Source organism: Aegilops tauschii, chromosome 6, assembly GCF_002575655.3.
Source record: "Aegilops tauschii subsp. strangulata cultivar AL8/78 chromosome 6, Aet v6.0, whole genome shotgun sequence".
Classification (NCBI taxonomy): domain Eukaryota; kingdom Viridiplantae; phylum Streptophyta; class Magnoliopsida; order Poales; family Poaceae; genus Aegilops; species Aegilops tauschii.
In genome coordinates, this window is record NC_053040.3 from 397,069,385 (window position 1) to 397,141,473 (window position 72,089).

Here is a 72,089-nt window from a genome sequence, read left to right on the forward strand (position 1 = left end):
CGGATCGAGACTGGGATTTGTCACTCCGTATGACGGAGAGGTATCTCTGGGCCCACTCGGTAATGCATCATCATAATGAGCTCAATATGACTAAGGCGTTAGTCACGGGATCATGCATTGCGGTACGAGTAAAGAGACTTGCCGGTAACGAGATTGAACAAAGTATTGGGATACCGACGATCGAATCTCGGGCAAGTAACATACCGATTGACAAAGGGAATTGCATACGGATTGATTGAATCCTCGACACCGTGGTTCATCCGATGAGATCATCGTGGAGCATGTGGGAGCCAACATGGGTATCCAGATCCCGCTGTTGGTTATTGACCGGAGAGGCGTCTCGGTCATGTCTGCATGTCTCCCGAACCCGTAGGGTCTACACACTTAAGGTCCGGTGACGCTAGGGTTGTAGAGATATATGTATGCGGAAACACGAAAGTTGTTCGGAGTCCCGGATAAGATCCCGGACGTCACGAGAGGTTCCGGAATGGTCCGGAGGTGAAGAATTATATATAGGAAGTCCAGTTTCGGCCACCGGGAAAGTTTCGGGGGTTATCGGTATTGTACCGGGACCACCGGAAGGGTCCCGGGGGTCCATCGGGTGGGGCCACCTGTCCCGGAGGGCCCCGTGGGCTGAAAGTGGAAGGGAACCAGCCCCTAGTGGGCCGGGGCGCCCCCCTTGGGCCTCCCCCCCATGCGCCTAGGGTTGGGAACCCTAGGGGGGGAGTTCCCCCTTGCCTTGGGGGGCAAGGCACCCCTTCCCCCCCCCCACTTGGCCGCCGCCCCCCCCCATGGATCTGATCTCCAGGGGCCGGCGCCCCCCCCCCAGGGGGCCTATATAAAGGGGGGAGGGAGGGCAGCACAGAACAGCCTTGGGCGCCTCCCTCCTCCCCTGCAACACCTCTCTCTCTCTCGTAGTAGCTCGGCGAAGCCCTGCACGAGACCCGCTACATCTACCACCACGCCGTCGTGCTACTGGATCTCCATCAACCTCTCCTTCCCCCTTGCTGGATCAAGAAGGAGGAGACGTCGCTGCATCGTACGTGTGTTGAACGCGGAGGTGCCGTCCGTTCGGCACTCGGTCATCAGTGATTTGGATCACGGCGAGTACGACTCCGTCATCCACGTTCATTGGAACGCTTCCGCTCGCGATCTACAAGGGTACGTAGATGCACTCCCTTCCCCTCATTGCTAGTACACTCCATAGATGCATCTTGGTGAACGTAGGAAAATTTTAAAATTATGCTACGATTCCCAACATTGACTGCGTCCTGCCGGGCCTGTTCTGCTTCAGCTTCAGAGAAGAGCTCGACTCGGGGTGCATTGTGAAGCAAGTCACTCAGTAGAACAGCTTCAACTCCATAAACCAAGAAGAATGGAGTTCGGCCAGTCGACCGATTGGGAGTTCTCCTCAATCCCCAAAGAACATATGGAAGTTCATCGACCCAGGCGCCTGCTGCGTGCTTGAGATCACGCATTAGACGGGGTTTCAGTCCTTTGAGAATCAAGCCATTTGCTCTTTCTGCTTGTCCATTCGACTGCGGGTGGGCGACTGAAGCATAGTCGACTCGTGTGCCTTGGGAAGCACAGAAGGCTCTGAACTCATCAGAATCAAAGTTCGACCCGTTGTCAGTGATGATGCTGTGCGGAACTCCGTATCTGAATGTCAATTCTCTAATGAAACTGACGGCAGTACTGGCCTCAAGATTCTTGATAGGCTTGGCTTCAATCCATTTGGTAAACTTGTCGACTGCTACAAGCACATGAGTGAAGCCGCTCCTACCAGGCTTTAGGGTTCCAACCATATCCAATCCCCAAACAGCAAAGGGCCAGACGAGTGGAATAGTCTTCAGGGCTGACGCAGGCTTGTGGGACATATTGGAGTAAAACTGGCAGCCTTCACATTTGTCGACTATATCTTTCGCCATTTCATTTGCTCGTGGCCAATAAAATCCAGCTCGATATGCTATGGCCACAATGGTCCGAGAGGACGCATGGTGACCACAGGTCCCCGAGTGGATGTCGTTGAGGATCATTCGACCTTCCTCTGATGTTATGCATTTCTGGTTGACTCCAGTTAGGCTTTCCCTGAACAAATGTCCTCTTATCACAGTGAAGGCTTTGGATCGACGGACGATCTGTCGAGCCTCTTCTTCATCCTCTAGGAGTTCCTTCCTAAGGATATACGCAATGTATGGCACTGTCCAGTCGGGAGTGATGGCCAAAACCTCCATGATGAGGTCGACCACGGCTGGGACTTCGACTTCAGTCGGATCTGTGGCACTCTTAGGCTGCGGGGGTTCTTCAGTGAAAGGATCTTCTTGAACTGAAGGTGTATGAATGTGTTCTAAAAACACGTTGCTGGGAATGGCTTCTCTCTTGGAACCTATCTTTGCCAAATCATTGGCTGCTTGATTTTTCAGTCGAGGTATATGATGGAGCTCTAACCCCTCAAACTTCTTTTCCAACTTCCTCACCGCATTGCAATAACCAGTCATAGCTGGGCTTCTGACGTCCCACTCCTTCATCACTTGATTGACTACCAAATCTGAGTCGCCGTAGACCATGAGGCGAGGGACGCCGAGTGAGATGGCCATACGTAACCCATATAAAAGTGCTTCATATTCCGCTTCGTTATTGGAGGAATCAAAGTGAATCTGGAGAACATATCTGAGCTTGTCTCCTCGGGGGGATACGAGTACCACCCCAGCACCGGAACCATTCAGCATCTTGGAACCATCAAAGAACATGGTCCAGTGCTCCGAGTGGATTTGAGTCGGCAGTTGCTGTTCGATCCACTCGGCGAGGAAATCTACTATTGCTTGGGACTTGATAGCTTTCTTTGCCTCAAACTTAATATCCAAGGGAAGGAGTTCAATCGCCCACTTTGCCACTCGACCAGTTGCATCTCTGTTGTTCAGAATCTCTGATAATGGAGCGTCGCTGACGACTGTAATGGAGTGGTCAGAGAAATAATGTGCAACCTTCTTCGTGGTCATATAAATCCCATAAACAAGCTTCTGATAATGTGGATATCTTTGCTTTGATGGAGTCAGAACTTCGGAAACATAATATACTGGGCGCTGAACTTTATAGGCTTTTCCTTCCTCTTCCCGCTCGACCGTAAGTACCGTACTGACAACTTGTCCAGTGGCTACAATGTAAAGCAGTAAAGGCTCTTTGCTGATTGGGGCAGGAAGCACCGGCTGGGTGGAAAGCAGGGCTTTGAGCTCTGCAAATGCTGAATCAGCTTCAGGAGTCCACTCGAACTTATCAGACTTCTTCATTAGTCGGTAAAGAGGCAATGCCTTTTCACCGAGGCAAGAAATGAATCAACTTAAGGCGGCCAAACAACCTGTAAGCTTCTGGACATCGTGCACACGCACAGGGCGCTTCATTCGGAGAATGGCACCAACTTTCTCTGGGTTAGCGTTGATCCCCCGTTCGGAAACGAGGAAACCGAGTAATTTTCCGCCCGGAACTCCGAATGTGCACTTTGATGGATTAAGCTTGATATCATACCTTCTGAGGTTGGCAAAAGTTTCAGCCAGGTCAGCCAATAGGTCGGAACCTTTACGTGACTTGACCACAATGTCATACATGTATGCTTCCACATTCCGACTGATTTGAGTGAGTAAACACTTCTGAATCATCCTCATGAATGTGGCTCCAGCATTCTTCAGGCCGAATGGCATGGTGACATAACAGAAGCACCCAAATGGAGTGATGAAAGCTGTTTTTATCTCATCGGGTCCATACAGTCGGATCTGATGATACCCGGAATAAGCGTCCAAAAAGGACAAGCGCTCACACCCTGCAGTCGAGTCGACAATTTGATCGATGCGGGGGAGAGGAAAGTGATCTTTCGGGCAGGCCCGATTGATATGCTTGAAGTCAATGCACATGCGAAGTGAGTCGTCCTTCTTGGGGACCATGACAACATTGGCTAACCACTCGGAGTGGTAAATCTCTCGGATAAACTCAGCTGCTAGGAGTTGAGCCACTTCTTCACCGATTGCTTTTCTCTTCTGCACGGCGGACCGTCGAAGATGTTCTTTGACTGGTTTCACTTTTGGGTCGACTCGCAAACGGTGCTCAACCAGCCCCCTGGGAACACCCGACATGTTAGAAGGTTTCCATGCAAAGATGTCCCAGTTCTCACGGAGGAACTGGATGAGCGCTTCTTCCTATTTGGAGTCGAGTGTTGTCGAAATGTGAGTTGGAGCAGCATTGGGATCAGTCGGGTGAATATGGATCGGCTTCGTTTCGCCAGACGACTGAAATGCTGAATCCGTGGCAGGCTTCTTAGCTCGCAACAAATCACTCGGATCTGTATTTTTTTGATACTCCTGCAATTCCACCACTGCCATTTGTGCATCGGCGATCTTTGAGCCCTTCTGGAAGCACTCTTCGGCCTTCTTCCGATTGCCAGTGATCACTCCTTTAGGACCAGGCATCTTCAATTTGAGGTAAACGTAACATGGTCGAGCCATGAAACGTGCATAAGCCGGCCTGCCCAGAATAGCATGATAAGCACTCTGGAAATCGACGACTTCAAACGTCAACTTTTCTTTGCGGTAATTCTTGGAATCACCGAAAACCACATCGAGGGCGACCTGGCCGAGTGACTCAGCCTTCTTGCCAGGAATAACCCCATGGAAACTCATATTGCTTTCACTGAGTCTGGACATTGGAATGCCCATCCCTTTCAAGGTCTCCGCATACAGTATATTCAGGCCACTGCCACCATCCATCAGAACCTTAGTCAACCGAGTGCCCTCGACGACTGGTCGACCACCAACGCTTGCCTCCCAGGGGTGGCTATGTGTGTCGGGTGATCAGACTGGTCGAATGTATGGCAGTCTGGGACCACTTCAAATAACTGGGCGTCGCCGGAGCGACCATGTTCACTTCTGTGTTGATGACTTTCAGTCGACTCTTGCTCTCAACATCAGCAAAAATCATCAGAGTGGAATTGGCGTGGGGGTAACCATCATCATCCTCTTCTTTATGCTCAACTTTGTCCGATTCTCTCTCCTTTTCTTTGGGCTGTTTCTCTCGGAACTGCTGGATTAGGAGCTGACATTGTCGAGTGGTGTGTTTCGGGTAAATGAGATTACCCTCCTCATCTTTTTTGATGTGAATGTGGCATGGTAAATCCAACACATCATTTCCATCTTGATCTTTTACTTTTTTGGGGTTCCATGGCCCTTTGGGCTTCCCCTTGAACTTTCCTTGAGTTACGGCTAAGGTTTCTCCAGGAGCAGCTGGCTCGGCTTTGCGCTTCTGCTTCCGACTGGAGTTCCCTCCCCCGGTTTCGTAGGCGACTGTTTTGTGCTTGCCACTCCGGAGCCGATCCTCCTCTTCACCATTAGCATACTTGGTGGCAATTTCCATCATTCGACTCAGAGACATATCTCCGGTCCGACAGAACTTCAGATTCAATTCTCGATACTTGACGCCTTCCTTGAAGGCACAAACTGCTTGGTGATCAGACACATTCTCCACCGTGTGGTGCAATGTGATCCACCTCTAGATATAATCTCTCAAAGTTTCATTCGACTTCTGCACACAAGACTGTAGCTCAGTTAGCCCCGCTGGTCGTTTGCATGTACCCTCAAATGTTCTGACAAACACTCGGGCAAGCTCTTCCCAACTGTAAATACTGCCAGGTGCTAACTGATTCAACCACGCTCTAGCCGAACCCTCTAACATCAGAGGCAGGTGCTTCATGGCCACTTCGTCATTGCCACCACCAATCTGCACAGCCACTCTGTAGTCCTCAAGTGAAGTGTCAGGCTTGGACTCACCAGTGAATTTGCTGACTCCAGTCGCCAACCTGAAGTTGGGAGGAATCACTGCCGCTCTGATGGCTCTGCTGAAACACTCGGGACCCGAAACATGCACCCTGCTGCCGGTTGGGTAATCTCTATCGTGGCCATCTCTGTGTGCTCTGTTCCTGTCAACCAAACCTTGAACGAGAATGGATCTCGCGCCAAAGCCAGGCTCCCGGGGGTCGACTGGAGTCCTTCGCCCACCACTGTGAGGGCGCCTGTCATCGTGTTGCCGAGGTGCGTATGACCCACTCCTTGGGGGAGGCGTGGGCACTCGGCGACGATCATCGTGGCCGAGTCGGTGATCATACTGCTCACGATTTCTGTACATATCTCATTGGTCTCCACATCCCTCACGCCTCGGGGGCTATCTTGGACTGTGAGCCGACTGGACTGTGTCTACTACCACGGATCTGCTATGGATCCTGGCTAAGATACTGCTGTGTTTTGTTCTCCTGCTGCCTGGAGTAAAGCCCTGATCTGCATCAAACCTCTGCCAGCTTCTGACTGGGAGGGCTAGATCGACTCTGCTATTCGGGCTGCAGCTGTGAGATTCTGAATCGGAGTTCGGTATACCAGAGTAGGAGGCAGAAAAAGTTGTCGTCGACTGGACTCAGGAATCCGTTGCCGAGCACGCTCGTCGAGTGCGTGCTGGAGATTCTCCAGTCGAGTGCGCTCAGCCAAGTTAGCCAGGCGCACCTCCTCCAAGGCCCGGGCCTCGGGGGTTTCTCCAATGATAGGAGTGTGAAGTGCATCCATGTTGCGGCGGCGAAGCTCTTCCCTCTGCTGCGAAGAGAGGGGCTCGGGGCGGTACTCCTCGTGGGCACGCGACGGATCTCCTCCGCCGTCGCCACCATCCTCGCGGGGGAAGCCAGGATGACTGCGCGGTTCGTTGACCATCAGGACTTCCGCCGCGGGGTCACTGATGTCGCACTCGGACGTAGTCTCAACGGAGCCAGTCGAACAGGCCGTAGAGAGTTTCGTCGGGCTCGATTGCCGCGACTTGGGGGGTGGCCGATTGGCGAGCCACCGCGTGCCTCACCCACTGCTGGAGCCTCGACCGACCGGAACGCTTGTGCCGACGAGCAGCAGGGAGTGAAGACGCCACCGGAGCCGACCGATACTGAGTCGACGGCTGCCGCAGGAGGACGCCGCGGACGCACGCGCGAAAGTGCGTTGCCCCGCAGACGGGGAGCGCCTCAACGTCGAGTGGAGCTTCTTGGAGCCAAGCGGAGTCGTCGGCGACGAACACGAGCGCACCGAAACGGATCTCGCGGCCCTCGGCCAATCCTCCGCCTGAAACCATGCTGATGGGGATCGGAAAAATTGCAACTTCTCCAACAAGTCGCTAAGACACCTGCCCCACGGTGGGTGCCAACTGTCGTGGTTCTAAGTCTGATAGTAGAATGGGGGGTAGGGATGTAGAGGCAAGATCTTAGCTATGGAGAAGTTGTACGCAAGAGTTTTACGAGTTCAGGCCCTTCTCGGAGGAAGTAACAGCCCTACGTCTCGGAGCCCGGAGGCGGTCGACTGGATTATATGTGTGTGTGTGTTACAGGGGGTGCGAACCCTTGTCTCAGAGGAGGGGGTGGCTTATATAGAGTGTGCCAGGACCCCAGCTCCCCTCCGTTACACAGGATTCAATGTACATAAAGTGAGAGCGTTACAGGTAACGTCAATAATAAAGTGCTATAAATGATCATTAAGTCTATGAGTAAACGTCCGACCGTTGCTGTGCAGAGTGGCTTTAGGTCTTCTGCACGTCGAGTGGTTGAGTGGTCGAGTGACCTAAATAAGGAGAGATCTCCGAGTGAATGGTAGGTCGAGTGGATTGCACTCGACACCTTTGTTGAGCCCTCTCTATTTGCTCTTGAACTTCTTTGCTTCTAGGACAAGGACCTTAGGTAGGATGTATAGGTCAGGCCTATCGCCCTACCCCAGGTCTATGTCCTCATCAGTGCCCCGGCGGAAGCTGTCTTCTTGGGGTCCGTTGGGTGAACCTGAAATTTGACTATTTCGTCTGCTGGTTTGAAAGAGGTGGATTTGGGCCGCTTATCAAGGATTACGTCATCCCTATCCATCGTGGAGCATAGTGCGGTTAACTCTTCGGCCGCGAGGGCTTCGGACAGTGCCTCGAGGGCCAGGGATGCGGATTTGTTTTCGGCCCGGAGGGCTATGTCCGGATCACTGGCGAGAGTGATAATACCGTTGGGCCCGGGCATCTTGAGCTTCATATACCCGTAATGGGGTATAGCTTGAAAGCGTGTGAATGCGTCTCGCCCCAATAGGGCGTGATATCCACTGTTGAAAGGGGCCACTTGGAAGGTTATCTCTTCGGACCGATAGTTCTCCGGCGTGCCGAATACCACGTCAAGTGTAATTTTCCCCGCACATCGAGCCTCCCGGCTGGGAATAATTCCTCGGAAGGTCGTATTACTTTGCTCGATGCGGCTCCTGTCTATTTCCATTTTATTGAGTGTGTCCTCGTAAATGAGGTTTAGCCAACTGCCGCCGTCCATGAGCACTTTAGTGAGCCGAAAGCCATCCACAATTGGGTTGAGGACCAAGGCGGCTGGTGCCTAGACTGACCGGAGTCTTGGTTCATCACTGGCATTGAAAGTTATGGCCGTGTCGTTCCAGGGGTTTATTGCTGCTACTTGGCAGACTTCGGCGAGGTCGCGGAGTGCCCTCTTGCGCCGATTGTTTGAAGCAAAAGTCTCAAAGACCGTCAATACTCTGAGGTCGTCATCCTCCGGGGGGTGTTGCTCTGAGGTGTCTTTGGTGAGGATATCCTCGCCGCTCTTGGCCACTTGCCGGAGTATCCAACATGCTCTAAGGCTGTGGGTTGGTACGATGTCCGGTGTAGTGTGTATTTTACATGGCCTATCGAGCCATCCCTCCAAAACGGTTTGATACGTCTCTGTCGTATCTATAATTTTTGATTGTTCCATGCCAATATTCTACAACTTTCATATACTTTTGGCAACTTTTTATACTATTTTTGGGACTAACATATTGATCCAGTGCCCAGTGCCAGTTCCTGTTTGTTGCATGTTTTTTGTTTCGCAGGAAACCCATATCAAATAGAGTCCAAACGGGATAAAAACTGACGGAGATTTTTTTTGGAATATTTATGATTTTTGGGAAGAAGAATCAACGCGAGATGATGCCCGAGGGGGCCACGAGGCAGGGGGCGCGCCCCAGGGGTCAGGCGCGCCCTGGACCCTATGGCCACCCCGTAAGGCGGTTGGAGCCCTTCTTTCTCCGCAAGAAAGCTAATATACAGATAGAGATTGTGTCCAAAATTCAGCCCAATCGGAGTTACGGATCTCCGGTTATAAAAGAAACGGTGAAAGGGCAGAATCTGGAGCACAGAAACAGAGAGAGACAAAGAGACAGATCCAATGTCGGAGGGGCTCTTTCCCCTCCCACGCCATGGAGACCATGGGCCAGAGGGGAAACCCTTCTCCCATCTAGGGAGAAGGTCAAGGAAGAAGAAGAAGGAGGGGGGCTCTCTCCCCCTCGCTTCCGGTGGCGCCGAAACGCCGCCGGGGCCATCATCATCACCGCGATCTTCACCAACACCTCCGTCATCTTCACCAACATCCTCATCACCTTCCCCCATCTATCTACAGCGGTCCACTCTCCCGCAACCCGCTGTACCCTCTACTTGAACATGGTGCTTTATGCTTCATATTATTATCCAATGATGTGTTGCCATCCTATGATGTCTGAGTAGATTTTCGTTGTCCTATCGGTAATCGGTGAATTGCTATGATTGGTTTAATTTGCTTGTGGTTATGTTGCTGTCCTTTGGTGCCCATCATATGAGCGCGCGCGTGGATCGCACCATAGGGTTAGTTGTATGTTGATAGGACTATGTATTGGAGGGCAAGAGTGACAGAGGCTTCAACCTAGCATAGAAATTGATGCATAAGGGATTGAAGGGGGACCAATATATCTTAATGCTATGGTTGGGTTTTACCTTAATGAACGTTAGTAGTTGCAGATGCTTCCTAATAGTTCCAATCATAAGTGCATAGAATTCCAAGTCAGGGATGACATGCTAGCAGTGGCCTCTCCGACATAAAACCTGCTATCGGTCTAGTAACGTAGTCAATTGCTTAGGGACAATTTCGCAACTCCTACCACCACTTTTCCACACTCGCTATACTAACTTTATTGTGTCTTTATCTAAACAGCCCCTAGTTTTTATTTACGTGCTCTTTATATTCTTGCAAACCTATCCAAAAACACCTACAAAGTACTTCTAGTCTCATACTTGTTCTAGGTAAAGCGAACGTTAAGCGTGCGTAGAGTTGTATCGGTGGTCGATAGAACTTGAGGGAATATTTGTTCTACCTTTAGCTCCTCGTTGGGTTTGACACTCTTACTTATCGAAAGAGGGTACAATTGATCCCCTATACTTGTGGGTTATCAAGACCTTTTTCTGGCGCTGTTGCCGGGGAGTTATAGCGTGGGGTGAATATTCTCGTGTGTGCTTGTTTGCTTTATCACTAAGTAGTTTTTATTTGCTGTTCTAAGTTGTTCTCTATCTTTAGTTATGGATATGGAGCACGAAATACCAAAAAAATTAGGTGTACTTGCTACTCATGGAGATGGGGAACCTCCTAAAATCCTCGATGCTAGTTATGTGAAAAATATTATGTACTACTTTGATAATCCTGAGAAAACCCCATTCAATTATGTAATGGGAGACACGTTGGATCAACGTGAATACTTTAGGGATTATCGCTTGACTCAAAAAGGGAAACTATTATGGGATCAAATTCATATGTTGCATTGGTATGCTCGGGGACTATGCTTGAGATATGATTATACTTGTTGCTCTAGGATGAAGGCTCCACACCTTCCCTTTTCATGCAAATTTAATGATGATAAAACCTTGGCTTCTTATGCTAATGGTATATATGATTACTATGATGTAGAACAAATAGAAGAATTCGTTGCTTTTATGGGTGCTTATGAAATTGAATCTTTGTTTAAAGAGTTTGAAGATTTTGATGATTCAGTTTATAGACCTGAAAATTTAGCTATCCTTAAATATTGCTATGAGAATTATGAATTCAATTCCGATATTGATGATTTTATTGAGAAAGTCTCCGCTGTCCAAGAAGAGACTAATATTTTGCAGGAATCTATGGAAGAAGAAATTGATGAAACTGTGAGCTCATTGGATGAAAAAGATGATGAGGAGAGCGAAGAACAAAAGGAGGAAGAGCGGATTAGCTACCCGTGCCTACCTTCTAATGAGAGTAACTCTCCAACTCATACATTGCTTAATTCTCCTTCGTGCTTACCGAAGGATGATTGCTATGATGATTGTTATGATCCCGTTGATTCTCTTGAAATATCCCTTTTTGATGATGCTTGCTATGCTTGTGGCCAAGATGCCAATATGCATTATGCTTATGGAGATGAAGTGGCTATAGTTCCTTATGTTAAACATGAAATTGTTGCTATTGCACCCACGCATGATAGTCCTATTATCTTTTTGAATTCTCCCAACTACACTATATCGGAGAAGTTGCACTTATTAAGGATTATATTGATGGGTTGCCTTTTACCGTTGCACATGATGATTTTGATGAATATAATATGCATGTGCTTGCTGCTCCTACTTGCAATTATTATGAGAGAGGAACTACATCTCCGCCTCTCTATGTTTCCAACACGATAAAATTGCAAGAAACTGTTTATACTATGCATTGGCCTTTACTATGTGTGCATGAATTGTTCCTTTATGTCATGCCGATGCATAGGAAGAGAGTTAGACTTCGTCATTGCTTGATATATGTTGTTTTGTGCTCACTACTAAATTCTAAATCATTGTTGATTCTAATTGGCTTTGATATACCTTGGGATCCGGGTGGATCCATTACTTGAGCACTATATGCCTAGCTTAATGGCTTTAAAGGAAGCGCTGCCAGGGAGACAACCTGGAAGTTTTACAGAGTCATTTATTTTTTATAGTGCTTTTATAAAGTTTAAAAACAAAAAAATAAAGGGGGGACCTAAAACTTTTTCAAAAAGAAAAGCGAAAGTGAGAAAGACGAGCATTGTTAAAGTGGGAGCTAGCCTTGAACTTTGTTCATGCTCACGGAAACTTCGTGAATCTAGATTACAGAAACTTTTCAACAAAAATAATTATCCCCTTGTACAATTCCATTGTATAATAAAAATAATGTGCCAAGGTTTGCCTTTAGGATGTTTACAATGCTTGTTGGTTTGTGCGGTGCAGGACAGAAACTTTGGCTGTAGTGCGCGATTTTACATTTTTTACTGGAACGTCAAATGGTTCTGAAACTTTTTGCACTGTCTTTATATACAAATTGTTTATTTTTCCTAATTTTGGCAGAATTTTTTGAGTAACAGAGGTATGGTGAATGTTCAGATTACTACAGACTGTCCTGTTTAAGACAGATTCTGTTTTTGATGCATAGTTTGCTTGTTTTAATGAAACTATCGATTCCTATCAGTGGATTAAGCCATGGAAAAGTTATATTACAGTAGATACAATGCAAAAACAAAATATGAATTGGTTTGCAATAGTACTTAGAGTAGTGATTTGCTTTATTATACTAACGGATCTTACCGAGCTGTTTGTTGAGTTTTGTGTGGATGAAGTGTTCGAAGATCAAGGATGTCTCAATGTGAGGAGAAGGAGGAGAGACAAGAGATCAAGCTTGGGGATGCCCAAGGCACCCCAAGTAAATATTCAGGGAGACTCAAGCATCTAAGCTTGGGGATGCCCCGGAAGGCATCTCATCTTTCTTCAACAAGTATCGGTATGTTTTCGGATTCGTTTCGTTCATGCGATATGTGCAAATCTTGGAGCGTCTTTTGCATTTAGTTTTCATTTTTCTTTTATGCACCATGCTGGTATTAGATAGTCCTTGGTTGATTTATAGAATGCTCATTGCACTTCACTTATATCCTTTGAGTATGGCTTTATAGAATGCTTCATGTGCTTCACTTATATCATTTGAAGTTTGGATTGCCTGTTTCTCAGCACATAGAAAACCGCCATTTGTAGAATGCTCTTTTGCTTCACTTATATTTGTTAGAGCGTGGGCATAACTTTTGTATAAAGAATTAAACTCTCTTGCTTCACTTATATCTATTTAGAGAGATGACAGGAACTGGTAGTCATAAAATCCTACATAAAACTTGTAGATCAGTGAATATGATATGTTTGATTCCTTGCAATAGTTTTGCGACTAAAGATGGTGATATTAGAGTCATGCTAGTGGGTAGTTGTGGATTGTAGAAATACTTGTGTTGAAGTTTGTGATACCCGTAGCATGCACGTATGGTGAACCGTTATGTAACGAAGTTGGAGCATGAGGTATTTATTGATTGTCTTCCTTATGAGTGGCGGTCGGGGACGAGCGACGGTCTTTTCCTACCAATCTATCCCCCTAGGATCATGCGCGTAGTACTTTGTTTTGATGACTAATAGATTTTTGCAATAATTATGTGAGTTCTTTATGACTAATGTTGAGTCCATGGATTATACGCACTCCCACCCTTCCATCATTGCCAGCCTCTTCGGTACCGTGCATTGCCCTTTCTCACCTCGAGAGTTGGTGCAAACTTCGTCAGTGCATCCAAACCCCGTGATATGATACGCTCTGTCACACATAAGCCTCCTTATATCTTCCTCAAAACAGCCACCATACCTACCTATTATGGCATTTCCATAGTCATTCCGAGATATATTGCCATGCAACTTCCATCATCATCATCATATACATGACTTGAGCATTTATTGTCACATTGCTTTGCATGATTGTACGATAGCTAGCATGATGTTTTCATGGCTTGTCCATTTTTTTATGTCATTGCTACGCTAGATCATTGCACATCCTGGTACACCGCCGGAGGCATTCATATAGAGTCATATCTTTGTTCTAGATATCGAGTTGTAATATTATGTTGTAAGTAAATAAAAGTGTGATTATCATCATTATTAGAACATTGTCCCATGTGAGGTTATCAAAATAAAAGTGGCCAAAGAAGCCCCCCCCCCCCAAAAAAAAGAGAGAGGCCAAAGAAGCCTAAAAAAATTGAGAGAAAAGAGAGAAGGGACAATGTTACTATCCTTTTACCACACTTGTGCTTCAGAGTAGCACCATGTTCTTCATATAGAGAGTCTCTTGAGTTATCACTTTTATATACTAGTGGGAATTTTCATTATAGAATTTGGCTTGTATATTCCGATGATGGGCTTCCTCAAATGCCCGAGGTCTTCATGAGCAAGCAAGTTGGATGCACACCCACTTAGTTTCAGTTTGAGCTTTCATACACTTATAGCTCTAGTGCATCCGTTGCATGGCAATCCCTACTCCTCACATTGACATCAATTGACGGGCATCTCCATAGCCCGTTGATTAGACGCGTCGATGTGAGACTTTCTCCTTTTTGTCTTCTCCACACAACCTCCATCATCATATTCTATTCCACCTATAGTGCTATATCCATGGCTCACGCTCATGTATTGCGTGAAAGTTGAAAAGGTTTGAGAACATCAAAAGTATGAAACAATTGCTTGGCTTGTCATCGGGGTTGTGCATGATTTGAATATTTTGTATGGTGAAGATGGAGCATAGCCAGACTATATGATTTTGTAGGGATAACTTTCTTTGGCTATGTTATTTTGAAAAGACATGATTGAGTTATTAGTATGCTTGAAGTATTATTGTGTTAATGTCAAATGATAGACTATTGCTTTGAATCACCCGTGTCTTAATATTCATGCCATGATTAGATACATGATCAAGATTATGCTAGGTAGCATTCCACATCAAAAATTATCTTTTTTATCATTTACCTACTCAAGAACGAGCAGGAATGAAGCTTGGGATGCTGATACGTCTCCATCGTATCTATAATTTTTGATTGTTCCATGCCAATATTCTACAACTTTCATATACTTTTGGCAACTTTTTATACTATTTTTGGGACTAACATATTGATCCAGTGCCCAGTGCCAGTTCCTGTTTGTTGCATGTTTTTTGTTTCGCAGGAAACCCATATCAAATGGAGTCCAAACGTGATAAAAACTGACAGAGATTTTCTTTGGAATATTTATGATTTTTGGGAAGAAGAATCAACGCGAGACGATGCCCGAGGGGGCCACGAGGCAGGGGGGCGTGCCCTGGACCCTTGTGGCCACCCCGTAAGGCGGTTGGAGCCCTTCTTTCGCCGCAAGAAAGCTAATATCCGGTAGAGATCGTGTCCAAAATTCAGCCCAATCGGAGTTACGGATCTCCGTTATAAAAGAAACGGTAAAAGGGCAGAATCTGGAGCGCAGAAACAGAGAGAGACAGAGAGACAGATCCAATCTCGGAGGGGCTCTCGCCCCTCCCACGCCATGGAGACCATGGACAAGAGGGAAAACCCTTCTCCCATCTAGGAAGAAGGTCAAGGAAGAAGAAGAAGGAGGGGGTCTCTCTCCCCCTCGCTTCCGGTGGCGCCGGAACACCGCCGGGGCCATCATCATCACCGCGATCTTCACCAACACCTCCGTCATCTTCACCAACATCCTCATCACCTTCCCCCATCTATCTACAACGGTCCACTCTCTCGCAACCCGCTGTACCCTCTACTTGAACATGGTGCTTTATGCTTCATATTATTATCCAATGATGTGTTGCCATCCTATGATGTCTGAGTAGATTTTCGTTGTCCTATCGGTAATTGGTGAATTGCTATGATTGGTTTAATTTGCTTGTGGTTATGTTGCTGTCCTTTGGTGCCCATCATATGAGCGCGCGCGTGGATCACACCATAGGGTTAGTTGTATGTTGATGGGACTATGTATTGGAGGGCAAGAGTGACAGAGGCTTCAACCTAGCATAGAAATTGATGCATAAGGGATTGAAGGGGGACCAATATATCTTAATGCTATGGTTGGGTTTTACCTTAATGAACGTTAGTAGTTGCGGATGCTTGCTAATAGTTCCAATCATAAGTGCATAGAATTCCAAGTCAGGGATGACATGCTAGCAGTGGCCTCTCCCACATAAAACTTGCTATCGGTCTAGTAACGTAGTCAATTGCTTAGGGACAATTTCGCAACTCCTACCACCACTTTTCCACACTCGCTATACTAATTTTATTGTGTCTTTATCTAAACAGCCCCTAGTTTTTATTTACGTGCTCTTTATATTCTTGCAAACCTATCCAAAAACACCTACAAAGTACTTCTAGTTTCATACTTGTTCTAGGTAAAGCGAACGTTAAGCGTGCGTAGAGTTGTATCGGTGGTCGATAGAACTTGAGGGAATATTTGTTCTACCTTTAGCTCCTCGTTGGGTTCGACACTCTTACTTATTGAAAGAGGCTACAATTGATCCCCTATACTTGTGGGTTATCACGGTTCCGCGTCCCGTAGTGGGCTTAGTTTTCTTCACTATGTGGTCGGGTGCCCCGCGAGGGTGCATCTTTTTTGCTCACCAGGGGGGTTGAGTGGAGACCGGTGGCTCCCAGCGAGCTGTCCGAGTTTTCCATGCGCTTTCCATTGGGCAGTAATTCTGTACGATGGTTGCCAAGTCAGCAAAGTGTAATACGCGACGGCGGTTTATAGCGTTGAGGATTCCTTCGTCCGTGCAATTATTGCAGAATACTAAGATCACGTCCTCGTCGCGGCAATCTTTAATCTTGTCTTTGACAAGGAGGAATCTGGCCCAAAAGTGCTGGACTGTTTCCTGAGACTGCTGCCGTACGTACATGAGGTCGCATATGTCCGGAGGGCCGGAATTGCTTGGCGAATATTGCTTGTGGTGGGTGGGTGGCTTTAAATTCGAACCCTGACCCAATTTGGGGTCCGGAGTTTGAAAAACTTCCGAGCTTAATAGTTCGCACTCCGGGATGTCAGCTGACTTTTCAGGCCCAACGTCCGACTCTAGGTTCGGAGGACCGGGAGTGCCGTTCCGCAGACAGGTATCCGGCTCTTCGAGCTCGGAAATCCGAATATAGTTCGTCTTCAACATAGGGGAAGAGTTGCTGTCTCGCTCCTCTACGACCGCTATCTGATGGGTGATCGGCGGAGATTTGTTTTCTCTCTCATCGGGTTTAAGCCCAATCCGATCGTAGTCTGTAGCGACCCCCATGGCAGCGATGTGATCCAGGAGTTCGTTTAAAGACTACAACTCGGCCGGATCCATCCGTTTTGAGTATTCGGAGTCGATACAAAGACGATTTTCGATGATCTGAGAAGTCATCATCGGCTTGACAGCCGAGCGGGCGGTCATGGTGAAGTCGCCCAGCTGGAGGGTTTGGCCTGAGGCCAGGGCTCCTCCGGAGGTGATACTTTCCTTGATAACAAGGCGAGCCATCAATCCTGTCTTAGACGTCACAGCGGAACTCTCAATGAAAGCACCAATGTCGGTGTCAAAACCGGTGGATCTCGGGTGGGGGGTCCCGAACTGTGCGTCTAGGGTCGATGGTAACCGGAGACGGGGGACACAATGTTTACCCAGGTTCGGGCCCTCTTGATGGAGGTAATACCCTACTTCCTGCTTGATTGATCTTGATGAATATGAGGATTACAAGAGTTGATCTACCGCGAGATCGTAATGGCTAAACCCTAGATGTCTAGCCTGTATGATTGTGATTGCCTCTACGGACTAAACCCTCCAGTTTATATAGACACCGGAGGGGACTAGGGTTGTACAAAGTCGGTTTACAGAGTAAGTGTCGGTGTCAAAACCGGCGGATCTCGGGTAGGGGGTCCCGAACTGTGCGTCTAAGGCGGATGGTAACAGGAGGCGGGGGACACGATGTTTACCCAGGTTCGGGCCCCCTCGATGGAGGTAATACCCTACTTCCTGCTTGATTGATCTTGATGATATGAGTATTACAAGAGTTGATACCATGAGATCGTAGAGGCTAAACCCTAGAAGCTAGCCTATGGTATGATTGTTGTTGTCCTACGGACTAAACCCTCCGGTTTATATAGACACCGGAGGGGGCTAGGGTTACACAGAGTCAGTTACAAGGGAGGAGATCTACATATCCGTATTGCCAAGCTTGCCTTCCACGCCAAGGAGAGTCCCATCCGTACACGGGTCGAAGTCTTCAATCTTGTATCTTCATAGTCCAACAGTCCGGCTGTCCGAGGACCCCCTAATCCAGGACTCCCTCAGTAGCCCTTGAACCAGGCTTCAATGACGATGAGTCCGGCGCGCAGATTGTCTTCGGCATTGCAAGGCGGGTTCCTCCTCCGAATACTCCATAGAAGATTTTGAACACAAGGATAGTGTCCGGCTCTGCAAAACAAATTCCACATACCACCATAGAGAGAATAATATTTCCACAAATCCAATCTGCTGACACATTCTGTAGCGTGACATCACACCACGGCCCGGTCATTATTCGAACCGTTTTTCACAACCAGCCACTGCACATATCGCGAGGCGGTTTTGTTGGCACGTCTTGTCGAAGCAGAGATCGTGTCCCCTTATCACGGGATTCTCATCAATACGAGTGTGGGTAACCCAACCGCGCCATCAATTACGGCGTTTGGGGAATAAGCGAGTTTACCAGGTAGGTGGGGAGGCGCATAGCTGTTCCTGCCCTTATAAAGGGACAAGGATTCACCTTTTTCACCCACGCCTTCTACCTCTTTGCTCATCCATTCTTGCGCACTCGAGCTCCAGCACCCAAGTTCGCGTTTTTCTCCTCAAACCACTCCAAGCATGTCCGGAGCGGGAGGCAAGTGGATGGTCTCCTCCGTTACGGAGGAGAACATCACAAAGCTGCGGGGAGCCGGATATCTGGCCGCGGATATCGCACACCGGCTGCCAGATGCGGGGCAGATCATCCCTACTCCAAAACCCCATGAGAGGGTGGTTTTCCTTACCCACTTTGTCCGCGGACTGGGATTTCCCCTTCACCCGTTTGTCTGCGGGCTCATGTTCTACTACGGGCTGGACTTTCACGATCTGGCCCCTAATTTCATCCTCAACATCTCGGCGTTTATCGTCGTGTGCGAGGCCTTCCTCCGCATCAAGCCCCACTTCGGCCTGTGGCTGAAGACCTTCAATGTTAAACCGAAGGTGGTGGTCGGTCAGCAAGCGGACTGCGGAGGCGCCATGGTGGGCAAAATGCCCAACGTCACCTGGCTTGAAGGCTCCTATGTGGAGACCATAAAGGGGTGGCAATCGGGGTGGTTCTACATCATCGAGCCGCGTGACACCAACTGGGTGGCGGCCCCCGAGTTTCGATCCGGAATCCCCATGCGGCTCACCTCCTGGAAAGAGAAGGGCCTGTCCTGGGGTTCCCCGGTAGAGCTGACTGGACTCCAGACATGCATCAAGAACATGATGAGCAAGAAAATCAAGCTCGTCAATGTGGTCCAAGTCGTGCTCTTCCACCGGATCCTCCCGTGTCAAAGGTGGGCATTCAATTTGTGGGAGTTCGACCCGGCCGAGCACTAGACGCTGCGAGAGCTCTTCGACACGATGCACAAGGACGTCTGGAAGGTGCTGCTCAAGGGCGCCGAGGTACCTCCTCCCCTTGCCGAGGATCGCGGACTCTGCGCAAAGCGCCCTGCCAATCCGGTAAGTCCTTTACATCTCATAAGATGTTCTTTACCCCAGTATAACCACGTGCGGGATCTAAGCCTCCACGCCATTTAATAGGACTGGGTAGCGACAGCGGAGCAGATCGATTGTCCGGCTCCCCTGCCCGAAGATCCAGCAGATGCTCTCCTAATGGAGATGCTGGTTCTGGCGCCTTATGAGGTGCCGGAGAAGAAGGCCAAGAAGAAGGCCACAGGGACCAGGAAGGGTCTCCGGCGCAAGGTTATATCAGACTCATCGTCCGAAAACACCAAGGCACACTCCTCCCACGAAAACGAGGAGGAGGAAGAGGAAAGTTCTCCCCCCCCCCCAGCCGGGGGAGACAAGAAAAGGAAGGTCGCCCCAGCTGGGGCGGCCGAAGGGTCCAAGAAGGGAAGGACCCTCCTTCCGGACAACTCCACAACCGCCACCTACAGCGACGACGGGTGGCTGCCCAGGGATAAGCCCCTGGCGAAGTCGTAAGTATCCGGATACCATAGTAATTCTGGTATGTTTCGTTTTGTTGCTTCTTATCATGCCGAAGATGATCACATAGCCCATCCCAAGCCCACATCGACGTATCTTTGTCGGATGATTCTCTCGGCCCGTCGGATATGAACAACGATTCACTCCCGACCGCCTCCACCCCCCGCCCTACGGACGACGCCGAGGTGTTGTCTCAAAGGGGGCTGAACCAAGGGGAGACAGTCCCGGAAGCGCCCCAAGGCGACATTCCGAACACTGGGCGCGTGGGGAGCAAGACTCCCATGGGCCCCAATGGCGGGAGCAGCCAACTTGGCCCCCAGCCGAATACTGTACCGGAACCTCCAGTGGTTCCGGACTCTGTTAGGCGACCCCTCACTAAGGGGGCGAGCCGTCTGTGCCAATGACCTCTGTCCAACCAGAGGCATCGGACAACTTGCTGGAAGCGCTTCGCGGCGCTTCCATTGATGAAGAGCACCGCACTATCATGAGTGCGGTGGTCAAGAAGGTCCAGTCTGCCAAGAGCGGACTGACTGAAGCCTGTGCCAGCCTCCTAACAGGCTTTGAGGTAAGTAATCAAATTATAAGAAAATGTTATAGCCTAGACAATAGCCCCTGACGCTCTTTTTGGCGTTTCGTGAAGAAAGGCCGAATAGAGGATCAAATAATAATCGCAGGAGTCTAATAGAAATATGTCTATGTGCATACGCAGGCTTCACTGCTGGCCGCTGCCGCACGTACTGCGGAGGTTTCCGTACTGAAGCGGGACCTTGAGCGGTCCAAGGAAGAGCTCGACCTTACCAAGAGGCAGCTCGAAGAGAACAAAGGTAAGTGATACCCCGTCTGTATATTGATACAGAAAATGTGGATTTTGAATAACATGATCATCATGAATTTTGCTTTAGGGGCCACGGCTGAAGTGGCAGCCCTGAAGAAGGCGCTATCTGAGGCTGAAGACAAAGCAGCCAAGGAGCGCATCGAGCGAGAAAAGCAAGAAGCCCGAGTAGGCGACGTGCAGCAAGAGCTCCAGGCTCTCGCCGAAAAGCATGAGTCCTTGGAGCGTGACTCTAAGACGCAAGGGTCCGAGCTTGCGAAGGCCCTCGAAAGCGCACAACATGCCAAGGCCGAAGCCTAAAAGGCCCTCCGGGAAATTGAGGCGGTTAAGAAGATAGCAGCGGGTAAGGCATTCATTATGCAAAGCAAGCATGTGAAGGAAACTTTGTTTTTACTTACCCGAGTTCGGAGCTCTCCAGGAGCGTTCGCAGATCTGCCCCACAGTGTGTCGGATGCCGCGGAGTTCTACCGGGCTGAGGAGGGGAGCTCGACGGAGAAGTTGTTCTGGTCTCAGTATACTGGGACCGAACACCCAATGCCCTTGAGCGACCAGCTGAAGCAACTGGTCGAGCTCCACAAGGCGGCCGAACAGGACATGAAGGGTCTTACAGTCCGGATGTGGCCTGGCGAGCCCCTGCCTGATAGGTACTTCGGTCTGGTGAGGCGGCTTGTGAATGCCTGCCCACGGCTTGAAGTCATAAAGCGGTCCATCTGCATCGAGGGTGCGCGCAGGGCTTTTGCCCGGGCGAAGGTGCACTGGGCGAAGCTGGACGCCGAAAAGCTGGTGAAGGAGGGGCCGCCGGAGGGCAAGGAGCATCGCCACCTCGAAAAGTATTATGAAAGTGTCCTGGAGGGTTCTCGCCTTGTGGCAGAGGAATGTGCTAAGGATGTAATATTTGAATAAATGTACTCATGTGATCCTGTAATGTGAAGCGAGTTCATTTGCGCTATGCAACGCTTGTGAATTTAAAATATTACCTTCTGTGTGGCCGTTTATAAAATCTGAGAGTAGGCCAGTCGTCGGCTTCTGCCCCATGTAACTAGTACTGAGGTGTTCGGGATAAATCTGAGCACTCTTTACCCCAATTTTGGGTCCTTCAAGGGAGGTGTTCAGCACAACGAACCAAGCAATCGGACTATAAGGCTTTATCACTCTCACTTAGCCATAGAAGTCTACAATTTTAAATTTTGGTGAAGCCCCTAGTATTTGGAAGGCCGAATTTGGGGCGCTATATACGCCTAAGTCGGGCAAGGCCGACTCCTCGCCCGAAGCGGAAAAAGTCTTTAAGGACTTGAGACCTCTCGAACAGCGACCAGCTCTCGCCTTATCATGACAGTCAGTTTTCGGCTTTCTCTACTGAGGTGCTCGTCCGGAAGAACCGGGACACAATCGCAGTAGTTCTCCCAGTGCTACCTTAGCCGATATGCGGAACGTAAGGTACCAAAACATGGGAGCCGGGCAAACCCAACTATTGACCCAAGACATGATTCGGAGCTGATGCATATAATGCTATAAGTTCGGGGTGCCGCACTGTCGAAAGTGTTCGGTCTTCTCACACCGTATTTATGAGGTATACTGAAGCCCCTGGCGTACTGGTCGTACCAGAATGTACAGGTGCAATTTGTCGTAAATAAACGGACAAGAAAAAAAAGAAAGGGTAATGCAATAATAGACTAACGCTATGCATTGTTATTTAAATAATACGTCAAAGCGTACTGATACAAGTAGTGCAACTAAGAAGAAAAGATAGGACTATTTGACATGTCATGTCCAAGGGCAAGCTGCGTATGGGTATTAAAAACAGGTATTTCGATCGTTATCAGAGACCACCTGGGAATTCCCTTGTACATCTTAGCTTCTTGCCTCCTTGGTATTTCCTTCCCGTGATGCGTCCAGCAATCAGACTGCCGAAAAGGGCTTCCGGAGAGTAAGGTCCTGAAAGAGAAAAAATGGTAAAGGTATACAGCCCCTGGGGCGGTTGAGCCGCATTGTGGGGCGTGTCCTGGCCGTGTCCCCGCCTATGCCCATGGTATTTTTAGTGCGTAATTATGTACGCGCGGCACAGATTTCGTCGCTTGACCGGGACTAGGGCGGAGGCCGAATTGCTAGGCGAGCTCTAAACGTGCCAGGCGATCCTGTTGCAGGTTACTCCGGACTCGCTTGAAGGTGTCCGGGGGCGTTATCGCCGAATTGGCGGTTTGCCTTAAAAGGCTGCTTTGTGCCTCTGCTGCGAGGGCCGCAGTGTGCTCTTCCATGCGGAGCGAGCGTTCTGTGTTTCCATTGACTGTTATAACCCCATGAGGTCCTGGCATTTTGAGCTTGAGGTATGCATAATGCGGTACCGCATTGAATCTGGCAAATGCGGTTCGTCCGAGCAGTGCGTGATAGCCATTGCGGAACGGGACGATATCGAAGATTAACTCCTTGCTTCGGAAGTTGTCCGGAGATCCGAAGACCACTTCCAGTGTGATTGAGCCCATGCAGCGGGGCCTCTACACCTGGGATGACACCTTTAAAGGTGGTTTTAGTGGGTTTGATCCTCGAGGGGTCTATACCCATTTTGCGCACTGTATCCTGATAAAGCAGGTTCAGGCTGCTGTCACCATCCATAAGGACTCGGGTGAGGTGAAATCCGTCAATGATGGGATCAAGGACCAATGCGGCAGAACCGCCATGACGGATACTAGTGGGGTGGTCCCTACGATCGAAAGTGATCGGACAGGAAGACCATGGGTTGAACTTTGGGGCGACTGGCTCCATCGCGTAGACGTCCCTTAGTGCACGCTTCCGTTCCCTCTTGGGAATATGGGTTGCATATATCATGTTCACCGTTTTCACTTGGGGAGGAAATTTCTTCTGTCCTCCTGTGTTCGGTGGCCGGGACTCATCCTCATCGTAGCTATGCAGCCCCTTTTCCTTGTTTTCGGTATTCAACTTGCCGGCCTGCTTGAACACCCAGCATTCTGTGTTGGTGTGATTGGCTGGCTTATCGGGGGTGCCGTGAATTTGACGCGAGCGATCGAGTATGCGGTCCAAACTGGACGGGCCCGGATTGCTTCGTTTGAACGGCTTCTTTCGCTGACCGGATTTAGAGCCACCGAATCCGGCATTAACTGTCGTTTCTTCGGCGTTGTCACCGTTGTTGCGGCGCTTGTGTCTGTTGCGACGTGGTCTGCCGTTACTATCTTTGGCATCTGAATTGCCATGACTTCTTGATGTGTTGTTGCTGCAAGCCAGCCAGCTATCCTCGCCCGCGCAAAAGCGGGTAATGAGTGTCATGAGGGCTGCCATAGACTTCGGCTTCTCCTGGCCAAGGTGCCGGGCGAGCTACTCGTCACGGATGTTATGCTTAAATGCCGCTAAGGCCTCTGCATCCGGACAGTCGACAATTTAGTTTTTCTTAGTTAGGAACCGGGTCCAGAATTTCCTGGCCGATTCCCCTGGCTGCTGATTTATATGGCTCAAGTCATCAGCATCCGGTGGTCGCACGTAAGTGCCCTGGAAGTTGTCAAGAAATGCATCTTCCAAATCCTCCCAACTGCCGATGGAGTCTGCTGGCAAGCTATTCAGCCAATGCCGAGCTGGTCCTTTGAGTTTTAGTGGGAGGTACTTGATAGCATGTAGATCATCACCGCGATCCATGTGGATGTGGAGGAGGAAATCCTCGATCCATACCGCGGGGTCTGTTGTACCATCATATGATTCAATATTTACGGGTTTAAAACCCTCTGGGAATTCGTGATCCATTACTTCATCGGTGAAGCATAGGGGGTGTGCGGCGCCTCTGTGCCGGGCTATATCGCGACGCAGTTCATACGAGTCTTGTCTGCTGTGTTCGGCCCGCCCGGATTTGCTTTTAGTATATCTGGCATGACGGTCATCGTCGCACGTTGGGGCGCGCCCCCGTGATCCATAGATCGATCTTGCATGTTTTGCTTTGTTTTCCAATACGTCTCGCAGGTCCCGCGTGTTGCCCCGGGCCTTGGTATTTTTGTTTGAATGGCGGCGGGGTGCGGGCTGGACTTCGGGCTGATATGCCTCTCTGTCTCGGCCACGAGGTGGCCGATCAGCCGCATCATATGCTGGTGATGTAGGTTTCAATGCTTCCTCCTCGAGTTGGGGTAGCAACCTGCGCTTTGGGTAACTCTTGGTTGGGCGCTCGAGTTCGTATTCCTCGGCTGCCAGGACTTCAGTCCATCTATCCGCTAGCAGATCTTGATCAGCTCGAAGCTGTTATTGCTTTTTCTTCAGGCTGTTTGCTCTGGCTATAAGCCGGCGCTTGAAGCGCTCCTGCTCGACGGGATCCTCGGGCACGATAAATTCTTCGTCGCCGAGGCTCACTTCGTCTTCGGAGAGAGGCATGTAATTGTCATCCTCTGATTCTCCGTCTGCTGCCTGTTACGGCGGGCTAGCTTGTTCATCCTCCCGCTCGAGGTCTGGCTGGAGGGGATTATCGTTGTCTTCGGCACTATCCGGAGCGTTATTGTTTCTTGTGCCGGTATCGCTACTTTTGCTATGGCGGGACTTAGAGCGGCGCCGCTGACGTCGGTGCTTGGATTGCTTCTTGGAGGGATTATCCTCTGTCTTATCGCCATCGCCTTCTTTGGGGGTGTCCACCATGTATATATCATATGATGAGGTGGCAGTCCAGCGCCCTGTGGGCGGTGGTTCTTGTTCGTCTCCTGCATCGTCGTCCATACCGTCGACGTCTTCGGAGCCGAAGTCGAGCATGTCGGTTAAATCATCGACAGTGGCTACTAAGTGGGTGGTGGATGGGGAGCAAATTTCTTTGTCGTCCGCATCCCATTCTAGCCGGACATAGTTCGGCCAAGGGTCTCCTGACAGGGAGAGAGACTTCAACGAGTTTAGCATGTCGCCAAAAGGCGAGTGCTGAAAGATATCCGCGGAGGTAAACTCCATGATCGGTGCCCAATCGGATTCGATAGGCACGGACGCAGGCGGTTTGGAGCCCGTGGCCGAGGACGAATCCGAGTGTCCGGCAACACGGGTCTCGTAGGAGGTGGAGTTAGTATTTGGCTCTATCGCCACTGAGTGTACGGCCTCCGTGGCGGGGTCCATCCACCCATCCTCAGATGGCGCAATTTGTTCCATATTGAGGGCCGGAGTAGCTGCAGGTGGGATCTCCCGAACACTGTCCGTCGGCAGAGATAAGTCATGCCTGTCGTGACTATGCGGCGCACCTGACATGGGCTCGAATCCGTCGAAGATCAAGTCTCCGCGGATGTTGGTCGTATAGTTCAAGTTTCCAAACCTGACCTGATGGCTAGGGGCGTAGCTCTCGATCTGCTCCAGATGGCCAAGCGAGTTGGCCCGCAGTACGAAGCCGCCGAATACGAAGATCTGTCCGGGGAGGAAAACCTCACCCTGGATCGCATCATTGTTGATGATCGAAGGAGCCATCTAGCCTTACGGAGACGACACAGTGGAACTCTCAATGAAAGCACCAATGTCGGTGTCAAAACCGGCGGATCTCGGGTAGGGGGTCCCGAACTGTGCGTCTAAGGCGGATGGTAACAGGAGGCGGGGGACACAATGTTTACCCAGGTTCGGGCCCTCTCGATGGAGGTAATACCCTACTTCCTGCTTGATTGATCTTGATGATATGAGTATTACAAGAGTTGATCTACCACGAGATCGTAGAGGCTAACCCTAGAAGCTAGCCTATGGTATGATTGTTGTTGTCCTACGGACTAAACCCTCTAGTTTACATAGACACCGGAGGGGGCTAGGGTTACACAGAGTCGGTTACAAGGGAGGAGATCTACATATCCGTATTGCCAAGCTTGCCTTACACGCCAGGGAGAGTCCCATCCGGACACGGGTCGAAGTCTTCAATCTCGTATCTTCATAGTCCAACAGTCCGGCCAAAGGATATAGTCCGGCTGTCCGAGGACCCCCTAATCCAGGACTCCCTCAGGAAGGAATCTACATATCCGAACGCCAAGCTTGCCATCCACGCAAAGGAGAGTCCCATCCGGACACGAGAAGAAGTCTTCTGCCTTATATCTTCATAGCCCATCAGTCCAGCCCATGTACATAGTCCGGACGGCCGAGGACCCCTTAATCTAGGACTCCCTTAGGAAGCGTTACAAGAACGCGGTTGATGGAGTCGTACTCACGGCGATTCAAATCGCGGAAGATCCGATCTAGCGCCGAACGGACGGCGCCTCCGCGTTCAACACACATACAGCCCGGGGACGTCTCCTCCTTCTTGATCCAGCAAGGGGAGAGGAGGAGTTGAGGGAGAGCTCCGGCAGCACGATGGCGTGGTGGTGGAGCTTGTGGTTCTCCTACAGGGCTTCGCCAAGCACTACGGAGGAGGGGGTGTTGGAGGAGGGAGGGGCTGCGCCAGGGGAAGGGGGTGCGGCTGCCCTCCCACCCCCCCCCCACTATTTAGAGGGGAAGGGAAGAGGGGGCCGCCCCCCCCAGATGCATCTAGGGGGGCGGTGGCCAGGAGGGGAGACTTGCCCCCCAAGCAAGGTGGGAGGCGCCCCCTCCCCCTAGGGTTTCCAACCCTAGGCGCCTTGGGGGGCGCACCAGCCCACTAGGGGGCTGGTTCCCTCCCATATTCAGCCCATTAAGTCCTTCGGGGCAGGTGGCCCCACCCGGTGGACCCCCGGACACCTTTCGGTGGTCCCGGTACAATACCGATAACCCCCGAAACCATTCCGGTGACTGAAACTGGACTTCCCATATATAAATCTTCACCTTCAGACCATTCTGGAACTCCTCATGATGTCCAGGATCTCATCCGGGACTCCGAACAACCTTCGGTAACCACATACAATTTCCCATAACAACTCTAGCGTCACCGAACCTTAAGTGTGTAGACCCTACGGGTTCGGGAACCATGCAGACATGACCGAGACATATCTCCGGCCAATAACCAACAGCGGGATCTGGATACCCAAGTTGGCTCCCACATGTTCCACGATGATCTCATCGGATGAACCACGATGTCGGGGATTCAATCAATCCCGTATACAATTCCTTTGTCCATCGGTATGTTACTTGCCCGAGATTCGATCATCGGTATCCCCATACCTAGTTCAATCTCGTTACCGGCAAGTCTCTTTACTTGTTCCGTAATGCATGATCCTATGGCTAACTCCTTAGTCACATTGAGCTCATTATGATGATGCATTACCGAGTGGGCCCAAAGATACCTCTCCATCATACGGAGTGACAAATCCCAGTCTCGATTCATGCCAACCCAACAGACACTTTCGGAGATACCCGTAGTGCATCTTTATAGCCACCCAGTTACGTTGTGACATTTGACACACCCAAAGCATTCCTACGATATCCGGGAGTTGCATAATCTCATGGTCTAAGGAAATGATACTTGACAATAGAAAAGCTCTAGCAAACGAACTACGCGATCGTGTGCTATGCTTAGGATTGGGTCTAGTCCATCACATCATTCTCCTAATGATGTGATCCCGTTATCAACGACATACAATGTCCATGGTCAGGAAACCACAACCATCTATTGAACAACAAGCTAGTCAACTAGAGGCTCACTAGAGACATGTTGTGGTCTATGTATTCACACATGTATTACGGTTTTCGGTTAATACAATTATAGCATGAACAATAGACAATTATCATGAACAAGGAAATATAATAATAACCATTTTATTATTGCCTCTAGGACATATTTCCAACAGTGCCTACGCGGCTGGTGTCGCTCACTACTTGAAACTACCGGCGAGTCAATATGCATGCGATAAGTCGGGCTTGGACGCGGGGTTGAATGAATCCGTTCACGACTGTATGAATAAGCCGCCTGTTGTGCTACTGCTGTCTGGAGAAGCTCTCTGGCTCTCCGTATCTCCATCGCAGCTGGTGACTCGTCTTGAACAGGGAGAGCCGCCAATCGTGTAGCCACGGCGATCATATTGTCTAGAGGGTTAGAATAATGACTCGGTGGCGTCGGAATATGCTGAGGCGGAGTAAAATTCAAACATGGCGGGTCTGCAGCCAGTGGCTGAACCGGCGCTCCGGTTGCCGGCGCCTCGACGGCCCGGTTCACCACAGGCGGGTTACTGGTCCCTGCCCCAGGTGTGTTAAAAAGGTTTCTTGCATCATACTCCGGAGGTAAACGACTCTGGTGCCTCCTCCTCATAATAGCGTTTGAAGCGTTCTGATCCAAGGTGAACCAGAACGACCCTGCCTGAATCTGTTGTGATTGTGCGTCCAAGGCTCTGTCACCATCCTAGCGTTCTCAGCAGCAAGCTCTTCCTTGGCCTGAGCTATCTCATCTTGCAGTTTCACAACATCCTCTTTATGTTGTTCTTGAGTCTCGGGGGTTACCTCTGCCCCCAATAAAGTCGCCAAAGCATCCAACAGCTCTGTCAGAACCTGAGCCGGCGGGCGCGCAGAGCCGCTTGCTCCGGCCATCGCCGCAACCGTTGAGCTAGAAGTCATAGCCGCAGCAGTTGTCGAATCGAGCACCGGTTGTGTGCCGGCCATGAAGATCGCGACCTGGCTTGGCGGCTCATAGGGGTCCGGAATACTGTCACCATTGGAACAGCCCCAAGCCTGCCGTCCTGCAGTTGATACACTAAATCGGTAGTTGATACACTGAATCGGTCTCACCAGTTGAAGACTTACCATCAGAGCGGATTACCATCTCCCCTGGACTCAGATCCTTCCTCAAGATCCTCCCCTTGGATGAAACCAACAAAGGCGTGCTTTACTTCGGCTTGAACCTTGGCGGGTCATGCGCGCTGAGCCGTCTCGACGATGTCGGTGCAGGTGTCTGGCTCAGGCCCTGATTCGCCGACCTTGCCGATGAAGACGCGGATTTCACCGAAGGGGACCCAATACCCATACTCAATTGAGCCAGCCTCGGGGCCCCGGCCAGCGTCGTCGATGTAGAGCTTGCCGCGACGACTCTTGGTCATCCGGCCCATGGTGTATTCCTTGATCCCTGCAAAGCTGTCGTTCAAGAACTCGAAACCATCGTGCGCTGGCCCCACGGTGGGCGCCAACTATCGTGGACTCGAACACGGCAGATGCCCTAGCGAAAGGACTTAGGTGTGGAGCCATCGCAACTATGTTAGCTTGAAGGTGTTAAACGGGACAAAGGACACAGAGAATTTACCTAGGTTCGGCCCCTCTCAATGAGGTAAAAGCCTACTCCTGCTTTAGGTTGTATTGCTTGTGTTTCGATTACCAGGGAGCGACTACGCTTGACCTAGTTCTCGACTTGTTGTTTCTTGTCCCAACCCGCCGCCGGGTCACCCCTTTATATACTTAGGTTGGTGCCCGGCGGCTTACAGAGTCCCGGCCGGCTCATACACAACGTGTCCGGCTCGGTGACCAACTAAGCCTGCCTTTCAATACAAGCTAAACATATGGCGGTTCATCCTCTTGGACCTCAAGTCGCCTCTGGGTCTTGGGCCTTCAACAGGCTTGCTTCATAACCCGCCATCTTCATCTTTAAGTCACCAGTGGCATGACCCGGCCCCTCCTGGGCGGGTCATACCCAGTAGTTATATTCCCAACAGCGGGGTTTAATCATATTGCTTGGTTTTATTCTATCTACATTATGTCATATTGCTTAAATTGTTGCTCTGTTTGTCATGAACTTAATACCCTAGATGCAGGAGGGAGTTGGTCGATGGGTGGAGTAATAGTTGTAGATGCGGGCAGGAGTCAGTCTACTTGTCACGGACGTAATGCGTGTATACATGATTATTTTTTTGTGGGACTATATACATGATCATTGCCATGAATAACGTCATAACTATGCACTTTTCTATCAGTTGCCCAACAGTAATTTGTCTACCCACCGTATGCTATCTTTATGAGAGAGAAGCCTCTAGTGAATACTATGGCCCTAGGGTCTACTTTAATCTCTACTCCTATAAAAACCTGAGTTGGTGATGATGGTGTGCCTGCCATCTTTCACCAGTAGCCGTCGGATCTGACGCATACAAAGCAAACTGTTGCAATTTTGCAAAAAGAAGCTCACACTTGTTTCCATATTTACTAACAACTCCTTGTCTCTCGTACAGCCTTATCTCTTCCCCATCACATCTAGAAGGTCATGGAGCGATCTGGTGTGATGGTCACTTCCGGCGCCGTCCACCCCCAATCTTGGTGTTCCGTGCAATGCACGGGCATCTTACTAGTCATATTACAAAAACTAAAAATAACTTGCTGCAATTTTATTTCTTTTATTTTATTTTGCAATTTATCTACCTACTATTATCAGATTTAATACTTGCAATTAATGAGTACAAGGGGATTGACAACCCTCTTGCCCGCGTTGGGTGCAAGTATTTGCTCTTGTACGTGCAGGTATTGTTGACTAGGAGTTTGCGTGGTTCTCCTATTGGTTTGATAACCATGGTTCTCACTAAGGGAAATACTATCAGCTACTATATTGCTTCACCCTTCCTCTTCGGCGAAAATCCCAACGCATCTCACAAGTAGCAGAAAGAATTTTTTGGCACCGTTGCCGCGGAGACATCATCATATACCTATAGGTTCCTGCATTTACATTATCACTTACTTACTCTACTTTTTATTTGCTTTTATTTACCTTCTCTTTTTCATCTCCCTCCCCCTCTAAAAAAATCAAAAAACATAAAAATGTTGTATCTTGCCTGTTTGCTTTGCCACTATGGCTAGTTCTTCACTTGTCACTTGTACCCCTGAAAATGAAGTGCTTAATTTTAAACAAAGGGGTGGATAGAGTTTGAAAGATGTTTGGTATGAGATTTACGATGATCAAAATAGATCAACTTGTAAGCAATCCAGTGTCGTTTTTCTTCACAATTTTTATGTGGGTTACTACTTGGTATAGATTCGTGCTTGGTACTATTATTGGAGGGAATTTTCTGAGTAGTCACCCTATGGATGCCTTCAATGTCATGGGAAATTTAGTGGGATCACCACCTATTACTATAAATGAAACAACATTGACTTTAGAACATGTTATGTGAAGGTTAGAAGTTACTGAAAAAAATGTCCATTGTTGAACATATTGAAAATATAGAAAAGAAGGTTCATAATCAAGTTACTAAATTTAGCTCAATCGTGGGAACCACATTAAAAATGTTGAAGGAAAAAGAGCCAATAATCACCGAGAGTAGAACAAAGTCCCGCTAGAATCGATAGGTGGAGATCCAACTAAATTTCCCATAGCATCAAAAGCATCCAAAGTATGAATACTCAAGAAATTCCCTCCAGTGATAGTGTCAAGCACAAATCTAAACCAAGTAGTAACACCAACATAATTTTTTCTGAGAAGAATAGTGGTGGATTGCTTACGAGTAGATCTATTTTGAGCGTCGCAAATCCTATACCAAGCATCTTTCAAACTCTCTCCACCCCTTTGTTTTAAATTGAGTACTTCAAGCTTGTGTGTGGAAACAACGAGTGAAGTGCTAGCTGTGATAGCAACAAAGAAAAGAAGCAATGATTGCTCAATAATTTATGACCATTTGCAAGGAGTTTTTATTTGGTTTTCACCGGAGTAATACTGCTTCTCGGTTATTTCTAACGCCAATCTTTCAAGAGAGAAGAAAATCTGTTTTCCATTGTTTGGCAGGAAATATCATATGGAAGGAAACCAAGGATAAATACTTCAAATCAAGCCAAATGAAACAACTTCCATATTGGAGGCTCAATCAGAATGAAAGACGACCTTCCATGAGCGGGCGTGCTCATATGGATGGTCGTATGAAGTGTCTGGAGCTCCACGTTAACAATACAAGACACTTTTGTGAAGAGGAGACACACATTAGAGAACCCTGGCTATCGTCGCCACATCCAAAACAGAGAGAGAAGAGATCATGAGAACACCGAAGATCTTCGTAGTTTTGGTCCTTTCATCTCCATCACCATTTCACACTTCATATTGTAAGAGGAATTCTAAGTTGTAAGATCGGGCTGTAAACTCTATTCGTACTCATCTAGAGATTGGACTTGTTTGATCATTCGTTTTTGTGGTCTTATGATCTATCCAGAAAATTGTTATTCTATGGTGAACTCTATGTGTGTTGATGCTTGAATACTCCTACTCGTGATGTGTGATATTTTGGGGAATGATGTTGCTGATGTACCAAATGTTTGTTCCATGTTTGAACTTTCAATGCTATATTATTCTTTGTGATCATATTTTCATCTTCATGCTTTATTTAAGAATTAACATTTCATCTCATGGTTCAATGAAATGATAACATGCACGAAAAATATGGATTTCATTATGAGCATCTCAACTCATATCCATTAGATAAACCCAAAACTTCGTTTTCAAGCCCACTGCACATTTTTTATCCTTTCCAAACCCCCCGAGTATTTTTTTTGACGCTACAAATCGTCGTAAAATATGGACATGACTAGTGACAGCTAAATACGTAGCCAAAAATCAGGCCATAACGTCACCAAGGTTGCCGATGGCGCTGCCCCGGGAGGAATACAACCGGTGACGGCTAGCCGTCATAGAAAATGATCTTAGGCGAAATCTCCTGTTTCATCACCATGGTTTTCTTCATATAATAGAGCAGATCTTATAGTGTGCAAGTGATAGAGATAGTTGATAGCAATGTATCATGGCAAAGTAAAAGTAGCAACGGTGTAGAAAAATTAAGAAATGGAGAATAGACCGATGGGGCATAGGTTCGCTTGTGTCATCTTTCTCGAAAACAGACAAATTGCATTATAAACAAATTATAGCATGGCAATAATTAAATTGTAATATTTATATATTATGACTATGATCATTCATTGTATAATCTCATATAGTTATTACGTCCGTGATAAGTAGACTGTAAATCCAACTACATATACTACTAATACTCCACCCCAAAACCGCTATCCAGCATGCCTATCAAGGTATTAAGTTTGCAAGAAAATAGAGTCTCACAATAAGTAAGATGACATAACGTAGACAGGAAGAAGTCAATCAATATGAAAAAACCCCGTCATTTTACCCTTAATGGCAACAATACAATATGTGCCTTAACCCTTATTGTCACCGGTTAGATCACCACAAGACTGAACTAACTACAAAGGACCACCCCTTCTAGGGAAAACCCATTAAACTTAGCCAAAGAAGATAGATAGATCGAAGAACATGCAAAACTATATAATTATACATAAAAAATCCCTCAAAAGATTCAATTGATTTCAATTAACAATCTGATCATAAACAATAAATTCATCATATCTGAACAAACACACCACCGATTACGTCGAATTGATCCCGATCATTGTTGGGAAACGTAGTAGAAAACAAAAAATATCCCACGCTCAAACCAGGAACACTATGAAGATGCATTAATGGTCTAGACCAGATCGTTACTAACTCCGAGTTGCAATAGAAGAAGAGTTAGTGTAGATCATACTTCAAGTCCCTCGAACCATTCATGAACGATCCCTCAAACAGAAGACCGAAAGCACGACCTCTCCATAGTTTTGGAAGCGTACGGTCTTCACAATCCGGCAATGCTTCATCATCCAGAGCTAACCATTGCCGGAGAATTAGAGGGAGAAGATTAAAACCACACCGAGCTTCTAATTATGAGGACTAGAGAGGTTTAGATCTAGCTCTAATTGGATCAACTAGAACTAGAACTAGAGGATGGTCCAAAACTTGTGTCTACAAAGGGACAAATCCTTAAGTATATATAGGTTAGAGGAGATGGGAGGGGTGCCACAAATGGGAAGGTTTCCATCCCCCTTGCATCGGCCTAGGAGGGGAAATTCCCCTCCAATTCGGCTCCCCTAGCTTCTCCAAGAAGCTAGGGGCGCCACATCCTATTGGGCCTTCCACTACTTGACCTTTCACGACCCGTTGATATTTAATCAAATATAAACGCCTCCTAATAATTATTAGAGTTTTATTATCAATTTAATATATATGAAAACATTTTCCACCTATACATTATTTATCGGTATTACCCGGTAAACCCCAAAACCCTTCCGGTATCTTTGAAACGCTTCTGGTTCCTCTCAAAACTATTTTAAATATTAATTAAATTGTTTCATAAATATTTTATCATACCACTTACTGCACTAACACTCAGCACATCGTGGTTCCCTTAAACTTGTGACCTTGTAGGTTCAGTAAAACATAGACATAGCCAAAACCTTTTTTGTTCAATGATCGATGGAACCGTGGACATGCGTATCAATCCCTATGAGTACACGAATGACATTCGAGTGAACCTTTGGTTAACATGTGCTATTTTCTTTGCTTCATGATACTATACAAAACCTAGGGTGAGATAAATTAGTATTATCTTGAGTCATTCTCATTTGCTTCGTGGGTGAGATATATCAGTATTATCTTGAGTCATTCTCATGCTCACTATACATGTCTCTTCGTTACTGGTTTGTTCTTCTTTCTCGTTGACATATTCCAGCATCTCTGTGACCTAGCCACCTGTGTCTAGCCAGAAGATGATGAATGCCGTCACACTGAGAGGGCCCTAAGAATATCTCTCCATCATCGGAGGAGCAAATCCCACTTTTGAGTTATCTAGCCCCATTGTCAAACTTTCTGATGAACTTATAAGTTGTCGTTATGATCATTGTGTTATAGATGACGTTTGAGAAACCCCAAAGTCCATCGTACAGTAAGAAGAGAGGCGGCCGCGTATACGATTTCATCGTCCGCTATAAGTTAGCCTTCTAGTTTTTAAAATTTTGTTTTAATTAAACGGACGAAATATCATCCATCTTATGTAAATTATGTCAGAACTTTAGTGAATTCCGTCGTGTTTAATGAAATTTGTCCGAGTTATCCAAATTTGTTTTGAAATGGATGCGAGTATGGTTGGATAGCCGACTCCGCATCACTGTCGATACCATGTTTGTTTTGATGGTCAACGTTGGAGATGTCGTCAGGACTTAAAAGAAAATACATAGATATGATCGAAGGGCGGACACCGACACCATTTCTGCTTTTCTAATAGTTGGTGTGCGTATTAGCGGTCAACACCATAGATTAGCCCTAAGGATGACAATTTTATCCATGGGTACGGGTACCCGCATGGGCAGGGTATGGGCACACTTTTATACCCATGGGTAGTACCCATACCCTACCCGTTAAGTCATGGGTAGGGTACAGGTACAACCTTCTACCCGTAGGTATACCCATAGGCTGCCCGTATGTGAATTAATGTTAAGTTTTCATCAATTAATCATTAATTTGTCACGTGACTCGTCTACTCTTATTGAATTATGAGTATGTTGTGATTTCTAAATTTTGATAGGGGCCATTTACTCATCTTCCTGTTACCGAGCTGAGATAATTGATTTCTTTGTCAAATGTGCTATGAATGAGTGTAAAATTGTGAACAACTTATGTACTATTTGTTCTACCCGCTAGGTACCTAACGGGTACGGGTACCCGTCGGGTATGGGTATGGGTAAAATTTCATACCCGCGGGTACGGGTATGGGTAAAATTTTGTACCCACCTACTATACGGGTATGGATATGATATTGCTTTACCCTGCCCATACCCTATCCATTGCCACCCTTAATTAGCCCCGGAAACACCGAATGAGCACGTATTTTGCAACGACGAATTCGACACCAGCCACCCCGCCCGTCACGTAAAAATGCCCTTTGAGGCGAAGAATGGACGGTCGAGACCCGCCCCAAAAGAACGTGTACATACACCGATCTAAAAGAGAGAGGGGAAAAGTATACGATTATACTTTCTTCCAGAGAGGAAAAGTAGTGCTCCACCGCATAAACAAACGATATGATTGAGCTACGCCACGGCGGTGCATCCTAGCTGACCATCCATCCATCCTTCATCCAAGGGCCCCAGAAGGGAAAAAGAAGAGGCGATATTCCAATTCTTCCCAGCCCACCCACTTGCACGTTCCGCACGCACCGCACGAGCCCATGTTCCGCATTTCCTTTCCCATTCACACACCACCCCACCCGGCCCCAACCAACCAGCCCCCGCGCCCGCCCGATCCCATCTGACCACCCCAAAGTCCAAACACGACTCTTCCGTCGATCCATTTTTTCTCCAAACAAACGGGCACACCGCACGCCAGCACTGCACGCCCCCTCCCATTCGCGGAAGCCGCTGTGCGGTGCGCGTCCGCCCGCAGCGGATCAGTAGAATGGAACGACTCGAAAGACCCGGCACGAGACGAACCTGCCCCCACCGCCGGAGACGCCGCCACCCGCGCGGCCCACCGCCGCAGATCCACCAACCCCGGACCGATCGACGGCCCAGATCCCGCACCCGCCCTACGGCGCGGGTACGCACGGGAAATGGCCGGGATCCCTCCGCACACCGCCAGCCGAGCACGCCGCGCCGTAACGGCCCCCGCGAGAACGACCCGACCCGCCCCGCTCCACGGGAGGGACGGGCGGGCGAAGATAAAGAGGCCCGCATCCCGCAAACCCTAGCCCCCTCGCATATATTCCCCCGCCCCGCAGCGCCTGGCCACCCCTCTCTCTCTCTCACCGCAAGACCGGAAGGAGCGGAGCCGCCGAGCCGGGAAGAGCCACCATCCCATCGCCTCCGTTTCCGAAGGGTGAGTTCCTCCGCGCATGGCCGCCCACCCCCCTCCTCTTCGTTCTCGGTAGTCTATTTCTGGCTTTGTGGCGAGCCGCGGCCGTCCGTGCTCGCGGCGTATATATAGATCTGCCTCCCCGTTGGTCGAGTAGATCCATTTGTGTTCGTTCCGGTTCGGTTCACCTCGGTCTGGCGCTAGTCTCGGGTCCTCGGTGATCAGATCCGTGCCTCCTTCCTCTCCGGTAAGGAGGATCTGTTGTTCGGTAACTCGCTGGTTCATTTGTTCGTCAGATCTCGTGTGTAGATGCCTGTTTTTTCCCGTCGTTTTGCACGATCCTAGTTTGTTTTCATCTGGATCGCGTTGGTGTTTTGGATCTCTGGATCCGGAAGCCGTTGTCCCCGTACGTGTAAGCTGGGGTGTGAGATAAAAGGTCTTCTTGTGCAATTAGATCCAGTCTTATTTTGTGCTATCTGATCTGTTGACCTGACGTAGAAATGGTGTTTTTTACTTGGATGTTGTGGCAATAGAAGCAGTTAATGTCTACAGATCCTGACCTGTTTGTTCGCCTTTGTTTGTTTAGATGCAAGTAGATTTCTGTTGCACATGACACGCACCAATTGAAAGCCGTGTCTTTGCTCATGATTAGGTAGATCTGTTGATGTCGTAGTGTGGGTTTTAGGCCTCATTGAGTTGTTTCTGTTAATGATGCACTTTGACTCGGTTGATCCACCTGGATTGAACCTAATTTCAGTTTAGCATTATGTGCTGATTGTGATTGCCATGTTTTTATTATCCCATTTGATTATTTTCAAGCGTCTCAACTAGGTTTTCTGTCAGCATGCAATACTACTCTGTTTATTAATTATGTTGCTAGCAGGGATTATCAGTAAATTTCTAAAATGAGTTCTTACAGATTAGGGCTAACCAAGTTGTAGAGATGGCTATGGTACAATTGTGTTATTATATATCTATATGAGATAGTACGGTTTACCTGATTTACTTGTTATTTCCTGGCCGTATGTTAGTTTATACACCGTTTCATTATTACATCAAGCTTGCTAACTTATACATTGGTTTGATTGTTGTTGCAGGTCAGAGATGGCGGACCGTGCTAACCACCCGTCTGTCATGCAGAAGTTTGGTGGACAGTTCCACCTTGCCTCCAGCTTCTCTGAGGGTGTTCGTGCTCGCAACATCTGCCCTTCTGTGCCATCCTATGAGAGGCGCTTCACCACAAGCAGCTACATGACTCAGAACCTTGGCATCAGTGTCCCAATGATGTCATCTTCTCCATTGTTTGCCAATGCACCCCCTGAGAAGAAAGGTGTCAAGAACTTTGCGATTGACTTCCTCATGGGAGGAGTGTCAGCTGCAGTTTCCAAGACTGCTGCAGCTCCTATTGAGCGTGTTAAGCTGCTTATCCAGAACCAGGATGAGATGATCAAGGCTGGCAGGCTCTCTGAGCCATACAAGGGTATTGGTGACTGCTTTGGGCGCACCATCAAGGATGAAGGCTTTGGCTCACTGTGGAGAGGAAACACTGCTAACGTCATCCGTTACTTCCCAACTCAGGTATCCATATGTTGTTGTTTTTGTTGTGCTTATTTTCATTAGCTTTCATGCTCACATGATGGTAATGGTGTATGTTGAATGCCTATTCTCAGTCTTTGAACTTCACATGAAATGTGGCATTTAACAATCTGGCTGTAATGTTATTTGTGATGATGCTCTTGATGGTAGTCTAATAAACATCTATCATCTGTTTGTCTTCTGTTTTTGAATGCCTAGTTTTACAGCTGATGCACTTTAGGAGATAGAATTGAATATCTCTATTGTATCCAGAAATTGTGGTTCAAATATTTCATTTCATACAGCTTATGCTAGTTTTATGTACCATTATTATTCTTTTGCTATTGTTTTCTTGTTCTAACTTGATCTAATTCATTTGTCTTTTTCCTAGGCTTTGAACTTTGCATTCAAGGATTACTTCAAGAGGATGTTCAACTTCAAGAAGGACAAGGATGGTTACTGGAAGTGGTTCGGTGGCAACCTTGCTTCTGGTGGTGCAGCTGGTGCTTCCTCGCTGTTCTTCGTGTACTCCCTTGACTATGCTAGGACAAGGCTGGCCAATGACGCAAAGGCATCCAAGGGTGGAGGTGAGAGGCAGTTCAATGGCCTGGTTGATGTCTACCGCAAGACTCTCAAGTCAGATGGTATTGCTGGGCTTTACCGTGGATTCAACATCTCCTGTGTTGGAATCATTGTCTACCGTGGTCTGTACTTTGGACTGTATGACTCTCTGAAGCCAGTTCTCCTCACTGGCACTCTCCAGGTTTGTTCTAGTACCTCGCAACATTCATTCTATTTACAAATTTCTCTAGTTTGTGTGGTGCCACTGACATTCATGCAAACCTTTCACCTGTGTGCAGGACAACTTCTTTGCCAGCTTTGCTCTTGGTTGGTTGATCACCAACGGTGCAGGTCTTGCATCTTACCCCATTGACACCGTCCGCAGAAGGATGATGATGACCTCTGGAGAGGCTGTCAAGTACAAGAGCTCCTTGGATGCTTTCCAGCAGATCCTGGCGAAGGAGGGTGCCAAGTCCCTCTTCAAGGGTGCTGGTGCCAACATCCTCCGAGCCATTGCTGGTGCTGGTGTGCTCTCCGGCTATGATCAGCTCCAGATCCTCTTCTTCGGCAAGAAGTACGGCTCAGGCGGTGCCTAGACGGGAAGAAATGATGACGAACAAGAGAAGTCTGTTCCCAGTCCTGCCCTTCGAGGATCTGGCGAACTTTTATCTTTTTAACGTTGGAAGGCAATAATTTCTGTAGAGGGTGGATTTTCCCAACATTCGTTTTTGGTGGAGGCATCGAACTCCAGAGGTTGTCGTAGGTTGGCGGCAGCGTTCTCAAAACATTTACTATCATAGGGGTTGAGTTTGAGTCCGAGTATGTGCCCTGAATCGTTACTGGGCAATTTTCCTTAAATACATTGTCCTCGAATCCGACTGAGATTATTATGGTCCAAGTTTATTCTGTTGGTCTTGACATTCTATTTCTGTTTGCATTGTTTAGTTTGTAGAATCTGTTGCTTTGCCCTATGATTCTTGTTATACTCGTTTTGTTCGTGAGATGCCTATTATTCTCGTTAGTACTACCTCAGTTTTGAAATGTAGTGCATACAAGTCAAACCTCGCAAACTTTGATCAAATTTGTGGAGAAAAACATTTACATTTAGATTTCATATAAATAGTAGTAAGTTTGAAAAGTTTTGACTTACAAAAACATTTGCAACACATGAGTTCTACCTTTGTATTCTTAGCTAGCAGATTATGCTTTTGATGGTTTTCTCTCTTCCTGTTTAACCTGTACATTTGAATATCTCTTACGAAAACAAGACGTGTACCATCTTTTGCTTCTCCATGCCATAAGTGATTTGAAAATGACCCATCTAAGTTAGCACCGAATTTAGGGCCATAGGGTTTGAAATCTATGGTAGTTTGATTCCCAGGATTGAATCCTATAGGATTTGTTCACAAGGCATCATCTTGAAAAAAATCATCTGTTTTTCTGTGACACGATCAAACAACATATTCAGGATTGAATCATTTGCAGAAACTCAAGCAGCCACTTCCACCTATCCTAGTATGTTTTTTTTTTCTTGTGTTTTTACAATCCTGCAGATTAAAGAGCCCCTAGAGCATATTCAATAGACGGTCCATATGTAAAAATAACCAACTTTTAAAGCTTCGAGAGCAAAAAACGCTACTCCAACAGATGGTTTATATGTAAAAAGAACTACATCACCGCCTTCTGGAGATGTAAAATACAACACTTCGTGATGCAAATTTGCATTCACGAGATACATCTGATGTAAAACCGCAGCTGCCCGCGAAACCAACTCTAGTTCATTTCATTTCCCCGCCCACCCACGACCCGCCCGTCCGCCGCCGCAGCCGGTGGGCTGACCCATGTCATCGCCGCAGCCGGTGGGCTGACCCATGTCGTCGCCGCAGCGGCGAACTCGCCCTCCGCGACCGCGTCCATGCCGATGCCCCCCGCCCGTCGGCCTGGATTCGCGCCGCCCCGGCCGGTCGCCATCGCGCCGGTGGTTCCTACGAAGGCATGAGGCGGAGGCAAACGGTCGGCGAATCGTGGCCGAAAGTGCGGCTTGGCCGGCCAAAATCTCGAAGGCAGCCGCGGTGGCTCGGGCCGACGATTTGTAGCCACGGCCGGCGGCGTCCTCCAGCAGCCAAGGAGCCATTCCTCGACCTCCGCCGTCGCCACCGCCGGCCGTGGAGGAAGATGTGGCCACGCCGACGACCACCACCTCCAACATGTTCGATGATATGTCGCAAAGGTAAAAAATTCTTTTGTGCTCTCGTTTGTTGTTTCAAATTGAATGTGATGTTGAATGTTTGTACGTCCAATTGTAGTCTTGATGATGAAGCTTTCATGCACGCGACAAATGTGGGAAATGATGATTGTGTCGCACGAGTATGTGTCACAAGAATATGAAACCCAATATGGTGACGACAATCTTGACATGGACGATGAGGGCTTTGTTGCGAAGGGAAGAAGTGAAAATTATACCAATGCGAGGATGTGTTGATATGCACCACATGGAAGAAAGTCTCTCAAGATGCATCCGTTGGAAGCGACCAAACGGTAAACACCTATTGGCAACGCATCAAGGATTACTTTGATGAGCGCAACACAAGTGGTCACTTCCGTTCGAGCGACTCTCTTCGCCAACGTTGGTCCACCATCAACGCCGAATGCCAAAAGTGGGCCGGTTGCTTGTCAAATGTTGTTCGCATGAACCCAAGTGGTTGCGGTGATAGTGACTTGGTAAATATTTCCTCTTCGTGCGTGCTTTCTCAAGTATTGGATTGTTCCACATTTTGATGATGACGTGTTGGTTGTTTTATTATAGAAAATGATTGCGCAAGGATTATTTCGAGTGAGGAACATGAAAGGCGAGAAGAAGAAGAAACAAGGAAAAGCTTTCACTTTTCATCATTGCTACAAAGAGCTCAAGGATGAGGAGAAGTGGAAAACTAGAGAGACTTTTGATGCTTCGAAGAAGAAGAGTGTGGTGATTGAGGATGAAGATGTCGCCGGTGAGGAAAGAAGGAGCCCCACTCCTCACTCCGCGACAAAATCTTATAGGCCCAATGGAAACAAGAAAGTGAAGAGAGCCAAGGCCAGAGACAATGATCTCAAGGAAGGATTTGATGCCATTGTCACGACAAGGAAAGAGTATGCTGAAGAAAAAGAATGTTGAAGCTCAAGGAAATAGTCGAGAGGAGTGAGGCCGAGTGGCGGAGGGCGGCGGCCGAGGAGAGGTTGGCGGCGACCGAGGAGAGGAAGGTGGACCTAGAGGAGAAAAAGGCCGCGGCCGAGCAGATGAAGATGGTCAAGGAGAAGGCACTCAAGTTTATGTTTATGGATACATCTACTCTTGATCCCAAGGCAAAGGCCTATGTTGAACTTTGTCGCGATGAAATGCTCATGAAGAAGCCAATGCTCATGAGGCAAATGATGATGGGAGGAGGCATGGGAGGTGCCATGGGAGGAGGCATGGGAGGTGCCATGGGTGGCTACATGAACATGATGGGAGGTGTCATGAATGGTGCATTTGGCGGAAACATGGGAGGTGGCTTCGGTGGCAACATAGAAGGTGGCTTTGGTGGCATGGGAGGTGGCTTCGGAGGCAACATGACCGGCATGGGAGGTGGCTTTGGTGGCAACATGATGGGTGGCTTCGGAGGTGACTATGGCGACAACATGAGTGTCGTTGGAGGTGGCTTCGTCGGCAACATGACCGGCATGGGAGGCAATGAAGGTGCTTCGGGTGCTCCTGGCAATGAGACTTCACCGTTTCATAACGTCGACAAAGAAGCCGGTGATGATGATGATCGTACCACGGTTTATAACGCCGGTGGTGTTGATGACTCGCATGAATGATATTCATGTGCATTTTAATTTGTAGAGCGAAAAACTTTGATTGAGACTATGCATTTATGGTAGAGGGATTTGAAACTATGATGATGACGATGCACTTTTGTTAGGGATTTGAAACCATGATGACGACGATGCACTTCTGTTAGGGATTTTAAATGATATTTTAACGCAAAACCGCGGCTGAACAGCAGCCGCGGCCAACGACCGGTTTTACATCTTCATTTTGGACCGTCTGTTGGAATTGCTCTTTTACATCTTCGTTTTGGATTATTTGTTGAAGTTGAGACTTTTTTGAAGATGTAAAAAATATTTTTTGATGCTTCAAATTTTTACATCACCGATTTGAAGCATCAAAATATACATCATCTATTGAAGATGCTCCTAGTGGATTGGTTTTGGAAATTTGCATTTCGTGACATACATCTACGCGACTTGTTAGAACTTAAGCGGACCGAACCAAAGAGTTCACTCACGAAACGATGAAAAAAAGTGTGCAGCGGGTGCCATGGCAGAGGACGCTTTGTCGCTGGTGCAGGTGTAAAACCGTGAACAATCTGACGAGCGCGGCTTCAGCTGCTACACGATGAGAGGATATCCAACGACCAGCGTGCCAAGAGCCCAACGCCCGCCACACGCTCCCACCCGGACCTCGGCGCCGCCCGGCCGACCCGAATGGCGACTCTCTCCGCCCCCTTGCTCCGTTCCCACCACCGTCACCTCCCCGTCCGCTCCTCGCCGCGCCGCTGCCGGACCGCCGCCTTCCCGCGCGGGTTCGTTCCCCTCGAACCCCTCTCCTCCCGTGGCCCCCCACGCACCGCCGTACGCTCCGCCTCGACCTCGGCAGCGGCACCGGAGGCCGCCGAGGCAACGGGAGGCGCGGCCCCGAGCGAAACGGCCGCGGAGGAGGTGGAGGCGCAGGCGCGCGTCGTGCTCCCCACCAACGAGTCCTCCGAGAACCTGCTGCGCATCCGCCACACCGTACTGCTCCTGCCCTCCATTTCCCTTCTTCCTCCGTGTTTCAACTGCCATAGTTGCAGTTGCTTCAGTCATTCATTTTCTTATCGTTCGATGCGTGTTGCTGACTTGATGTTGGCTGATTTCGTGTTCAGTTAGTCAGCTTTGTTACTGTCCCAACTGTAGCAGTGTTGGTTAATTTCTGTTGCATGGTTGCTCGCTGTTGCAGTGTGCCCATGTCATGGCCATGGCCGTCCAGAAGCTGTTCCCCGACTCCAAAGTGACCATAGGCCCCTGGATAGACAATGGCTTCTACTACGACTTCGACATGGAGCCCCTGACGGATAAGGACCTCAAGAAGATCAAGAAGGAGATGGTGAGCATTTGATCACGGATTGGATTTCTAAGTGTCGGGCGAGGGATTTAACTTGTTTACCATGGTATGTATGTTGGTAGGACCGAATCATTCGACGGAACCTTCCATTGGTGAGGGAGGAGGTGTCCAGGGAAGAGGCTCAAAAGAGGATCCAAGCACTTAACGAGCCATATAAGCTGGAGATTTTGGAGAGAATTAAGGAAGAACCCATCACAATTTATCACATTGGTAAATATTATTGTTCGGTATCAGCTTACTTGTCCGATGCCTGTTATTTGCTATTACTGAATACTGATTGGTGGATTTTATGTACTTACTGCTGAATTTATTGGGTCATGCAGGAGAAGAGTGGTGGGATCTGTGTGCTGGCCCTCATGTTGAGTCTACTGGCAAGATACAGAGAAAGGCTGTTGAGCTTGAGTCTGTTGCTGGTGCTTACTGGAGGGGTGATGAGAATAATCAAATGCTACAAAGGATATATGGGACTGCATGGGAGAGTGAAGATCAATTGAAGGCTTACATCCACTTCAAGGAGGAGGCCAAGCGCAGAGACCATCGGCGACTAGGTCAGGACCTTGATCTGTTCTCTATACAGGTATGATCTTACATTCTTACTTCTAACATTTACTTAAGGAACCATCTGATAGTAATCCCTTAGTAATTGAAGCATGGCCTTAACCTTCCTAGTGTCCGACAGTATCGGACTTCACCATTTTGTTGACCCCTAAAAGTTTGATGCCATCATGCTACCATTCATGCTTGCAAGGAAGTGACCAACAGATCCAACCAAAGTAATTAAATGATATACCACACCATGTGATATGAAGTGATCCCTTCACTCGTTATGGCCTAGCAGTGGTCTTATTTTGACAACACATCTGCATTCACAGATATTTGCTGTCACTGTCAATTCTAACAAAATTATCAATTTTATTACTTTGGCATTGGCATCCAGACCCGACCTCTGTAAATACCTTGCTATCTGTGCATATGTGATATGTTGTTTTTGTTAATAGTGATTGTAGCCGATGAACTTTTAACAGGAAGATGCTGGTGGGGGTTTAGTATTCTGGCATCCAAAAGGTGCTATCATCAGACACATTTTAGAAGATTCGTGGAAACAAACTCACCTGCAACGTGGTTATGATCTATTGTACACTCCGCATGTTGCGAAGGCTGATCTCTGGAAGATTAGCGGACATATAGATTTCTACAAAGAGAATATGTACAACCAAATGGATGTAGAAGATGAGCCATATCAACTTCGGCCCATGAATTGCCCTTACCACATCTTGGTATACAAGAGAAAGCTACAATCATACAGGGATTTACCCATCAGAGTGGCAGAGCTTGGAACTGTCTATAGATATGAGCTCTCTGGTGCTCTGCATGGGCTGTTCCGCGTAAGAGGGTTCACACAGGTAGTTCCTTGATTCCGAATTTGATTCTGTCTGATTGCATGACGATGTTTTCCTGTATTCTGCAACCACAAGATAAGTATTGAATGTTATGCAAGGTTTTGTGTTTTCTGAGATGGTATATGCTTTGTCGTACTTAGGCATTTGTTCTTTTCTAGAAGCGTTCTGCATTTTTTCTTCATTTTCTCTGGACTATTTTCCACATTGCTATCTTAACTAGCATGGATGCTTAAGTAAAGCCATCGTTCAGTAATTCCCTAGGCAGACCTTTTCTTGTGTCCTATTAAGAAAACGTGGAGGTCCCGACTCACAGTTCTGTATATTATATGATTTTGTTAAAATTATGCCCACTACTCTGACATTACTAACATGTGTTGTTCTAGGTGCCTGCAACAAGTTTTAGACCATACAAATATCTGTCAAATGTTCATTGTAAAAATGTATAAAATATGTTTATTATGCAGGATGATGCCCACATATTTTGTCTCGAAGACCAGATAAAAGATGAAATTAGAGGAGTTCTTGATTTAACTGAAGAAATACTGGGGCAGTTTGGCTTCCGGAATTATGAGGTAAACCTTTCAACCAGGCCAGAAAAATCTGTTGGCAGTGACGACATATGGGAAAAGGCAACAATTGCTCTGAAAGATGCGCTAGATGATAAAGGTTGGGGATACACGGTTGATGAAGGGGGAGGTGCTTTCTATGGTCCAAAAATTGATTTGAAAATTGAGGACGCTCTTGGAAGAAAATGGCAATGTTCCACTGTGCAGGTAAGTTATATATTTTTCTACGAAGAATAAGCAAATTTTGTGGATTCTTTGAGGGAAAAGGGCATATAACATCATTCGATTTTCTTATATTTTAGGTTGACTTCAATTTGCCTGAACGGTTTGACATCACTTATGTTGACTCGCATACTGAGAAGAAACGGCCTATCATGATTCATAGAGCCATCCTTGGGTCTTTGGAGCGCTTTTTTGGCATCCTCATTGAAAACTACGCTGGTGATTTTCCACTTTGGCTTGCTCCAACCCAAGCTCGTATTCTACCTGTCACAAACAATGAGGTTTGCTCCCTTTACCTTGCATTAGTTTCACTTGTTAAACCAATATTTTTACCTTGTACTGTGGTAGATTTGTGCAAAGTAAAAAAGGTACTGTATATCTAGGTGACCCTAGGCAGGACAGCAACATCCTTTTATTTGTTATTTGCACGGCACACACATATCAGATGCTTGATTTTGTTAGCACCTCTTACGAAGCCATGGCATCTTCCTTTCATGTTTTCAGCTGCAGTACTGTAATGAGGTGGCTTCAGAACTGAAATCGAGAGGTATCCGCGCCGAGGTATGCCACGGCGAACGTCTGCCGAAGTTAATCAGAAACGCCGAAACACAAAAGGTGCCGCTCATGGCGGTCGTTGGCCCCAAGGAAGTCGAAGCTAGGACTCTCACCATCAGGTCCAGGCATAACGGGGAGATGGGCACCATGCCCGTCGACGATTTCATCAGCAAAATCCAATCGGCCGTTGCTGAAAAATCTTCGCTGTAGATACCCCAGTCTATTAAACTCCAGTTCATATTGTAGAGCACTAGACCTTCTGCTGCACATACACCGTACAGCGCCCACCGGAGCGCCTCCGACGAAACTGAGCGACGGAGGTCCAACAATTTTGTGCAGAACTGCCATCACCACATTATACTCCAGTCAGGAACAGAAGCCCAACATTCTTCATTGTACATAATTTGTGACCACATTTCAGTGCAAGTTTTCAGCTTGATTGCAATCTGCATTGCACTGCACATCATTGACATGTCGTGTCATGAATCTCCAGACTCCAGGCAGCGGTGGGCTTGATTTGACCGGCCCCTGTCACTGGGCTGTGGGCTAAACCCACTCAGCAGGATGGATGCGCGGGCGTATTTTCTGCGTTGTTTGCCTGGTCGGCAGACAAACTGTAATGGCCACTTGCTGCTGCAGAGCGACCAATTGTGTGCGGTGCTGAGTCGTGAAGTCGTGCCGCCGAGATGAATTGGTCTGTCTGCGCCTGTGAGGCGGGGGACCCGACCCGACCCGATTGATTGGGGCATCGCTCGCTGCGGGTGGGACGGCGTCGTGCGGATCTATGATTGGAGCGTGATGGACGGACCAAATTTTACCGGGCAAGTCGACAACACCTGGGACAAAAACCTGCAGGCTGGAGGACACTGGGATAGGTAACTTCTCCACCCCCGTCCCAGATCAGATCTTCACTTACCCCGCGACGTCAGTAAAAGATCTAGCAGCAGCATAAAGTGGTGGGACCACGTAGCAGAGGAGCGCATCCTCATACACAACACAAGAAATAACTCAATTTTACAGAGCCGTCATCTTCCTGGGCGGAAAGGGTGGAGAAACGTGGATTACCCCTAAAGCCTTTGCAGCTATTTGTAATTCGCGATTTATAATTATGAAGCGTGGCACTTCTAATGCCAGGATTGCTATGGGGAAAATTAATTGCGTAAGAAATGAAGTACTATTATTAAATTAAAAGCCCACATCGAATTGAGCAAGTTTGCTGGGTTTGCCAGCTTACAAATCATGCGCGGCACCATTTTTCGGTTGCATTCACAGCAATGTCTTTTTTCTTTGAGAAACACAACAATGATCTGTGAGATACGGAAAAGAAAAAAGGCCCATTAATCTGCACTAACTCGACTACATCTTTTTTTAGCAGGAACTCGACTCTATCTACGAGCAGGGGTTCTCACACACATGATCATGATCAATCAGCAATAAAACGTCCCAACTAACGCTCGTACAGTTGTACCAGCGCGTGCAGTGCCGCGAGCGGGAGGGCTTCTTCAGTCGTGACCATCACGTCGTCTCCACCACTCCCCTCCCCTGGTCTCCTCCTCCCTCCCACCACCACCACCCTCGCTCGCGCAGTGGAATTAAAACCTCCTTATCCTCTCTGGCGCGCTGCTGCCATTGCATTGCTAGCTGCCTGGATCCAACCGTCCCGTCCCTCACCCCTTGGCTCTCTCCCTCTGATCCGCGCGCTCTCTTTTTGGAGCCTTGCGCCGCGCCCCTTTCCCCCTGTCCGAATCCGCTTCGACGTTCCTCCTCTACCAGCGCGTTCTCTCCTTTTGGTGCCCCCCAGCGAGCTCTCGGTGCCCGTGCCGCCTCCATCCACCGTCCGCGCCTTTTTGCCACGCTCTCCTCTTTTTGTCTCCACCTTCTTGGCTAGCCGTTGAAGGGGCAGCCATTGTTGCGCGGCTGGTGAGGTGAGTTGAGGATGTCGTCGGCGGTGGAAGCCATCTCCTGCTCCAAGGTCGCCGACATGGCCGCGGCCGGGCCTGCGGAGGCCAAGGAGTGCGCGGCGGCGGTGGCGGAGCACGGCAACGGCAACGGCGGGGCCGGGGACGCCGCGGCGACGAACGGGAAGAAGTGCGGCGGCGACGTCGCGGCGGCGCCGCATTGCGGCAAGGGCGAGCTGGAGGAGGACGACGAGGACGGCGAGAAGGTCCCCGAGCACATCGACCTCGGCCCCATCCTCAGCATCAAGGACCAGCTCGAGAAGGACAAGGTAATATGTCAGCATGCGCCGCATTCTCGCACCATCGCGCGCCTGAATTCTTCTTCTAGCTGCCTGCCGCCGACCGATGGATGGATCGATTGATGCGTCTCCTTTCTCCGTGACATTGTTACAGGACGACGAGAGCCTGAGGAGGTGGAAGGAGCAGCTGCTCGGCAGCGTGGATTTGAACTCCGTGGGAGGTAAACAACTTCTTCAACCATGCAACAACTTCTCGGCCGGCCAAATCGATAATTGCTTGCGTTCAATTGTCTCGTCCTCGTGAATCCTGCGTGATGGCGGGCACCACCACCACCAGTACGTGTACGTAGGACACCAGCACTTGCGCAGTTTGGCATGTGAGCACCGCCGTGTTCCGTCGTCAACACGCACGGCCCCGTGAAACCACCCGTTGCTTTCCGTGCTTAATTATAGAGCGTTTTTACGACTCCGTCTGTGCACCGGCCGGCCGGCCAGTACTCAACAGGAGAACTGGAGCGGAGAAAATTTTAAAAGGTGGTGGGCTCCGTTGGCTAGGTCGTCCGGCCTTGTCCTTCCGTGCTAATCATTTCGTAGGAAAAAAACAGACACATGGAGCCCCCGTTTTCTCGAATGCACTGGTCTGGTCGGTCCCCGTACGTTGCCGTGCATGGTTGAACTATTGTGCCTTCGCCATTGACGGATATGCATTCAGAATTTTCAGACTTCGGATTCAGGGTAGTAGTACTGATATATGAGTAGTGCCTTGTTGCTATCCTGAAAGTGATGTATCCCGGGAATAATGCATGATTTGTCGTGGTGATAGCTAAGTCTTTGCGACTTTTGGTCCGATTATGCCCAGCACGTCTTGCAGGGCATAATTGAGGGAAGGCAACCTTATTTTTGTCTAACAGCATAAACCGTTAAGAACGTTCATGTTTTAGGAAGGCATTTCTTCCATCAGAATTTAGAATTCAAAACGATCCGTTATTTGATTGGCGTCACATTTTGATGTGAGATTCGAATGCACGGTGATTGATTGACTGATTGGTGCAGAGACGCTGGAGCCGGACGTGAAGATTATGAGCCTGTCCATCCAGTCCCCCGGGCGGCCGGACATCTTCCTGCCGCTGCCGGTGGAGCCCAGCAGCGGCAAGGGGGTGTGGTTCACCCTCAAGGAAGGCTCCCCGTACAAGCTCAAGTTCACCTTCTCCGTCAGCAACAACATCGTCTCCGGCCTCCGCTACACCAACACCGTCTGGAAGACCGGCATCAAAGGTGCAGTAGGGAAAGCCAAACCAATGAAACCGATCGACGAGTTAACGAATTGTGTGCTGGGTTGCTCATACTGTGATGGTTTGCTGGTGTAGTTGACAGCACAAAGGAGATGCTGGGCACGTTCAGCCCGCAGCCGGAGCCGTACGCGTACGTGACGCCGGAGGAGACCACGCCGTCCGGGATGTTCGCCCGGGGATCCTACTCTGCCAAGACCAAGGTAACTAAACGACGAAACTAATTGTTCAGAGATGCGCATGCTAACTGCTTCAGGATTCAGAGGTCTGACGGTTGAACGTTTCTCTTGATCTTTGGCAGTTCCTGGACGACGACCGGAAGTGCTACCTGCAGATCAATTACACCTTCGACATACGCCGGGAGTGGCCGTCGTCAGGCTGAGTCCGACCTGTGTGGCCGCCGTGTAGAAGTGATACGTGCCTGCCTGCCTGCCTGCCTGGGTTACTACTGTTGCCGTTGAAGCAGATCGGTCTTTGTTTCGCTTGCGTTTTACTACCTGTTTTTCGTGGTTGCCCTTAGGGCTCTTGTTTCCTGTGGTGCGTCCGTGCGTGTAAATTGGTTCGGTTTATGTGTAATGCCAGTGCGTCCCCGTGTCTGTGTGTGTGAGAGAGCGCTTTGCCAGGGTCTGTTTTGAAGAACGAGCTGTAATGTTGAGTTCATGTAATGCACCGGAGCAATGCAGCTGCACGCACTTCGTGTAATGCTCGAGAAAGAAAGGATTATTTGCCACTCACTTTCTCAAGGTTGGAATTCATCTTCTGACCAGCGGCTTTTGTTTGTCATGTGTAAGTGGGATTGTTTTGGCTTCGGACTTAGTGGAGTAAGTTGCTAATTGCCTAACTTCCACATGGACATGGTGGTGCAAACACCGGGGACCGGCCGGTTTGTGTGCCCGACGGATGCAGTGAACCAAGAGCAACATTATACTGGCCGAGAAATCACCTACAGCTGAATCGATGGCGCGTCGGGTGTGCTCGCCCATTGGCGCACACATGGATCGATGGCTCCACGAGCCTACTACGATTTCTGCTCTCTATCGCCTCTCTTTTTCACTAAGAGCGGTTTGAAAAATGTTCACAAAGTAGAAAATTTGTTGGCGAAATTAAAAATTGTTCATGAATTTGAAAAAGGGGTCACAAAATAATAAATAAAATCATGATTTTTTAAAAGTTTGTAATGTTAAAAAACAATTGGGTTCGAATCAATGTTCATGAATTTAAAAAATGTTTGTGACATCCAAAAAATGTTCATGAATTGAAAAAATGTTCACGGAATTAAATAATGTTGCCGGATTCAAGAAAATGTTCACAGAATCAAAACTTGTTCATAAATCTGAAAAATATTCCCGAATACGAAATACATCTAGGGAATTAAAACATTATTGTGAATTCAAAAAAAATTGTGAATATGAAAATTGTTCATGAATTTGGAATTATTTTTCTGGATTCAAGAACATGTTCGTGAATTCAAAATTTAATTTTGAAGTCATAAATTCAAAATTAATTCAGGAATAAGATTAATATTCATGAATTCAGAAAACTATTCGCAAATTCAAAAATTATTTAGGAATTTAAAAAATGGTCATATAAATAAAAATAATGAAAAAACCAGAAGGAAACCAAAATAAGCTATGGAGAACACAAAAAGAAAAACAAATAGAAAAAAACCAGTGAAGCACAAAGAAAAATTGAAAATAGAAGAAAACCGGAAACAACAAATGGAAAAAAGAAGAAGCCCATAAACATAAAGAAAAACGAAAAACCGGTGAAAACACAAAGAACAAACGAATAAAATACCGGAAAAAACCAGTGTGAAAACACATGGAAGCTTCCCAATATAAGCCTAGAAGGTTCCAAAATTGTTCCTGCATAGAACAAACGCTTCACACTTCCCAAATTCAAAAATTATTCAGGAATTAGAAAAAGTTCATGAAAAAATGTTCGCTCATATCATACCCTACGTAACAAGCGAGTGCTATGATACGTATCACTATAAGATATACATATCATTTGTGATTGTTATATCTCGCTTGCTGCAACACCACTGTTGCAGCACTCGCCTACCCGCTCTTTTGAGTGGGCCGGCCGAACAGGGGTTGGTTGCGAGCGGTTTTTGGCGCACTGGTTTTTAGAACCTTTAGTTTGGATCTGCGATGATTTTGATGGTTTCTTTTTCTTTTTCTCTTTTCTTTGTGTTTTCCTTAAATCATTTTTTCATCTTTTTTTCTTTTTTCACCCTTTTGTCTATCCTTTTCAAATTCATGAATTGATTTAATCCTCTCAGTTTTAGTGTACGACCATTCTGATACATGTCACGGACACTTTTTAAAAATTGCAGGAAGAAATTATATATTTTCATGAACATTTTTCCAAATGGCACAAGCAATTTAATATATGTAGTATGAATGTTTTATAAAAAATCATCAACTGAAATTTTTAAAATTTACGAGCATTTTCAAAAATATGAACATATTTTTAAACATGTAATGTTTTTACAAATGCCATGACTTTTCTTTGAAAGGAATGAAGACTTTTAGAAATCGTGCGAACATTTTTTACATTTTCATTTTTTCGTAAATATCATGAAAATATTTTAGACATGTGAACATTTTTCAAATGTCTGGATTTATTTAATGAATTGTACACACATTGTTTTAAAACCGCTCGAGTAAAATTTTAGGTTCCAAGAACCATTTTTTTATGGATCGGTAAACATTTTCTTAATACTCAATAAACATTTATTTTACATGATAATTTTTTTCTTAATAGGCGATGGGCATTTTCACATAAAATTAGTGAGATAAGCAAATATGTATGATGCAATTTTTTTAGAAAAAATAAGTGTTGTAGTGATGACTCTAATCCTAGTTGAGGTCCCACCTCCTATTCTACATGGCTTGCCATGCGAACAGTCAAGATCAGTTAAAGTAGTCGACAATAGTCGAAGCTATCCCTCATAGGTCAAGCAAGGTTTAATGGTTAACAAGTCAACATAACAAGACCATGTAAAAGAATAAGCCTAAGATAAATGGTAAAGAGCAAAGAGGCCCGAGACCAAGCAGGGAAGCCCCCAAATAGTGTAGGGATTCTTCCCTTACTGGGGCACAACCCACCTCCTAACCCAACCAGGGGCATATGGGCATATGGGTCAATAATAGAAAATTACCTAGTTCTAACCACCCCTAAAAAAACCTAGTTCTACCCTCGCACCAGCTTATGTCAAGGGTAACATTGGTCATTTGTCAAGGACGCCTGGTCTATATACCCCCCTCCCGGCATGTAAATCACTCACTCACACTTGAATAAACTCAAGAGGCGGGTCATTATCCCCTAAAAAAACTCAAGAGGAGGGTCACTCTTCCCTGCTACCTCTCTCAAAAGAGCTGGGAAAGTTGAGATTTAGAGTGTGAGGGACCTTCTAAGGCCCAGACTAGTCGGGAGTCGTGGGACTTCGAACGACGATACTCCAAGCGTTCTACACGCCAGGCACCACTCTCGACGACCCTTCCATAAGACGTAGTCTGTGCTCCCACAACACCTGGGTTACTACTATTACCATTGAAGCAGATCGGTCTTTGTTTCTTTTGCGTTTTACTACTACGTACCTGTTTTTTCATGGTTGCCCTTAGGGTTAAGTTTCTTGTGAGTGTGTGTAAATTGGTTTGGTTGATTGTACGTCGTAGAGGCCATTCGTCTGTCCGCGTGTGTGTTTGAGCTTTGTCAGGGTCTATTTTGAAGAATGAACTGTGATGTTGAGTTCATGTGTAATGCACGAGAGCAACGCAGCTGCATGCACTTCGTGTAATGCTCAAGAAAGAAATATTATCTGCCACTCAAATTCTGAAGGTTAGAATTCATCTTCTGACCAGCGACTTTGTTTGTCATGTGTAAGTGGGATTGTTTTGGCTTCAGACTTTTGGAGAGGGTGTAGGGGAGAGTTAAATGCACCCACTCACCACTTTCATGTCACGATTAGCGTAAAACCACCACTTTACGATTCGTGACGTTTTGCATCGAACCGAAAATTTGCCAGTGGCAAAAAGCACCGAGCTAAAAACTAAGCTCGTTTTGACGTGGTAAAGCGGCCGCGTGGCTAGTGGTGGACGGACCAAGCAGTAATGGCTGTTAACGGCGGCTCGTCCCCAAAAACGAAATAGTTCACACTCTCATGTCACTCTCACTCTTGCTCACTCTCACCCGCTCCCCTCTGCGCCGCCACTGCCAGCAGCGCTGCGGGGGCTGTAATGCCTTCTTGGAAAGACGGGGAGGAGAGTAGGGACGATGATGACATGCTGCACTTCGCTGGGGAGGTAATGCTGCCGCAACTGTTGTACTTTGTCTGATAGCCTAGGGTTAGGGTTATGGATTTCAGATTGGGGATTTTATTTTTGGTATGATTTGGTCCGGATCCAGTGCATTTGACCACTCAAAATTCTTTCTGAACTCAATCCAGCTGCTCCTAACCATAGATGACTCAGACTTTGAAGGTGATATGGTGACAGAGGAGGGCCGAGTTGAGTGCTACCACCGGAAAATAGACAATAAATTTGTAGCATTTGAAGGTGGCATTACTGGAAGGAGGTTTTATGGATGTGGTGAGGAAGTAAGTTGCAATGCATGTCCTACTTTACTTATCTGAAATCCCATGTTAACTCCTCTGTTTCTCTGAGTGTTTGCATTTTGTATTAATTTAGTTATCTCTGTTGTACCATTGTAATGGTTAATGGTCACATTGGTCTGAAAAAGAGCTTAGGCAGAGATATCCTTAATCAGAGATATCCTAAAGATTGTTGTGCTTCTAGAACTAACGAAGGGGTTGATCATGCACATTTAGTGCTTAAGCTTGAAGAGTAGGTTAAGACTGCAAACATACAGTGCAAGAACCTTGTTGCTGATGTTAACAAAATGCTCAAGCAACAAGTGCAAAAGACCTATCAAGAAAATTACAAGAAAATAATGTCAGAGGACAATGAAGGTTTGGAGAAGTAGCTGGACCAGAAGCAGTATGTCATAGAGAATATGAAGGCCATTCATAATGCACAAGGAGAACTGATCAGGAACCTAAGGACCGAGCTGCATGAGCTGAGGAAGGATAGGGATATCAATGGACTCAAGAAGGAGATGTATGTGCTGAAGAATGAACTCCAAGACCACAAGAAGGATAAGAAACGGCTAAAGAAGGACAAGATTGAGGTGATGCAGGAGAGAGATGAGCTGAAGATGGAGAAGAAGAATCTGGAGATAGCCATTTTGTTGGAGATATGCCCTAGAGACAATCATGTATGATGATATTTCCTATGTGTTTATGAATAAAGAATATCCTTGGACATTATCAATGATGTGTATCAACAAGTACGTGACTTGTTTGTGGGACTATGCATTGTATGATGACTGTCTAAAAGGTCCCTAGTCGAAAGGGCTGTGTGGGCGCGCAACAGACTAGACTAGCATATGACACGGTCGATGGCTTGGTCTCACTAGCCATGGAGCATTGGATGCTAACCGGATAATATGGACTCGAAAGGAACTGGCCAGATCCGACTATGTCGGATCCGAGTCGAGATAAGGTCCGAGTCGAACAGACCCAACTATGAGACACAGCGATAAGTCATCTGTGAGTCTCTAGTACAACATATGTTCTATGTCCTAAGACCTGAGCCGGCGCATGTACTCGAGATGGTGACAGACCTACTTTGGGCCGACCAAAGCTACTCCGTGACTTGGTAGTTACAAAGGTAGGTTTTGGGCTTGTCCAGACCCATGCTGTGAGACATGCTTGAGCAAGATGGGATTTGCCCCTCCGATCAGGAGAGATATACATACGTAGTTCCCTTTTTCCGTCGGTATGTTACTTGCCCGAGATTTGATCGTCGGTATCTCCATACCTAGTTCAATCTCGTTACCGGTAAGTCTCTTTATTCGTTCCGTAATACATCATCTTGTAACTAACTCCTTAGTCACTTTGCTTGCAAGCTTCTTGTGATGCTGTATTACCGAGAGGGCCCACAGATACCTCTCCGTCACACGGAGTAACAAATCCCAATCTCGATCCATGCCAACTCAACAGACACCTTCGGAGATACCTGTAGAGCATCTTTATGATCACCCAATTATGTTGTGACGTTTGATAGTACACAAGGTATTCCTCCGGTATCCGGGAGTTGCATGATCCCATGGTCGAAGGAATATGCATTTGACATCAAGAAAGCAGTAGCAATAAACTGAACGATCATATGCTAAGCTAATGGATGAGTCTTGTCCATCACATCATTCTCCTAATGATGTGATCCCGTTATCAAGTGACAACACATGTTTATGGTTAGGAAACCTGAACCATCTTTTGATCAACGAGCTAGTCTAGTAGAGGCATACTAGGGACACATTATTTGTTTATGTATCCACACATGTATTTAAGTTTCCGGTCAATATAATTCTAGCATGAATAATAAACCTTTATCATGATTAAGGAAATATAATAATAACCATTTTATTATTGCCTCTAGGGCATATTTCCATCAGTCTCCCACTTGCACAGAGTCAATAATCTAGCTCACATCGGCATGTGATTAGAGTTTACTAGAGTCAATAATCTAGTTCTCATCGCCATGTGATTAACACCCAAAGAGTTCTAAGGTGTGATCATGTTTTGCTTGTGAGAGAGGTTTTTAGTCAACGGGTCTGCAACATTCAGATCCATGTGTACTTTGCAAATATCTATGTCTACAATGCTCTGCATAGAGCTACTCTAGCTAATTGCTCCCACGTTCAATACGTATCCAGGTTGAGACTCAGAGTCATCTGGATCAGTGTCAAAGCTTGCATCGACGTAACCCTTTACAACGAACTCTTTATCACCTCCATAAATGAGAAACATTTCCTTAGTCCTCTTTAGGTACCTAAGGATAATTTTGACCGCTGTCCAGTGATCCACTCCTGGATCACTATTGTACCGCCTTGCAACTTATGGCAAGGCACACATCAGGTCGGGTACACAACATGGCAAACATTATAGAACCCATGGCTGAGGCATAGGGAATGACTTTCATTCTCTCTCTATCTTCTGCCGTGGCCGGGCTTTGAGTCTTACTCAATTTCACACCTTGCCAAACAGGAAAGAACCCCTTCTTGGACTGATCCATTTTGAACTTCTTCAAAATCTTATCAAGGTATGTGCTTTGTGAAAGTCCTATTAAGCGTCTTGATCTATCCCTATAGATCTTGATGCCCAATATATAAGCAGCTTCACCGAGGTCTTTCACTGAAAAATTCTTATTCAAATATCCTTTTATGCTATCTAGAAATTCTATATCGTTTCCAATCAGCAATATGTCATCCACTTATAATATTAGAAATGCTACAGAGCTCCCACTCACTTTCTTGTAAATACATGCTTCACCATAAGTCTGTATAAAACCAAATGCTTTGATCACCTCATCAAAGCATTTATTCCAACTTCGAGATTCTTGCACCAGTCCATAGATGGATCGCTGGAGCTTGCACACTTTTTTAGCACCTTTAGGATCGACAAAACCTTCCGGTTGCATCATATACAACTCTTCCTTAAGAAATCCGTTAAGAAATGCAATTTTGACGTCCATTTGCCAAATTTCATAATCATAAAATGCGGTAATTGCTAACATGATTCGGACTGACTTAAGCATCTCTACGGGTGAGAAAGTCTCATCGTAGTCAATGATACGTCTCCAACGTATCTATAATTTTTGATTGTTCCATGCTGTTATATTATCATTCTTGGATGTTTTATAATCATTTTATATTATTATTTGGTACTAACCTATTGACATAGTGCCAAGTGCCAGTTGTTGTTTTCTGCATGTTTTTTACATCGCAGGAAATCAATACCAAACCGAGTCCAAATGCAGCGAAACTTTTTGTGGATTTTTTTTGACCAGAAGACTTCCAGTGGGCCAAAGAAGTACCGAAGAGGGAGCCCGAGGTGAGCACAAGACACCAGGGCACGCCTGGAGGCCCAGGCGCGCCCTGGTGGGTTGTGCCTGTTGGGAATCGTAGCATAATTTAAAATTTTCCTACGCTCACCAAGATGCATCTATGGAGTCTACTAGCAACGAGGGGAAAGGAGTGCATCTACATACCCTTGTAGATCGCGAGCGGAAGCGTTCCAATGAACGTGGATGACGGAGTCGTACTCGCCGTTATCCAAATCACCGATGACCGAGTGCCGAACGGACGGCACCTCCGCGTTCAACACACGTACGGTGCAGCGACGTCTCCTCCTTCTTGATCCAGCAAGGGGGAAGGAGAGGTTGATGGAGATCCAGCAGCACGACGGCGTGGTGGTGGATGTAGCGGTTCTCCGGCAGAGCTTCGCTGAGCTTCTGCGAGAGAGAGAGAGGTGTTGCAGGGGAGGAGGGAGGCGCCCAAGGCTGTGTGTTGCTGCCCTCCCTCCCCCCTTTATATAGGCCCCCTGGGGGGGGCGCCGGCCCAGGGAGATGGGATCTCCAAGGGGGGCGGCGGCCAAAGGGGGGGAAGGGGTGCCTTGCCCCCCAAGGCAAGGGGGAACCTCCCCCCTAGGGTTCCCAACCCTAGGCGCATGGGGGGAGGCCCAAGGGGGGCGCCCCAGCCCACTAAGGGCTGGTTCCCTTCCATTTTCAGCCCACGGGGCCCTCCGGGATAGGTGGCCCCACCCGGTGGACCCCCGGGACCCTTCCGGTGGTCCCGGTACAATACCAGTAACCCCCGAAACTTTCCCGGTGGCCGAAACTGGACTTCCTATATATAATTCTTCACCTCCGGACCATTCCGGAACCTCTCGTGACGTCCGGGATCTCATCCGGGACTCCGAACAACTTTCGGGTTTCCGCATACATATATCTCTACAACCCTAGCGTCACCGAACCTTAAGTGTGTAGACCCTACGGGTTCGGGAGACATGCAGACATGACCGAGACGCCTCTCCGGTCAATAACCAACAGCGGGATCTGGATACCCATGTTGGCTCCCACATGTTCCACGATGATCTCATCGGATGAACCACGGTGTCGAGGATTCAATCAATCCCGTATACAATTCCCTTTGTCAATCGGTATGTTACTTGCCCGAGATTCGATCGTCGGTATCCCAATACCTTGTTTAATCTCGTTACTGGCAAGTCTCTTTACTCGTACCGCAATGCATGATCCCGTGACTAACGCCTTAGTCACATTGAGCTCATTATGATGATGCATTACCGAGTGGGCCCAGAGATACCTCTCCGTCACACGGAGTGACAAATCCCAGTCTCGATCCGTGCCAACCCAACAGACACTTTCGGAGATACCCGTAGTGCACCTTTATAGTCACCCAGTTACGTTGTGACGTTTGGCACACCCAAAGCACTCCTACGGTATCCGGGAGTTGCACGATCTCATGGTCTAAGGAAAAGATACTTGACATTGGAAAAGCTCTAGCAAACGAAACTACACGATCTTTTATGCTATGCTTAGGATTGGGTCTTGTCCATCACATCATTCTCCTAATGATGTGATCCCGTTATCAATGACATCCAATGTCCATAGTCAGGAAACCATGACTATCTGTTGATCAACGAGCTAGTCAACTAGAGGCTTACTAGGGACACGTTGTGGTCTATGTATTCACACATGTATTACGATTTCTGGACAATACAATTATAGCATGAATAATAGACTATTATCATGAACAAAGAAATATAATAATAACCATTTATTATTGCCTCTAGGGCATATTTCCAACAGTCTCCCACTTGCACTAGAGTCAATAATCTAGTTACATAGTGATGAATCGAACACCCATTGCGTCCTGGTGTTGATCATGTTTTGCCCTAGGGAGAGGTTTAGTCAACGGATCTGCTACATTCAGGTCCGTATGTACTTTACAAATATCTATGTCTCCATTTTGAACACTTTCACGAATGGAGTTGAAGCGACGCTTGATATGCCTAGTCTTCCTGTGAAACCTGGGCTCCTTCGCAAGGGCAATAGCTCCAGTGTTGTCACAGAAGAGAGTCATCGGGCCCGACGCATTGGGAATCACCCCTAGGTCGGTAATGAACTCCTTCATCCAGACTGCTTCCTGTGCTGCCTCCGAAGCTGCCATGTACTCCGCTTCACATGTAGATCCCGCCACGACGCTTTGCTTGCAACTGCACCAGCTTACTGCTCCTCCATTCAAAATATACACGTATCCGGTTTGTGACTTCGAGTCATCCAGATCTGTGTCGAAGCTAGCGTCGACGTAACCCTTTACGACGAGCTCTTCGTCACCTCCATAAACGAGAAACATATCCTTAGTCCTCTTCAGGTACTTCAGGATATTCTTGACCGCTGTCTAGTGTTCCTTGCCGGGATTACTTCGGTACCTTCCTACCAAACTTACGGCAAGGTTTACATCAGGTCTGGTACACAGCATGGCATACATAATAGACCCTATGGCCGAGGCATAGGGGATGACACTCATCTTTTCTATATCTTCTGCCATGGTCGGGCATTGAGCCTTGCTCAATTGCACACCTTGCAATACAGGCAAGAACCCCTTCTTGGACTGATCCATACTGAACTTCTTCAATATCTTGTCAAGGGTATGTACTCTGTGAAAGACCAATGAGGCGTCTTGATCTATCTCTATAGATCTTGATGCCTAATATATAAGCAGCTTCTCCAAGGTCCTTCATTGAAAAACACTTATTCAAGTAGGCCTTTATACTTTCCAAGAATTCTATATCATTTCCCATCAATAGTATGTCATCCACATACAATATGAGAAATGCTACAGAGCTCCCACTCACTTTCTTGTAAACACAGGCTTCTCCATAAGTCTGTGTAAACCCAAATGCTTTGATCATCTCATCAAAGCGAATGTTCCAACTCCGAGATGCTTGCACCAGCCCATAGATTGAGCGCTGGAGCTTGCATACTTTGTTAGCATTCTTAGGATCGACAAAACCTTCCGGCTGCATCATATACAACTCTTCCTTAAGGAAGCCGTTAAGGAATGCCGTTTTGACGTCCATCTGCCATATCTCATAATCATAGTATGCGGCAATTGCTAACATGATTCGGACGGACTTCAGCTTCGCTACGGGTGAGAAAGTCTCATCGTAGTCAACCCCTTGAACTTGTCGATAACCCTTAGCGACAAGTCGAGCTTTGTAGATGGTCACATTACCATCTGCGTCCGTCTTCTTCTTAAAGATCCATTTGTTTTCTATGGCTCGCCGCTCATCGGGCAAGTCAGTCAAAGTCCATACTTTGTTTTCATACATGGATTCTATCTCGGATTTCATGGCTTCTAGCCATTTGTCGGAATCCGGGCCCGCCATCGCTTCTTCATAGTTCGAAGGTTCACCGTTGTCTAACAACATGATTTCCAGGACAGGGTTGCCGTACCACTCTGGTGCGGAACGTGTCCTTGTGGACCTACGAAGTTCAGTAACTTGATCCGAAGCTTCATGATCATCATCATTAACTTCCTCCCCAGTCGGTGTAGGCACCACAGGAACATTTTCCCGCGCTGCGCTTCTTTCCGGTTCGGAAGGGGTGACTATCACCTCATCAAGTTCCACTTTCCTCCCACTCAATTCTTTCGAGAGAAACTCCTTCTCCAGAAAGGACCCGTTCTTGGCAACGAAGATCTTGCCTTCGGATCTGAGGTAGAAGGTATACCCAATAGTTTCCTTAGGGTATCCTATGAAGACGCATTTTTCCGATTTGGGTTCGAGCTTTTCAGGTTGAAGTTTCTTGACATAAGCATCGCATCCCCAAACTTTTAGAAACGACAGCTTAGGTTTCTTCCCAAACCATAATTCATACGGTGTCGTCTCAACGGATTTCGACGGAGCCCTATTTAAAGTGAATGCGGCAGTCTCTAAAGCATAACCCCAAAATGAGAGCGGTAAATCGGTAAGAGACATCATAGATCGCACCATATCCAATAGAGTGCGATTACGACGTTCGGACACACCATTTCTCTGAGGTGTTCCAGGCGGTGTGAGTTGTGAAACTATTCCACATTTCCTTAAGTGTGCACCAAACTCGTGACTTAAATATTCTCCACCACGATCTGATTGTAAGAATTTTATTTTCCTGTCACGTTGATTCTCAACTTCACTCTGAAATTCCTTGAACTTTTCAAAGGTTTCAGACTTGTGTTTCATTAGGTAGACATACCCATATCTACTTAAATCATCAGTGAGAGTGAGAACATAACGATATCCTCCGCGAGCCTCAACACTCATTGGACCACACACATCGGTATGTATGATTTCCAACAAGTTGGTTGCTCGCTCCATTGTTCCGGAGAACGGAGTCTTGGTCATCTTACCCATGAGGCATGGTTCGCACGTGTCAAATGGTTCGTAATCAAGAGACTCCAAAAGTCCATCTGCATGGAGCTTCTTCATGCGCTTGACACCAATGTGACCAAGGCGGCAGTGCCACAAGTATGTGGGACTATCGTTATCAACTTTACATCTTTTGGTATTCACACTATGAACATGTGTAACATCACGTTCGAGATTCATCAAAAATAAACCATTGACCAGCGGGGCATGACCATAAAACATATCTCTCAAATAAACAGAACAACCATTATTCTCGGATTTAAATGAGTAGCCATCTCGAATTAAACGAGATCCAGATACAATGTTCATGCTTAAAGCTGGCACTAAATAACAATTATTGAGGTTTAAAACTAATCCCGTGGGTAGATGCATAGGTAGCGTGCCGACGGCGATCACATCGACCTTGGAACCATTCCCGACACGCATCGTCACCTCGTCCTTCGCCAGTCTCCGTTTATTCCGTAGTTCCTGTTTTGAGTTACAAATATGAGCAACCGCACCGGTATCAAATACCCAGGAGCTACTACGAGTACTGGTAAGGTACACATCAATTACATGTATATCACATATACCTTTGGCGTTGCCGGCCTTCTTGTCCGCTAAGTATTTGGGGCAGTTCCGCTTCCAGTGACCACTTCCCTTGCAATAAAAGCACTCAGTCTTGGGCTTGGGTCCATGCTTTGACTTCTTCCCAGTAACTGGTTTACCGGGCGCGGCAACTCCCTTGCCGTCCTTCTTGAAGTTCTTCTTACCCTTGCCCTTCTTGAACTTAGTGGTTTTATTCACCATCAACACTTGATGTTCTTTTCTGATCTCCCCTTCCGCTGATTTCAGCATTGAATATACCTCGGGAATGGTCTTTTCCATCCCCTGCATATTGTAGTTCATCACAAAGCTCTTGTAGCTTGGTGGAAGCGACTGGAGGATTCTGTCAATGACCGCGTCATCCGGGAGATTAACTCCCAGCTGAGACAAGCGGTTGTGCAACCCGGACATTCTGAGTATGTGCTCACTAACAGAACTGTTCTCCTCCATTTTACAGCTGAAGAACTTGTCGGAGACATCATATCTCTCGACCCGGGCATGAGCTTGAAAAACTAATTTCAGCTCCTCGAACATCTCATATGCTCCATGTTTCTCAAAACGCTTTTGGAGACCCGGTTCTAGGCTGTAAAGCATGCCGCACTGAACGAGGGAGTAATCATCAGCACGCTGCTGCCAAGCGTTCATAACGTCTTGGTTCTCTGGGATTGGTGCTTCACCTAGCGGTGCTTCTAAGACATAATCTTTCTTGGCTGCTATGAGGATGATCCTCAGGTTCCGGACCCAGTCCGTATAGTTGCTGCCATCATCTTTCAGCTTGGTTTTCTCTAGGAACGCGTTGAAATTGAGGACAACGTGGGCCATTTGATCTACAATACATAGTGTAAAGATTTTAGACTAAGTTCATGATAATTGAGTTCATCTAATCAAATTATTTAATGAACTCCCACTCAGATAGACATCCCTCTCGTCATCTAAGTGAAACATGATCCGAGTTTAACTAGGCCGTGTCCGATCATCACGTGAGACGAACTAGTCAAAATCGGTGAACATCTCCATGTTGATCGTATCTTCTATACGACTCATGCTCGACCTTTCGGTCCTCCGTGTTCCGAGGCCATGTCTGTACATGCTAGGCTCGTCAAGTCAACCTAAGTGTATTGCGTGTGTTCCGAGGCCATGTCTGTACATGCTAGGCTCGTCAACACCCGTTGTATTCGAACGTTAGAATCTATCACACCCGATCATCACGTGGTGCTTCGAAACAACGAACCTTCGCAACGGTGCACAGTTAGGGTGAACACTTTCTTGAAATTATTATAAGGGATCATCCTACTTGCTACCGTCGTTCTAAGCAAATAAGATGCAAAAACATGATAAACATCACATGCAATCAAATAGTGACATGATATGGCCAATATCATCATGCTCCTTTGATCTCCATCTTCGGGGCACCATGATCATCTTCGTCACCAGCATGACACCATGATCTCCATCATCATGATCTCCATCATTGTGTCTTCATGAAGTCGTCACGCCAACGATTACTTCTACTTCTGTGGCTAACCGTTTAGGAACAAAGTAAAGTAATTTACATGGCGTTATTCAATGACACGTAGGTCATGCAAAATAATAAAGACAACTCCTATGGCTCCTGCCGGTTGTCATACTCATCGACATGCAAGTCGTGATTCCTATTACAAGAATATGATCAATCTCATACATCACATATATCATTCATCACATCTTTTGGCCATATCACATCACATAGCACTTGCTGCAAAAACAAGTTAGACGTCCTCTAATTGTTGTTGCAAGTTTTTACGTGGTTTGTAGGTTTCTAGCAAGAACGTTTTCTTACCTACGTATGACCACAACGTGATTTGCCAATTTCTATTTACCCTTCATAAGGACCCTTTTCATCGAATCCGTTCCGACTAAAGTAGGAGAGACAGACACCCGCTAGCCACCTTATGCATCTAGTGCATGTCAGTCGGTGGAACCTGTCTCACGTAAGCGTACGTGTAAGGTCGGTCCGGGCCGCTTCATCCTACAATGCCGCCGAAACAAGAAACGACTAGTAGCGGCAAGAAGAATTGGCAAACTCAACGCCCACAACTTCTTTGTGTTCTACTCGTGCATAGTAACTACGCATAGGCCTGGCTCTGATACCACTGTTGGGAATCGTAGCATAATTTAAAATTTTCCTACGCTCACCAAGATGCATCTATGGAGTCTACTAGCAACGAGGGGAAAGGAGTGCATCTACATACCCTTGTAGATCGCGAGCGGAAGCGTTCCAATGAACGTGGATGACGGAGTCGTACTCGCCGTGATCCAAATCACCGATGACCGAGTGCCGAACGGATGGCACCTCCGCGTTCAACACACGTACGGTGCAACGACGTCTCCTCCTTCTTGATCCAGCAAGGGGGAAGGAGAGGTTGATGGAGATCCAGCAGCACGACAACGTGGTGGTGGATGTAGCGGTTCTCCGGCACAGCTTCGCCGAGCTTCTGCGAGAAAGAGAGAGGTGTTGCAGGGGAGGAGGGAGGCGCCCAAGGCTGTGTATTGCTGCCCTCCCACCCCCCTTTATATAGGCCCCCTGGGGGGGGCCGGCCCAGGGAGATGGGATCTCCAAGGGGGGGCGGCGGCCAAAGGGGGGGAAGGGGTGCCTTGCCCCCCAAGGCAAGGGGGAAGCTCCCCCCTAGGGTTCCCAACCCTAGGCGCATGGGGGGAGGCCCAAGGGGGGCGCCCCAGCCCACTAAGGGCTGGTTCCCTTCCATTTTCAGCCCACGGGGCCCTCCGGGATAGGTGGCCCCACGCGGTGGACCCCCGGGACCCTTCCGGTGGTCCCGGTACAATACCGGTAACCCCCGAAACTTTCCCGGTGGCCGAAACTGGACTTCCTATATATAATTCTTCACCTCCGGACCATTCCGGAACCTCTCGTGACGTCCGGGATCTCATCCGGGACTCCGAACAACTTTCGGGTTTCCGCATACATATATCTCTACAACCCTAGCGTCACCGAACCTTAAGTGTGTAGACCCTACGGGTTCGGGAGACATGCAGACATGACCGAGACGCCTCTCCGGTCAATAACCAACAGCGGGATCTGGATACCCATGTTGGCTCCCACATGTTCCACGATGATCTCATCGGATGAACCACGGTGTCGAGGATTCAATCAATCACGTATACAATTCCCTTTGTCAATCGGTATGTTACTTGCCCGAGATTCGATCGTCGGTATCCCAATACCTTGTTTAATCTCGTTACCGGCAAGTCTCTTTACTCGTACCGCAATGCATGATCCCGTGGCTAACGCCTTAGTCACATTGAGCTCATTATGATGATGCATTACCGAGTGGGCCCAGAGATACCTCTCCGTCACACGGAGTGACAAATCCCAGTCTCGATCCGTGCCAACCCAACAGACACTTTCGGAGATACCCGTAGTGCACCTTTATAGTCACCCAGTTACGTTGTGACGTTTGGCACACCCAAAGCACTCCTACGGTATCCGGGAGTTGCACGATCTCATGGTCTAAGGAAAAGATACTTGACATTGGAAAAGCTCTAGCAAACGAAACTACACGATCTTTTATGCTATGCTTAGGATTGGGTCTTGTCCATCACATCATTCTCCTAATGATGTGATCCCGTTATCAATGACATCCAATGTCCATAGTCAGGAAACCATGACTATCTGTTGATCAACGAGCTAGTCAACTAGAGGCTTACTAGGGACACGTTGTGGTCTATGTATTCACACATGTATTACGATTTCCGGACAATACAATTATAACATGAATAATAGACTATTATCATGAACAAAGAAATATAATAATAACCATTTATTATTGCCTCTAGGGCATATTTCCAATAGTGCCCACCTCGGTGGCCACCCGCACCGCCTCATTGCTCTATAAATACCCCAATATTCCAGAAACCTAGGGGAGTCGACGAAAATCAATTCCAGCCACCGCAAGTTCCAGAAACCACAGATCGAATCTAGACACCATCACGGAGGGGTTCATCATGCCCATTGGTGCCTCTCCGATGATGCGTGAGTAGTTCATTGTAGACCTACGGGTCTGTAGTTAGTATCTAGATGGCTTCCTCTCTCTCGTTTGATTCTCAATACAATGGTCTCTTGGAGATCCATATGATGTAACTCTTTTTTGCGGTGTATTTGTTGGGATCCGATGAACTTTGAGTTTATGATCAGATCTATCTTTTTATCCATGAAAGTTATTTGAGTCTTCTTTGATCTCTTATATGCATGATTGCTTATAGCCTCATATTTCTTCTCCGATATTTGGGTTTTGTTTGGCCAACTTGATCTATTTATCTTGCAATGGGAAGAGGTGCTTTGTGATGGGTTCGATCTTACGGTGCTTGATCCCAGTGACAGAAGGGGAACCGACACATATGTATCGTTGCCATTAAGGATAAAAAGATGGGGTCTATTTCTACATAAATAGGTCTTGTCTACATCATGTCATCGTTCTTATTGCATTACTCCGTTTTTCCATGAACTTAATACACTAGATGCATGCTGGATAGCGGTCGATGTGTGGAGTAATAGTAGTAGATGCAGGCAGGAGTCGGTCTACTAATCTTGGACGTGATGCCTATATAATGATCATTGCCTAGATATCGTCATGATTATTTGAAGTTCTATCAATTGCCGAACAGTAATTTGTTCACCCACCGTTTGCTATTTTTCTCGAGAGAAGCCACTAGTGAAATCTACAGCCCCCGGGTCTCTTCTTTATTATATTTGCCTTTGCGATCTATTTTTATTTGCTTATTTTGAGATCTATTAAATCAAAAATACAAAAATACCTTGCTGCACTTTATTTTATTTGGTGATCTATCTATCAATTTATTACAACTTTCTCACGTCAATTTGCCAATTTCTGGCGCCGTTGCCCGAAAGGGATTGACAACCCCTTTAATACACCGGATTGCGAGTATTTGTTATTTGTGTGCAGGTGCTGTTCACGTAGTGTTGCGTGGTTCTCCTACTGGTTCGATAACCTTGGTCTCATCACTGAGGGAAATATCTGCCGTTGTTGTGCTGCATCATCCCTTCCTCTTTGGGGAAATACCGACGTATTTCTAGCAGACATCAGCCAACCCCTTGAACTTGCCTCAAACCTTTTTGCAAGAAGTCGAGCTTTGTAGACAGTGATATTACCATCAACGTCTATCTTCCTCTTGAAGATCCATTTATTCTCAATAGCTTGCCGATCGTCGGGCAAGTCCACCAAAATCCGTACTTTGTTCTCATACATGGATCCTATCTCAGATTTCATGGCCTCAAGCCATTTATCGGAATTTGGGCTCATCATAGCTTCTTCATAGTTCGTAGGTTCGCTGTTGTCTAACAACATGACTTCCAGGACAGGATTACCATATCATTCTGGTGTCTGGTCGACCTACGAGGTTCAGTAGTAACTTGATATGAAGTTTCATGATCATCATCATTAGCTTCCTCTCTAGTTGGTGTAGGCATCACGATAACGGTTTTGTCTGATGTACTACTTTCCAATTCGAGAGCAGGTACAACTACCTCATCAAGTTCTACTTTCCTCCCACTCACTTCTTTCAAGAGAAAGTCCTTCTCTACAAATGACCCATTCTTAGCAACAAAGATCTTGCCTTCGGATCTGTGGTAGAAGGTGTACCCAATAGTTTCTTTAGGGTATCGTATGAAGACGCACTTCTCCGCTTTGGGTTCGAGCTTATCAGGCTGAAGCCTTTTGACATAAGCATCATCACATCCCCAAACTTTAAGAAACGATAGCTTAGGTTTCTTGCCAAACCATAGTTCATATGGTGTCGTCTCAACGGATTTAGATGGTGCCCTATTTAACGTGAATGCGGTTGTCTCTAATGCATAACCCCCAAATGATAAAGGCAAATCGGTAAGAGACATCATAGAACGCACCATATCTAATAAAGTACGGTTACGATGTTCGGACACACCATTACATTGTGGTGTTCCAGGTGGCGTGAGTTGTGAAACTATTCCACATTGTTTTAAATGAAGGCCAAACTTGTACCTCAAATATTCGCCTCCGCGATCTGATCGTAGAAACTTTATTTTCTTGTTACGATGATTCTCCACTGCACTCTAAAGTTCTTTGAACTTTTCAAATGTTTCAGACTTGTGTTTCATCAAGTAGATATACCCATACCTACTCAAATCATCTATGAAGGTTAGAAAATAACGATACCCGCCGCGTGCCTCAACACTCATCGGATCGCATACATCGGTATGTATTATTTCCAATAAGTCATTTGATGGGAAACGTTGCATGAAAATAAAACAAATTCCTACGAACACCCAAGATCTAATCTAGGAGATGTATAGCAAGGAGACGGGAGTGGTGTCTACATACCCTTGTAGAACGAAAGCGTTAACAATCTAGAGATCGTGGTTGGCGTATCGTACTCACGTCGCGATCCAATCCGACCCAAGTACCGCATGTGCAGCACCTCCGAGTTTAGCACACGTATGGCTCGGCGGCATCCTCTCCTTCTTGATCCAGCAACTGAGGGAGAGGAGGTAGATGAGATCTTAACCAACACGACGGCGTGGTAGTGGCAGCGGAACTCCGGTAGGGCTTCGCCAAGCGCGTACCAGTGAAACGTGGAAGGAGTTGGGAGAGGTAACGGGCAAGGGTCGAAGGGGGGCTGCCCCCCAATGCCTCCCCACCTTTACATAGGCGTGGAGGGGGCTGGTAGCTTGCCCTCCAAGGCCCTAGGGTCGTTGGTCAAAGGGGGAGGAAGGAAATCCCTCAGATCTTGGTGCGCCTAGACCAGGGTTGTGGGGACTTTCCCCAGTACCCACGTTCATGTGGGTCCCCACCCCACTCCAGAGCCTTCCCGGTACAATACCGAAAAAACTCGAACTTTTTTTGGAACCCCGATAACAACTTTCCATATATGAATCTTTACCTCCGGACCGTTCCAGAGATCCTCGTGATATCCCGGATCCCATCTGGGACTCCGAACAACCTTCAGACATTCCACTATTAATATCTCAACACTACCCTAGCGCTACCGAACATTAATCATGCGACCCTACGGGTTCAAGAATCATGCAGACATGACCGAGACTTCTCTCTAGTCAATAACCAATAGCGGGACCTGGATGCCCATATTGATTCCTACATATTCAATGAAGATCTTTATCGGTTGAGCAATTAAAAAAGGAAGCCTCCGGAACAAACTGGCCTGGTGGCCGCTGCCGGCGTCCTCCATCCCCTTGCCTCCACTCAGTCCGACCACCAATCACCACCACGCCCCACTCCTCTTCACCTTATCTCCTCTTTCTCGAGATATCATTAGTTTTTACACATGGGATTACTCCCGCATGGGTCAATCACAACAAGTGTTTTATAAAAAATGCATCTTGATGTTCCGTGCAATGCACGGACATCTTGCTAGTACTCCCACAGAAGACTAAGTTGGTGATGATGGTGTGTCTGCCATCCGTAATTTCTGACCATTAGATCTACATCTAACGACTGTGAGGTAAGTTGTTGCTTTTTCTCACCAACATCCCACTTCTCTACCAATTTACAGAAAAACCCATAATTAGTATCTTAAAACCAACCACACCCCTCCCTCACCTCACCAAAACAGCCCAATGAATATTTTCTGATTGAAACATAATATATCTCTAGTGATATATGTATATCAAAATTAGAGTGTTTTGTATCAAGTTTGTGAATAAGTATTATTCTAATTATGATCCGTTGCAACGCAAGTGAACATTGCTAGTATTTCCAGCCATGCAAAAAAATGCTAGTATTTCCATAGTTTCGAGTTTTCCATCAAGATATTAGTCACTCATGGTTGATATTTACTTTCAATCACGTACACATAGGCACTATGTAACTAGCCTTGCTTATTGGCTTCCAAAGCTTAACTTTCACTCCTACTTACAATATGTAGAGTATTTAACAAAAAAACTACCATGCACTTTCAACCAGCCCTAGGAAGAAACTATTGTACAAAAATAGCAAAAACATACCCAAAATTTCTTAATCCGTGCCAAAAACTACTACCTAGTGCCGATTAGGCTCGTTTAAACCCGTTTATGACAGGGTTGGCCCACACATCCGTGCTGACGAGGTAGCTTAAACCAACACATTTTGTTTGACCGTTGACATGAGGGACCCACATCTGACCTTCTATCCTATTATATTCCCCCTCAAATCATTATTTTTCCTGAACATTACTTCAAACAGTACTGATGCGTGTTCGTCGGTGGCGCCGGTGATGAGCGAGTTGGCCGCCGCTCCGCCGGACGGGCCGGACGCTACGCTGGCCTCCGCACGGGTTGGCAGGCTGGCCCGAGCGTGGCGAGCAAG

At 47.2% G+C, this 72,089-nt stretch overlaps 2 protein-coding genes across 2 annotated transcripts; both read left to right on the forward strand.

The window, feature by feature from the left end:
- The first annotated feature begins 37,068 nt into the window (after window positions 1-37,068).
- On the forward strand, window positions 37,069-40,302 carry LOC109778805 (ADP,ATP carrier protein 1, mitochondrial). The gene is made up of 4 exons (XM_020337391.4): window positions 37,069-37,287; window positions 38,361-38,841; window positions 39,230-39,601; window positions 39,699-40,302. Exons 2-4 carry the CDS (start codon window positions 38,368-38,370, stop codon window positions 39,993-39,995), a joined length of 1,143 nt encoding a protein of 380 aa, XP_020192980.1. The 5' UTR covers window positions 37,069-37,287; window positions 38,361-38,367; the 3' UTR covers window positions 39,996-40,302.
- A 3,509-nt stretch (window positions 40,303-43,811) lies between these two features.
- LOC109778804 (threonine--tRNA ligase, chloroplastic/mitochondrial 2) lies at window positions 43,812-51,547 on the forward strand. The gene is made up of 15 exons (XM_020337390.4): window positions 43,812-44,214; window positions 44,420-44,566; window positions 44,647-44,794; window positions 44,908-45,161; window positions 45,610-45,987; window positions 46,449-46,757; window positions 46,853-47,053; window positions 47,277-47,446; window positions 48,041-48,202; window positions 48,348-48,486; window positions 49,456-49,554; window positions 49,679-49,745; window positions 50,578-50,799; window positions 50,892-51,016; window positions 51,115-51,547. Exons 1-15 carry the CDS (start codon window positions 43,909-43,911, stop codon window positions 51,193-51,195), a joined length of 2,808 nt encoding a protein of 935 aa, XP_020192979.2. The 5' UTR covers window positions 43,812-43,908; the 3' UTR covers window positions 51,196-51,547.
- Window positions 51,548-72,089: the final 20,542 nt, after the last annotated feature.

Coding starts and splice junctions, on each gene's coding strand:
- LOC109778805 (XM_020337391.4), top strand. CDS start 38,368: ATGGCGGACCGTGCTAACCACCCGTCTGTCATGCAGAAGTTTGGTGGA. Junction 38,842..39,229: donor TCCGTTACTTCCCAACTCAG/GTATCCATATGT, acceptor TCTTTTTCCTAG/GCTTTGAACTTTGCATTCAA. Junction 39,602..39,698: donor TCCTCACTGGCACTCTCCAG/GTTTGTTCTAGT, acceptor ACCTGTGTGCAG/GACAACTTCTTTGCCAGCTT.
- LOC109778804 (XM_020337390.4), top strand. CDS start 43,909: ATGGCGACTCTCTCCGCCCCCTTGCTCCGTTCCCACCACCGTCACCTC. Junction 47,054..47,276: donor TACCTGTCACAAACAATGAG/GTTTGCTCCCTT, acceptor TCATGTTTTCAG/CTGCAGTACTGTAATGAGGT. Junction 50,800..50,891: donor CTGGAAGACCGGCATCAAAG/GTGCAGTAGGGA, acceptor TTGCTGGTGTAG/TTGACAGCACAAAGGAGATG.